The 57,343-nt window shown below is 49.6% G+C and overlaps 1 protein-coding gene across 1 annotated transcript; it reads right to left on the reverse strand.

Moving 5' to 3' along the window:
- Window positions 1-12,235: 12,235 nt before the first annotated feature.
- LOC119114663 (MICOS complex subunit Mic10) lies at window positions 12,236-40,473 on the reverse strand. The gene is made up of 4 exons (XM_037238691.1): window positions 40,325-40,473; window positions 34,058-34,105; window positions 23,623-23,732; window positions 12,236-12,452 (listed from the first exon to the last, which is right to left on the reverse strand). The coding sequence occupies exons 1-4, from the start codon at window positions 40,395-40,397 to the stop codon at window positions 12,405-12,407; spliced, it is 279 nt and encodes a 92-aa protein (XP_037094586.1). The 5' UTR covers window positions 40,398-40,473; the 3' UTR covers window positions 12,236-12,404.
- Window positions 40,474-57,343: the final 16,870 nt, after the last annotated feature.

The following is a 57,343-nucleotide window of genomic DNA, read 5'->3' on the forward strand; positions in this document are numbered from 1 at the left end:
ACCCAGCGGCGTTTTCACTCACTGAACAAGACAGGTTCGAGTGCGATGTGAAACACTGTCCTCCGTGGGGACCGAACCAAATACCCTCAGGCAGTTAATGGAAGCCCAGAGGATTTTCCTCGCTACCCGGGGGTTGGACATGAAGCAGGAATAAGGCATGCTAATTTGTGGAGCCCTAGGCATAGACGATTGTCACACAAGCACCTAATACGAAGCTAATTATTGCGTTGCTAGCATTGACCAAACATGACATTTAGCGCGCCTTCCCACCGAAAACCATCCAGACCAAAGCCTTCACAGGTGGGGTTGACCAATGGGTACCCGGATTGAACGAGTAAGGGTCCCTCGCGGGTACACACTTTCGGATATTTCCCGGTATGGGTACCTCCATGGATAGCGTGATCAAGTACCCCGGGTCATAACGGTTTCACTGAAGAATCACAAAAACGGACGGGGTCAAGCTAAGCAATGGCCCTTACTGCTAGAAATCATAGTAAGCCAACGCGCTCCCCCCCCCCCCCCCCCCAGCTTAAACTATAACAAACAAATTGTTGCCAAATTATGAGTTATGAACATTACGCATCATTCAGACCGCTCCCGCCGATAAAGCATTCCCAAAAATCGGACCGTCTTGCCTTAATGTGTTTCTTGCTTAGTTGTCGCCAAAATGCCGCCACGCTGATTTGGCTCTCTTGTCCAGAAGCTTTCTTTACCCGGATTGCTATAAACAGGCCTGAGATATTAAGATCCATGTACAGCAGACGTATTTCATATTCTCCTAAAAACGCAATATTCTCCAAAAACGCAGGTAGCAGTGCAAACATCCGGTAGTGCCGACAGCGGAAGTGCATGTAGCAGATTGCCAATCTTTTTCCCTCCGTAGCTGAGCCTCGCCGATATGGCGGATGATGTACAAACAAACTCGAAATGCAAATATGTTATTATAAGCTAGGGCGCATACCTAGCTTATCAGGCCCGATCCAGGACTTCACGAGAGCGGGAGCAGCCGTGAAAACTGTTGGAAACGGGCCAACTGTCCCAGTATTAGAACATGAGTTCCGTGAATTGCACGCACCAGAGACGCGTCCCGACCTCTGGATTCACGACGGCCTTGTGGAACGACTCGCCAATGGCCATACAGCTTGTTTTAGTCGCAACTACCTTCTCACATGCGTGTAGCTACTTGCCCCATGTGCATATAGGTGCTCACCCAAGATGGATTGGGAAGCACTTGAAATGAACTAAACCAATAGCATGTCTACACTGATCACCAAGCCTGTTAGGACAACCCAAAGAGGGACCTCAGAGTCAAATCCGATCGTTTAGTGCCGTTTAGATTTCCTGTTTTCTTTGCGCCCGAAACTGGATCTGCAAATTTCGTTTATTTTGCTCCGGACGACCATTTTGGAACTTTTTCCTATTTCCTTCCTTCTCGAGAAAACTCCGGGGAGTCATTCTGGTCCCAAGACGTCTGTGTTGGAGAGTAGACCTTTAAGTTGTGCTCAGGTTGGATACTCTTTTAGGTTTGACGGATACATTATTAGGTCCTGCGTGTCTTTCAGCCTGAAGGATGTGTTTTAGGTCTAGTGACTCCTTTCCAGCGCTGGGCTCGCATTCTCAGCCTGAGGCTTCCCTTCTGGCCTTGGAAGCACCTTACCATGCTAGAGAGGAGCATTTTGAGGCCTTGTTTGCATCTTTTCGAACCTTGAGGGCGCCCTGTCATTCCTGAAGTGTACATTTTCATGCCTGAGTGCCCTTTCAGAACTGCAGTGTTGCATTTATTTTCACGTTGATGGTGCTCTTTTGGGATGAGTGGCACATTATTAGATGTTGGGCATCATTTTAAAGGACTGCTCACCCAGGCGTTTTTGAGCGAACCGAGCATCCATCAAGAAGACGGTGATATCGTGAGGAAAAGTGAGACGTTTAATGCATACCCGATGGTGCTAAAACCTGTATCCAAGAGACCTTGATCTTCACAATGTAAGCGACACCTCGTGTCAAATTGCCCGTTTAAATCATTTTCAATATTCGGGCATACACGGAACTTATAGTCGAAAAACCACCGTTACGCCCACAAAAAAAAAACAAAAAACAAATAAACAAAATATCCTGTGTGCTTGGCATCAACCATGCAACCAAATTTGCAGCCAAATTAAAGCTAATTGATTCAGCTGCTCTTCCCCATAAGACGCCAAACGTGCCAGACGACAGATAAAGGCATATCCCTCGTGGCGACGGTTGCTGTCAAAAGGCATGTTGCAATCAGAATAAGTTCACACGAACAGAGATTCGCGGGCTGTGTCAGGGGGCTATGCACGCGCGCCCGACGCGCGTAAAAAAGTCAGTGTGAGCATGCCATAAGGCTGGGTGCTGTCCTTACAGACCGTAGAGGCGTCTTTCGAGCCTTGGGTCTGCCCTTTTATACCCGCGGGGATATCATCAGATTTGGAGGTGGTATCCTAGTCCCCGGGCGTTTTTTACAGGTCTGGGACATTCTTGTACACCTGACAGGCAGATTTTGAGCTGTGGAGAGTATTGACAAGTCTGGGGGGGGCCCGTTCCGGCCCCTGAGCCGCTTATGCATCTGCAACGCCCTTCCAGAGCTTGTGGGCGCTTTGAGCCTGAAGGGTTGCGTTTTCAAGTTTGGCCATGCCCGTTCGGCCTCTTATGTGCATTTTATAGCCCAAGGGCGCTCTTTAGGCTTAAGAGGACGCATTTGCAGACCTCTGGGACGTCCCTGAAGCTCTAGAGGAGCCGTTAAACGATGCTGTGGACGATGTTTTTTTTGCGCCGATGGCGCATGAAGTGCCATCGGCGCAGAAAAAAACTGGTAGGTTAATGGTAGCCAATAGGGCGTATTCCGGTGTCTTATTGACCACTAGTTGCCATTTCTGACAATGATTGCCTTGGCATCCTTGCGCCAGAGTACAGCCCGATGCCCCACCCCCCCCCCCCCCCACCCCACCCCACCCTTAATATTCCGTGATCACCTGTGTTTTTTGACATAGCAACTTGAAAATGTAATAGTCTAAAACCAAAACCCCGGTCGTGTGGCTTGTTCGGCGGCACTCGTCATGAAACTAGCACGTGGCTTGACTGGAACTCAAATGGCCTCCAGAGGGTAACAGTATCGAAACAACATGTCAAGGAATGAAACTGCGCGCGTCTTCTTTGTCCTGCAACAAACGGTATGAGCGCAGTGCACATGAAAGAGATGTGTGCTGCTGAGAGGAGAGGAGCACCCCGTGGTGTTGACGCATGGCTGCACGCGGGATGGAATGCATGGGCAGCGCGCTGCCGGCGTTGGCCCACGGCTATGGCTTGCATTTATATCCCACTGGTTGACAACGTGGCGCACCGATGACACTACGTTTGCCCCTATTTAAAAATGCCGGACGAAATAGCTATAAAGGGAGTGTACTATTTCAGCGCATATTTCAAAACTTACCCTGCTGAACCTCAAGACTATTCAGTCAAATCATAGCATTGGGTGGTGCCACCGCAGCGCCATCAAGATATAATGAGGATATCGATTGTAATTATTTTCAAGCTTAAACAATTATGTTAAGGCTTGCAACAGCACTACACTTCTTTCTTTTTGGTACCCATTCAGTGTATCCCGAGTCCAAAACAATGGCAGTTGTGGCCGCCGTCGTCATAACAATAACTGTCGTTATGACGACAGCAGATTTTAGTGGTGGCCATTGTCAAGCTGTCACGGGCTAGAGGTACCGCTGGGGGGGGGGGGCTGAAGCCCCCCCCCCCTCGAACTTGAACTTCAGCCCCAACCCCATCTTGGGCAATCAATGGGCAAAATCTAGAGAGAACTTGTTGGCATATTTTTGGGGTAAGTTGGGTCTTTTTTCTTTGTTCAGCCCTCCCCCCCCCCCCCCAACGCATGCTGTCAAGCTACGCTTTCCGGTTGGAGAAGCCACTTTTGAGTCGTTTTAACCGGCACATTGCGTGCCTGCGGACTTAAAGATGGCGCGTCTTCTGGTATGAATGACGTCAGTACAAATAATTGTGATTGGCACAGCGGACGGCAAAGGCCAGTTACCGAGAAGCGCATTGGTCGAAGCTTGCGTGCAACTATAGGGGCCACGTTTTCTACTTTCTACAACGATAGGCCATGTCTCCGTTTTCTAAAGCCAAAGAGCGTTTCAAAGAGCCACCGTGCTAAACGCCATAAGGGAGAAATCAAAGCCACGGCATAAAGTTTCGTTGAATTTGAGGAATAATATATTCATGTTTGCATATATTTGTTCTAGAAAGTTCCCAGCTTTTGCAGCATTCATTATAGAAGAATTTTGACAAATTGGTGTGACGCAAACATAACGGAAAACACATGCTTGAAAAAGAAAGCAGCTTAGTTGGTTCACTTTCAAAGTGCTAAACACAGAATCCAATGAGATTTCTGAGCAGGAGCGGGTACCTCGAGCCAAAATTCTAAGCTATTTAGATCGATTTCGAGAAAATTGATATTGCCGATTACATCGAATGCATCTGATTCAAAGATAAGTGACAGGTACAAAAAGGTGGCATGCTCCACTGAATAGCCGGTTCGCTCGCAAAAACGTCGACCATCATCATAACAATGTTTATTGTGTTCCGCATAAAGCTTATTGAAGCGTATTTAATGTTTTCCGTTGTCTTTAAACACAATCATGTCCAAGCGTCAATATATGACGCCTGGAATGATCAAATTGCACAAGCAGTGGATGGGTCACCCCCCACCCTTGTTCGTTTGCCTTTTGAACATCCTTCATCATTACACGACAGCCTCTGATAAGACGCGATTATTATCTTACATGTGGGAGAGCGCAGCCGATGATGCATTAAACTTGCATTGCTGACTGCGCCCCAGTTAATCAAATCCATCTGACGAGGCGCGCTGTGCACATAAAGGTGAGCAGGTCATCCGTTGCGCTCCGTTGTGCGGGCCCGATAAGATACCGCCCCAGTGATTTGTGGGTCCCTCATTGATTTTTCTCGCGGCGCGCCCGAGTGTCGTGCACAGACACAAACAATGAGGGTTCAAAGATTCACGGATAGCAGGGCGGGTGATGGCATTATGACTAAGCCCAGGTCTCTCCAGGGCGCAAGAACTGACGCCTGCGGGCTCGGAGCGACTCCTTCGCCGCTGAGCAACACCCGTGATCGCTGGCTACAGTCGGTTTGCGTCAGCGAACTGACTCAGCCAGTCGGCTGGCACACATCTTGGCGGTCAGACAGCACGTGTGGCACACATCCTGGCGGCCAGACAGCACGTGTATCGCACATCACGGCGGTCAGACGGCACGTGTGGCACACATCCCGTCGGTCAGACAGCACGTGTGGCACACATCCCGTCGGCCAGACAGCGCGTGTGGAGCACATCCCGGCGGTGACAGCACGTGCGGAGCACGTCCTGGAGGCCAGACAGCACGTGTGTCCCACATCCTGGCGGCCAGATAGCGGGGCGGTGATCCCGGGCGCCAGCGGGGCCGGCACGCCTGCTGCGGCAGCTGCGGCCGAAGCGTGCCCTCCGCGGCCGCGCCGGACGGGCGTCACCACCGTCGCTTCCCGCCGACCGCGGTCACGTGACCTCCGCTGGTGACGTCGAAACCGCCACGCTTCGGACCCCGGCGTTCGGAGCCGCTGGCCGCGCGCTGGACGACACGCGCAGCCAGCCGCCGGCGGACGAGACGCAACTCAAGCGAACGCGACCGACGCCCGACTACGCCGGCCGAGCCTGCCCAGTGCTCGTTCATCGCGTCCGTGCTGTTGTCAGGGGCGGGAAATGTTCGCTGTCAAGGCACCGACGTCTAGCTGTGACGTGCGGCAGCAATATCAGCCATGTTTATTAGCTGCACGCCTTGTTGGGATGCAGGACGTCCGTACCTCATATCCACTGGCCTGCCCTCCATGTATGTGGCCGATTTCGCTGCAACCGAGTTATTGAGACAACGATTCAGTATCCGCAGCTCATGTATTTGAGTACAGTATTTAGTTCTCAAGATGTATAAGGCAGTGCTGACTAAGACACCAGTTCAAGTGAATTTCGTCGAACTTTTGGGCTGATCTCAATTGAGCCTAACCCGGTGAAGGCGACGCAAAATACCACCCGTCATGCTCTCACTCCTTTGCCTGCATACGAGCCTCGATCTTTGTGTCCCTACTTATCTTGCATGCATCTTTCTCAAATATTTAGTCCGAATAGGTTGATTCGATGAATTTTTGGGATCACCTCCCGCTCTAAGCAGCGCTTGTTCCGTGGGGCCTGAGCCCATCACCGGGTGGCAAAATTTATCAAGTGGCACTGATGGCATAAGCAGCATGGAATTCCTGGTCCTTCCTGCGTCGACCGCTCAACCTGCACCCGGTCAGGGGGGGTTGACTTCCCCCTAGTTTTTTCGAGCACAGCTGAAAAAAACACTCGCAGGAATACAAAGTTTCAGTACCTGTTCATCTATTAATTTAGCATCCTTTGTGGAACTTGACGTTTTGATTTGCCAATATCATCGACCTCCGTCTGATCGAAAAGCTCAAATTACAAAACGTATTTCACCTCACGCAACTTGTTTTGTGCGTTCCTCCCCATTGCCCAAACTTGTTATAGTCCTAGAAAATGATAATACTTACGTTTGGCCTATATCAAGCTTTTTCAGACCAGGCGTGATCAGCGACCTGCGTTGGTGTAAATGCTTGCTATTTTTCGTAAATAATGCAAATTTCACGCATTTTGGTGTAGTTTTGGGGTTTGTTTAAAAGGAAAAGGGTATTAATTCGCATGTGCAGCCATCATATGACCACAGAGCATATCACATTGAAGCAGGTCATGACCTTTCTCCGTGGATGACTTCTTCAAAACACATGCTTGGTTCAAAAGGCAGTTTCAATAGGTACTTTTGGGCGCAAAATTTGAATATTCCAACGAAAACATGTAATATGACCTCTGCTGTCAGAAGCAGAGAGCCTAGACGAACCAGTGAGCCTCGTGTAACCACCTCCGCATTGTGTTTGTGAAGATGATGACGCACAACTTCACGTACCAACCTACCCCTTTTTCGGACTGTTACAACTACATTGCTAAGCATGGAAGGAACCAATATGAATACCAAAGCTATGCGGTCTTGAGTACCTGCAGATGTACGACATAACATTTCTGACAACAGAATGGCATCGCACTAGTCACTTACACCGGAATAGGAGTTCATCTTTTAATTTGGGTGGTTCATGAATTCGACCTAAGTTGACCTCAGCTAAGTTTTAAATCAACTGAAAAAGATATTTGTGTCTCTGATACTGTTGTCCTATAGCTGCATCTAATAAAATAAACTTATAAGTACATCGTGAAAGAAAACAAAGAACTGTCGTTCTTGTAGGCTGCTGGTAGACCAGCTTTGAGCGGAAATGTGGCCTGACCTGGCCCTCGTAAGGGAACAAAAATGATTTGAATGGACTCCCGACAGTATGACAGACGCTTCACGCTTGACTCTGTGCCACCCTTATCTGTGTTCACGTATTGGCATATTTTAACTGCATCTATCAGAGCCACCGTTTTTTGTGACCTTCTAATGACCTCACATTTGGCCTTAGGTCAAACATTTAGTGTGCACTCTCCACGATTTTATGAGACCCTCACGACGTTATTCTGTTGTTCTCGTACGATGTCGGGAAGTTGGAACTCCCAGGGAGGAGGTCCGTCCCCCCCCCCCTTCGGCCAGGCGCGGTTGTCTCACCTCCGGCCGGGCGCATGTCAACGCGTCACAATGCTCGGGACCGCCCGTCCTGGCCTCTGACGTTACTAAGCCATTAGCGCGGCCGCAGGTAACCCCTGTCAGACGCTGGTAGCGAGTGTCCAAAACGACTCGAACCCAACCCGCCACGGGTGACGGAATCGGAAGGAAGGTGGGATAACCAGCTGAGCCATCGGGACGGGCATATGAGTTAGTTCTTTCCAAGTGAAACCGCAGGCTGAACAAGTCCTACTCGAAACGAAGTTTTTGACGTGGACGGCCCGAGGCGCCATGGTTGCCAAGTCACGTCTTCTACATAGAAGTTAAGACCTCTCTAGAACACTGACCTCAGTTTCGTACAGTTTTCAGGAATGGGGAGCACAATTGAAAAAGCAAAGGGAAAATCATGACTGATGCAGCTGAAATACCGCTGGGCAGCTTTTTTGGTCCCATGGCGTCTACCCATGGTGTGTGGGACGCTCGTGCCAAGTTGCACTCCTATACCATGTATGCTCTGCATTGGCAGCCTTTATTTTACATTATATTCCATTGCAGCAGTTAAGCTGCATTCTCCAAAACTTACGAGCATTTGCTGCAATACAAAGGCTGCCCGCGGTGGTAAGTGGCAAGATGTGATCCACGTACGCGTGCAGCATTTTGAGTTTGCGTTCCTCCGAGTCTAGGGAGCCAACACCCCAAGACTCGCAAATTTGGTAGACCGAAATATTTTCATACAAGCCATCCAAACGTGCTCCACTTAAATCCACGGTCGTCAAAGGTGTTTGTGCGATACGCGTTGCCAAGCTGTTAGTTGCCATTAATATATTGCGAGTAGTACGATCATGTGCCTCGAATCTGACCACAGCAAATGCCGTTCGCAATGCGTTGCCATTGCATCAAAATCGAGCGAGCTGAAAGGGAGAAGCACGATAACATACATCGCGGTCGCTCGGAAATATTCAGGATCGGTATTAGTCCATCCGTCTGTCCCTGTACCTCAGCAGACAGATCGCGACAACAGCGACACCATTCGGTGCGCCGACTCGGCGTAAAGACTGATGCCGGCTTCGAAACAATCGGTGGCGCGTGGCACGTGCCGCGTGACGTCAGACGGAACTCAACACGATTCACATAACCAGGGGTACGACTCAAGAGTGCCACTGGTCCAAGGCCGGTGGGTGGCAGCCTGGTCTCCATTACCAGGTACGTGCTTTTGCGGATGACGAGCGGGTGCGATCAGCTACGTGACCTGGACGCAGGTGCAAAGACTTGGAGGTTCCCGAGGCCCGGAAACATTACGCATACAATCGTGCATGCCAAACGTTGCAAACTAACAGGGAGCATGGTTCAGATGCTCAGTCGTCCATTCACGGCTTCTTCGATACCATAACTTTATTTAATACGACGTGATCTGCAATGACTTCCTGGCCATTTAAAGGTTCAAAACAAATCCAGAAAATACTGTTGATCTTATAAAGCAGCCCCATGCTGGACCTCAAACACCGCTTGTGGCATTGATTGGCATCACCACGCCTTTCTGTGCAGCTGGTGAGTGCACTTCCGATCAAGGCGCAGTATGACTCCGCTCCCTCATCTGCAGACAAAGACCGAGTAACACTGCTTGCGCGCACTGGCTGTCAATGAAGCCCATTGTAATGTAATTACGCAAGACTACGCCGCCATCTATGCGTGAGAGCATATTGTCCTGCTCCGACACTGAAACATGCACACGCACGAGTACGCCTCCACTAAAAAAGGGCGTGCTTTTCTTCGACGAAATCGTCGATCAATGCTAGCGTACTGTTTGGAAATCCATGCACAATCGGGAAATTTTGCGCCAAAAAAACTCAGGAGGGGTGATGTGTTTCCAAAGACAACGGGTGCGGCTGATGCTGCAGGGATGTTGGCCGTGGCTCAGGACATCCAGCGGAGCTGGGGCCTAATGACACAGCTGTGTGCACCGGCCGCGTCAGCAGTGTGAGCGGACAAGTCTAACCACACAAGCGGTTCACCCGCTTCAGAAGGCTGAGCGCAGCATCTACGTCGACGAGCTGACATTCGGGCATGTATTCAAGGGTGCTGATGGCTGGACGACTGGTCCGGCGTCCTTCCAAGAACCAAGCGGTGAGGCGATGTTGAGGGATTCGACCGCTGCTTTTAGTGAGGCTTGAACCTTACAGGGATAAGAGCCTGTAATTCCGAACGACTTTCAAAAGAAGATGATCAAACATCAGCATCTGTGTGACATGTGCCGAGAAGTCTAAGCCGGACCAGATGCCACCGAGCGATCGCGAGCCACAGGCCCTGACGCTATTCATTGAGCTAGCTGGATAACGCTGGTAAACAGATTGCTATGCCCGTACATGTCGATGGAGGCGCTGGCACCAGCGCTGGAGCGTCTAGTGATCTGCATACTGAGCCAGTGCGGCCCTGTCGGGGTCAGATGAAAAGTTCGTCCATGCGTCAGCGATGGACGAAATGCCGGTTCTTCTTTATTATTTTGTCAACAAAGTTCGCGAGAGATAGACGCGATTTCACGCAGAATGTCCTGTAGTGCAACGGATCCTGAGCCCACAGGGAACGTATTCTGATCGCGGTGCTGACCGACGATCGGCAAAAGAGGATGCTGGTGGCGGAGATCAGAGGACGCCGGACCAGCAGGTGCTGGCACCAAGACCCAGATGGCATATCGCGGTTGGTCCCCCGAACATAAATATCGAAGCACCAGGAAAATGGTCGGAAAGACGCGAGTAACTTAACCCCGATATGGAAACATCCGATGGAGACATCGCCGCTGATGTGGACCCCTCCCGCAGTCTCCAGTCATTGCCCCTGTTACTCGCAAGGAACCGAAAGATGCGTGAAGAAGAGGCACCAGGGAAAAGAATGGGCCACGTAAGATGCTCTGCGCAGACACTGCGAGAGCCCAACACAGGACCGATCTGCCGATGACGGACACAGTGAAGGACTTGACAAGCTTAGACTGAACGTTGGATGGCTTAGACTGAACGTTGGATGCTGAGATCGAGCTGTTGGTGATGTCTCCATTTGTTGCGTGCTGCCATGCAATTAGTGCGGATACGGTGTTGCAGTCCAAAGGCATGAGCAGCATGGGTAATGTTCGGCTGGTAATGATTAAGCTGATGACAAGATGATGATTCTGGCGATGGTAATGGATGTGAGAACGATGTGCTTCGTCGGCTGCCGACGCAGTGCACACATCGGTCCGTTGACGCGTAGGACTATCCAGGCGCGAGGGACGAAACAACCTGGGATTCGCGTCGACCACGTGTTGGTACAACAAACCTGAACGATTGATGGCCGGATTTTTTGGTTGAAAGCACTACAAACATCATATCTAAAATATTTTCGATAACAATATGGTCCTGAATTTCCGCTTATAAACACAAATGTACACGCATTTCGACCCAAGAGTCGACTTTATATTTTCCCTCCACCCTTATTTGCATATAAAAACATCAGTGTGATTTGCACTGTTTAGTGATAGGAATCTACTTTTATTTGGGCACACCACCATCATCATCATTACACATCATCGTCGCCTTAAAATGTGCTATCATCTGCATATTACAATGATCGTGCAAACACTCTTAAAGGTGTCATTTCGAAGTCTTCCAGCGAAAATAAGGCACTTGTAACAGAAACTTCTAGCGGCCAACGTCTTCGCGGTCAGCGGCTTGCCGTCTACAAAAGTGTAAAGTTCGTAGATGCGAGACACGTGGATGCTCGTAAACGCAAGATTTCCAGATCATAGATGCAGGACAGCACCACAAGAGTGGTGCTGTCCGTCTGAGCGTATCCATTATTCATCTATATTGAATACTTTTCTGAACTTTCATGGTGCACCTTTATATGTAATTCGGTAACGCTTTTTGCTATTATATTTTAGTGCGGGTTTGATTTTATATTCTGAATTCGCTTGTTGAGCGTGGACCGTAGGCGTGTATCATAAAATGAACAGTGCACAGTGCCACATTTACAATTCTGAAGATGTCAGGGATATTATTCGACTTTCAGATGTGCTATTTCTAACGCACATAATGAAAGCGAAACACAACCAAACACAAATACTGAGCGGAAGCCGCGAACAAACTCAACGAAACCCAGCCATGAATGCACCGGCGGTTTGGTCCGTCGCTACGGCAGCTGTGAACTGACCTGCGGGTGTCGGCTGGGCGTCCGGCGGCGTGCTGGGGTCAGCGGCGCCGCTCACACCTCGCCGTCGGCCGCGACACCGTGCGCGGGACACGCGCGCCCGCCGCCGGCCGCCGACGTGTCGGCACTGCGCCGACCGGCGGCCGCGGCCCTGCCGCCGCCGCCTCCATATGCCGGCCGGCGTACGGTCAAGGCCGCCCGCTCGGCGTTCATGTCCCTGAGTGAGATGTGGCGGCCGATAGCCGCAGCCGCCCGCCACGTGCAGCCGCGGTCAGCGATGGGACGCGACCCGGCCCCGCCCGGACGCGGGCCGACGCGGCGGCGTGCAAACACCAGAGTGGTAGCCGTTTTGTTTATTGTTATAAGTGCGTAATTTTCTTCACGATCTGGGCACCACACGCGACGTCGGGCGACGACCACCAGCACATGGGCGGGGCGGCAGCCCGTCCGAGGACAGGGTCAACAGGTATACACATGGGCAGACACACTAGTCGCGACGACGGGGCGTTAGCCGAGCGATTCAGGGCCGGCTGTCTCCTGCTGCGCCGTCCGCACCTGCAACAGGAGCACGTGCGCGTCACTGACGGCCGCGGCGTCAGCCACCAGGCATCCGAGCGGCATCCGGTGAGCGATAGTCGACACGGGACACAGCCGGGGAGGCCGCTCACTGACGCAGGACCACGCCCGCAGCGTTCGGCTGGCGGGGAGACCTCGGTGAAGACCTACGAGTGGGCAAGAGGCGGGGCCGCCATGACTTCCGACGGGGATACCAAGATCCGCGATCTGCGAGGAGCGGAGGGGGACAGGGTTTTCAAGGACCGAGTCCCAGCCCGATGTATCGTACAAGCACACTGCTAACAGACTAGACGCCACAAGCGTCACCGTACCTTACGCACCAAAGTGCATCAATGCTGGTCTACCCTGGCGTGGAAAACAATTGCTCAGGTGCATACCACACACGTTCATCCGGCCATCCGCTGAACTAGCCACCAAATTAATGGTGTTGGGCGCGGCATGTCACTGTCCATGGTGGCCAATAGCGTCAGGCCAAAGCTGCTTTCCTGGTCACTTTACTGCGGGATAATATTCAAAAGTGTGGTGAAAAACTGCACCTGGCGTTGAGGAGTGGGCGGATGGGTTAACAACTCATGAGCTCTCTCCTCCATCTCGCTTGGCCGCGCCGTTGACCAGAGTACTGCATGAAAGCTACGTCGCAGGGAAGGAAGGGCCAGATGCATGGACCGAATAACCTGTCGAACGCGGGTTAACGATATCGCGCAAATGGTTAAGTCGCACAGCGCTGCATGCTGCTGGCTAGGCCTGAACTGTAATTCAGGGTGTTTTTGTGCTACATTAGAACCGATTGCATCCAAAGATCTAAGCCGTTTGACGAGTGGGTAAAAGATAAAGGAGCATATAACTAAAGCCATGATGCACCAAAAATATGTTCTATCTATAAATATATGGTATATAAAAATACACGGTGCTAAGCAGAGCAATACGACGACGTGAGAAGAAATATGGAAATTCGTCCCCTTGCTGGTTTGTTCGAACGCCAAACGTAGAAAAGGTGGCATGTTAAAAATACCGTATGGCTGACGTGAGTGCAGTGCAAAGAGCTCCAGGGGAAATTACGGTAAAATACTGCACTCAATCCAGGTGCGATCCAACTTCGAATCTTAGAGGGGCCAAACTCTGAAGGCTGCGTCTTTAGCTTGATATCAAGGTGATTGTCAAGTTGGGAAATACAGCTTAGTTTTTTTTTCGCCGCGCAGGGGGCATGACCCGGCTGGCCAGCTCTGAATAGGCATATAACTACATCGCGATGCTTCAACGAGCGTGCGAAACAGTATAACCTTGTACAAAACACCGAGGGTAGGTTGGTAATCCTACGGGTAATTTCCCTTCTCTACATCCGTCAAAATAATTTCAGCATCCCCAATGCAGTCAACGGGCAACACGAAGTGGGCAGCCAAACGAATATGTTCATTTGCGTCACTGGACCACCAGCAGAAACTCGTTCCCTTCCGGGGTGTCACGGCACGGCTCAGCGTTGGCCCGCTGACCTGTCCCGCTTCACGCGTGCTCATCACACGACGCCCAGTCTGCCCTGCGCTGCTCCCAGGCGTCCCACTTACCACCGAAGTGCAACGCACACGCGACCCCCACCCCGTAAGTGCCCCGCCAGTCGCCCAGGCCATCACCTCCCAGCTTCCCAGCAATCGCCATTTCCAAGCCCCCCCACGCCAGCACACCGTCCAGCCGCTTGGCAGCGAGCCCCTTCAACGGAGTGTGAGTCGTTGCACGACGTCCCCAGCGCCAGAAGCCGAGCACCGCCCCAGCGCCGCACGTCGTCAGCAGAGGTGCGCGGCGCGCGTCAGACGCACGTGACGCGGCGGTGCGTGCCGCGGCGGGCGCCGGTGGACGGCTTCCGGCGGCCGGCGGAGGCCGAGGCTGAGGCGGGGCCGGTGCAGACCGCGTCCGGCGGCGGCGGGGGTCGGCCGGCCAGACCGTCCTGCCGCCGGCCGCACCGGGACCCCATCGACGACCGGCCCGAAATAGCGCCAGACAATCGCCGTCCTAAGCTGGGCTCACGGCGAATGGCCGGCGGCGCACGGGGCGGCCGGGCGGCACCGGCCGCCGGCATGGAGCGACATCAGTCACTGGCCGCCCCGCGCCCCGCAAGGTCAACCGACGCCAGTCGCCGACCTGGCAACGTGCCGAGCCGCCCGTACGTCACGGCCGTAGTCAACAGCCGTCTATTTGGGCTTTCTGGCACCACGAGTACATGGTCACATAGCGACCAAAACTGAAGTAGCACTCACTGCAGTGTAAACTGTCAGGCGCCAGTACAGGCGAACATGGAACACAGGTTGTGGAAAGAAGCGAAGCATCACATTGTGACCGGCAGTGAGTCGGGCAAATTATCCGATGTAAAGTTGTTGTTAGCGAGTAACGTGACGCATTCAACACGTCGTAACTGCACACAATCGTGATCTATACTCCCGCGCCACCGCCTGGGGGGGCGGTAGCCCGCTCCTGGTTCTAGAACAAGCCAAAACCGCTTCAGGTACGCCCATCATGTTTTCAGTGCAACCAACGCGGTCAATGCTGCCTTTTTGTAGGAAAAATGCATGGCGCGTCATGATGCGGGTTGTGGCGTCACCAGCGAATGGCACGATCCGTTTTGTCGCTGCGGGCAGCACTTTCGCGCTTCGCACTTCCATTCTCGCTCAGGATGTGTGTTGTTCGCTGGGATTTTTGGATGCGCTGACTGCAGATGTCATATCACGCCCTTCTCCTTCCGGATTATTTTGGTGCAATCGGTCGGCTGATTTGATCGCGTGATAGTTAAGATCAGTCATGATGCACGTGGTCACACCGGGTCACCCACAGGGTGCCGGTAGTATAGTGGTTGACACGTCTACGTTAACTATCGCGCGTCTGGGAAACCGGAGATACGGGGTTCGATTCCCCGCGGTGCCCGCCCTTCCTGCCAGGGTGAGAGGCAGACAACGCCATATAGCCTCAACAGCTAAGTGCGCTGTAAAGCCCCAATGACATACGGGTCACCTACAGGTCATGCGAGGTCGAGGAATCAGTGTCGAATAGCATGCATCTGTGCCGCCCATTTATGAGAAATAAGTCGGCATCACTAACGCAGCTTCCAGACCAATAAATACCGTAGGTCATGAGCGCCAGAACGGAAGAACGTACCTTCCGTCCGTGGCACAGCGCCATCGGCACAACGGATTATTTCCTCTTGATACAGCAGGAATGTCAGCGCCAATATCAATCAACTGATTCTGACAGAACTGCAGGGATATGGAGTCTGTACGGTCCAACCACAGCGATGACCAGTGCGACGCCTGATGCCAACGATGTGGGAGTGACGCGACATTCATGCGCCAAAACGCAAACCATATGTTTGAAAAAGCTGGCTACGAGCTCCATCAGGGTTGATACAGAAACTCGACGGAATCCATGGATTTGCCGTCCCTCGTAGTCCTGCCAAGTGAGTGAGTTTGGTGACCGAAGTACGACGAACAACGCGAGTCTGAGGCGGGCATTGTTTGCAATAATCTGGGCTATAAGTCCGCGCTATATTCATGGCCTAGCTAAAGCCACAGCGTCTTGCATTCGAGGCCAGTTTCGGAAAGGTGACATTGGCCGTATCCCGGTCGACTACCGACGAGCACACGCGTCAGGGAATTTTGTGGTACGTTACAGGAGTCATAGACGACGCATTCACCGAGGTCGTGCAGACTTTACTCCCTCCTCTGCGCCGGTTGCCTGAGATCGGAAACAAATCCTCACAACGTCCTCAAAACGAGTGGATCCATTTTTTTCACACGAGAACGTGTGACCGTTTGCTTTGATCCAATCACACTTTCTGTCTATACGAGGCTCCATTCTCTCCTGCGTCACGTTCTGTTGGTTCCGCGTCGCTGCGTTCCCGGATCGTCGGAAACTGGACCCGGTTTGAATCCATGTTTTCAGTGCTTTTGCAATTTACAATTTGACCTTTTTACGTTAATCCAATGCAAAGTGGAATCGTGGTGACACTAAAGTGTGGCAGGAAAAACTCCTCTCTTCAGACGAGGCTACACGTCCGTGCAAATGCCTAACCATCGACACGCTACTTCTCAAGAACTCGGATTATTGTTGCTGATAACTGCACGAAACTGAGACCAGTGGTTACAACACTATTAACTTCTGTAAAGCATGACGGCCGGGTAGGGTCGCTCGAGTCAAAAATTGGCTCATAAGTCAACTACGACTTCACCGGCCCGTGGCCTCTCCTATAAAAACCTGCCGTGAGTTAACAACACCGTTATAATGAAGGCAATCGCGAAGGTCTTCGAAAGCAGCTGAAAACAAACTGTGACGTTTACAAGGATCCATCCTCAAATGCAGGGCATGCCGTTGTACATCTAGCAAAGCTTTGGAAAACTTTCTCCGGGATTCAGTAGCGTATCCCACCCTGCTCCTAGGCCTGTTCATGTTCCTGATTCACGGTCTCAGTGGCTGTGAGGATAAATACAGTAAAAGCCGTGGCTACTCATCCGTCACGGAAACAGCATTCGCGACACGAAACGTGGTAGCTTGTTGGGTACAGGCATGACTTTAACCACTGGGGGAGCAAGGGGCATGTTCTCCCAATTTTCCCCGAAGTGGATTTTGCCCCCTCCCCGGTTCGGACAGTACAATGCACGCTTTTGACGTGTCTGCATTCGAAATACCACTTGCCGACCACACTGCCTCCTTCCCTCCCCCCCCCCCCCCCCCGTTCTGGTCTGACCTTCCAATCCTAATATGCTACCCATTCTCACAGACGTGGCTACGCGCATGGCTGTAGGGACCCAAAAACATCACGTCCTGAACAAAATGTGACCGTATCAGATCCCGTAACTGATAGTGAATGCAATTTGATTTTTTTAGGTAGGCAATACGCTGAACTCAAATTATGTACTCAAAGCTGGTGGAGCAACAGCACAGGAGAATCGGAAGCAAACAAAATCACAACAATTTATCTAAAAACACAACGCACTCACTGTTCCCCCATCTTCACGACTGATGAACTTCACAGCTAGCGGCCTCATAGCCGGGTGGTGATGTCATTCGCATCGCTCAGTCGTCACTGTCAGCAGCGCCTAGCCAGCCGCAATTTCAAGTGTTGTTCTCGCTCGATCCCTGCCGTGTGGGGGAAACCCTCCTCAAAATGTACACGTCGCCTCGGCCCGCAAGGCGAACCGGTTCAGAGACCACAAAGGATTGAACAAAAGCTAGCTTGTGCGGCCGGACGCCTTTCAGCCGAGCGTCGAGGCCCGACGAGTCGACACGTCGCTTGTCGACGCTAAACGGCCGCGATTAGCGGCGGGCGTGACGTCACATGTCGCACGCAGGCTTACTGCCCGTCGGGTGTCGTGACTGGCGCCCGTTAAGTGCCATCCAGTGCGACAGCGCGCCGCGCGTCCGCAAATGGGTTTCCGCAGGCCGTTCAATGATTCCAGCGGGCGGCGGCCGGGGACGTCCGTCGCCACGCGACCGTCCGGCGCCGGAGGCCCTGTCTCTTCGATGACATCTGCTGCGCTAATGTTCACCTGCGAGGCGTTCAGGACACCACAGGACCCACGGACCGTAGCAGGTGCGTGTCTAGGATTTGACGTCCGGGTCGACGATGACCTGGGGGTGCACATGCCGATCACTTATGGGGATAAACTGTCTAATAACGAAATGGCCGCTGACGCTCAAGAGGGGGGGGGGGGGAGGGAGAGAAGACTGTAGGCTTCATGGAGGCTAGGATCCATACGGTCTCACCCTGTCGACGCCTGTAAGCCGTAGATACCGAGCTTTAGGTCGCCGCAACACAGTATCGCAACCTCCTTATTCATGTCACCGGTTTGCTTCGTTTTTAACACAATAGCAAACCGGATGATCATAGATCACTCCTCGTAAACGAGATGCAATGAACGTAACACTTTTTGGGCGCATTTCCGATGCGCGTTCCGATGCATACCGATGCTTGGATGCGCATTTTTACATCAAACCGACTATAAATAGACACGATTTGTCAGCACTATTGCGGTCGGGCCCGGTTGTTATGTGAACGAAAGGGAACTTTTCAGCACCAGAACTGTCCGTCACAACCACGCGTCACTTCACATCGTAACTTAGTCTTTTCATTTCCTTGACTTTGTGGCCCGTCGTGAGGTCCGTACATTTCCGATCTCGGGTGGGACCAGGGAAACGGTCAAGAAGCCGGAGGCACCCGGCGAGAGACACAACGAAGGACAATGTGAGACTAACAGGTGACACACGCTCCCAGACGCACGTGCCTGCGCTGCTGACTGCATGATCCGGCCTGCTCGCCGCTGCCGCTTGCCGGAACAGGATGCGCCGGCCCACGCGAACCGAAATTAGACAACCTGCCAGGCTGACTGAAAGACCGTATTTGTCGCTGCACTTTATTGCTAGAACGCAATAAGATACAAGTAATGCTATAAGCCGGTCTTATACAGCCATGCTGCACGAAGTTCACATGGGATGAAAGTAATAAGTTTGGGTTGGCAACGGTCGTGCCTTACCGCTAGTTGGTGGCAACAGCTAAGGCAACGGTGGCTGAGACGCGAAACCAAGTCTTAACATTTGATTAAATTTCGCCCGAACATTATCAACAAGATTTTGTCAGGCACCAAATGTGTGCGCATGTAATCACGACCAGCCCTTTCCGGCATTGAAATTGGTTGACATTATTTGCGTTGTTGTGTTTGCGCTACTTGACCCGATTTTGGGGTGCAATAGACAACTAATTCAAAAACGCAGTTCAAAACTTCGACCCATTTCAGTCATAAATGAGACTTTGCGGACAACTGAAACCTCCGCCTTCGTGTGGCCGTAATGAATTCCGCTCCGAAACAAACAAACAAGTTAGTTGGCAGACAAGCGTTAAAACACCCACTACGCAAAACAACGAAGCAAGGTGCATCCCTAGAATGTCAAAAACTTCCGTATTCTGCGTTTCATTCAGCAATGGTGTCAACCAAGCGATCAGCACCCGTGCCGCACGTCACATGCATACTTGTTTTCTCACGCCGCCGAAGGAGTGACAATTAGCCTCATCAGCCACCAGCTACATCTTTTTTATTGGTACGTGTCATGAAGCCTTGCGAGTGTTCTGACGTGTATCTACTAATCTTCCACCATATCCTCACTTAAACATGACGGACGTCTGCGGTGTGCCACCCCCGCGCAGCGTACCTAAATACCGAGCAGAGCCCAGCGCTGCTCGGGAGGGTGCAGCTGAGGCCCGCGGCAGGGCGCAGCTGAGGCCCGCGGCAGGGCGCAGCTGAGGCCCGCGGCAGGGCGCAGCTGAGGCCCGCGGCAGGGCGCAGCTGAGGCCCGCGGCAGGGCGCAGCTGAGGCCAGTGGCAAGGCGAAGCGGAGCCCCGCGGCAGGGCGAAGCGGAGCCACGCGGCAGGGCGAAGCGGAGGCCCGAGGCAGGGCAGTGGTCTTCCGAAACGAAAAGGGGAAATGAATTTTCAGGTCCTTTCGTACGGATTTACACAAATTTTTGGGCTAAGTGCGGCCAGATCACGATCTCTTTCTGACATTATGGCTGTCGATAAACCTCTTGAGTCGTCACAAGACTACTTCCAGTCATTTTCGTCGCTATTGCCTACATTCATTGCCCATCGCAACTCCAGTATTACGGTAATGCAAGTTGGCAAGAACTCCGCGGTTCCCATCACTGCTCGAGACTCCCCACCATTGGCCGGAAGGCAGCTCACCGCAGTCCTCAAGACAGCTACCAGCGACATGCTCTTGACGGTGTCCTCCGTCCGCCCGGGCCGCAATCCTGTTCCGGCCACATCCGGCAGTCGGGGAGTGCACTGGCGCCGCCAGTCTCGGGCCGGCGGCGGACAGAAGAGCGGACGGCTACGTACACAGCACGCCACCGAGTACCGCCTTCATTTGCCTGATGAAGCCACGTGGTGCGGAAGCTGCCCAGACCCTGACCGGCGGCTGCTCAGCAGCTGACGTCCGTGTCACGCGGTTGGTGACAAGATCGGAGGACCACTACTTCCCCAATATAGCTCGCGCGTCAGACCACGGCCGCAGACTGAGCACATTTACGCCCAGCCCGGTCGCCGGCTTCGGTGATGTCGCACCTCCAGAGTAGTGCGATCGTCCTCCATAAGGCCGACGCCTCTTGGGGCTTACGACATTCGTCGTAAACATGCACAGTCCTTCCTTGAAAGTCATAGTACCACACTGGGAAAATACCTCGCTGAGCAGGCAGTGCGGACCAAAGGAAATGTTGTCGATATACACTGAGCGGTTACCAGCCAGAAGAACTTAAACATGTTAACTGAGCAAACGGTACACGGCATCAGCTGCTTCGTGTAACTCCGTTACTGATCACCGCATGTGTTGGGTGTGTATATGTTTGATAGCTGTTGTGCAGCAAACTTAAGGTGTTAAAAAAGCTTGATCCACATAATTTTTTAGATGACTGAACAGCAGGCGTGAACCCTTTCAGATAAGTTTGTCACCCAACTATGTGCAATGACATGGAATGCTGTTGATCGTACGTGTCGTGCGCTTAAGTTACCTGTTAGCACGAATAATTCACGTGTTGGTGGAGTGATTTGTCGTGAAAAGGCTTTAGATGTGATCTACACGCTTAATTAGTGCTAATTCAGATTGTTTTGGTCGTGAAAGTATACTGACCAATGCCCTGCTTGTCGGCGCAACTGTTTTCTGTTAAAAACAAGACAAAACAAAGAAAAGCTGTGAAAAGCTCTGAAAAATGCGGAGAACATAAAAACATCTCATCCAAAGGCAGCTCTTTGTCATTGCGGCTCTACGACGCACTCAGCTGCTGAGGCTACGTGGCGTCGCCTGCCTCTAACCCTGACATACAGGGCTCGCACCGCGGGAAATAATTGCATCCCGTATCTCTGGTTTCCCAAACGCGCAACTTAACCACAACACTGCCAATATCACAGGTTGTTATCTACCGAGCACGAAACGCTGGAAGATCAGCAAACATCACACACATTACTAAGCATAACAATCCACTGCATTATGCGGCAGGTTTAACCTAAAGCCTTCCAGTGCGCTGGACCTACCATTAACTTGAATGTGGAATCTGCTGAATAGAAGCCATTTCCATAATGCAGCTGGCGAGACGACGCAGTCTAATACTCAAAGCTTTTGATACAAAACAGACACTAACATAGCTATTCCGAGACGTGCCGGACACGGCACTGACTATTCACATTATAAAGCCAAAATCCGCAAGCAAATAAAAAGAGACTGAACAACCTCATATCTTTGCCATTCTGTGACTCAAATACAAGACGCACCTTTTGTTGCATGAAATAAAATGTCTGGCGAGATTTCACAAGACCAACTTTACTGTTCCCCGCAAGAACGAATATTCACATTTGTATATATATATATATATATATATATATATATATATATATATATATATATATGCCGTGCATCATGGCAATCATGACACAGAAAACCTGCTTCCCGCTTGTGCTAAAATCACCGTTATCAGTTATGTATGACACAATGACAATACCCAAACTGGCAGCCTATTACTTCAAAAATAATGACGACATGTACACACAATCGCCCCAGACAAAACACCATGCAGACCGACACCACTTTCCAATCAAACCAAGGCAACGATAAGATCAGCGGTGTGAAGCAGTGCGGTAGGAGGGCAGCTTTCATAAATGAACACGACGCAAATACATTGTCGTCTTTCGAGCACTTTATATTCAACCACTAGTAGTGAAACTAGCATACAAGCGCAGGCATCTGTGGGAGGAGGGGGGGGGGGGGGGGGGGGCATTTCAACCCGCCAATGCACGACGAACTAAAGCGAAAACGAAGAGAAATCAGGAATAGGATGACAGGAGTGCTAGAACACGACGATCTTACATTGGCAAATCGTTCAAAACATTCAATACTGCCCGTTCCCAGTGTTCGACATCTCCCAACCACCGATAACACCGCGAGGAAAACGTGGCGAAAAGGTGGGGTGATTGGTGGTAGAAGCTAGGGTTGACGGGAAGCGAGAGGATTGCTCGGTAAATATGCTCGCTCGTCGTTTTACGGCCATGATAAGATCTGCACCGCGCTGACAGCCCGACAATGGCAGATTACACGATGATATAATGCGCTTCACGGCGTGTCATAACTCTGGACATCGCGGAGAGGGGCTCCGGAGGAGTTTTAGTCTATCACATTTGGTGACACAACAAAAGAAAACTTAAATCGCGGAAAGTTAACGTTATATGGAGATCGGGCCGAGTAGGAACAATCCATGAAGACTGTGTTATATCTGACACCTACACGTGGCACTAGATGGAGACCGCTGGGTTAGTGAGATGTCCTTTATTGTGAGATATGGTGGAATGGGGTATTGGAATACAAAGCAATTCAGCTAAGGAACTAATGCAAATCTGCAAAAGTGGAATTGTTCAGCCATTTTATACCCGCGAACTTCTAATGAAACAAAAGTAAAGCGCGGGGCAATTGGCGATGGGGGGTATGAATCGGGGGGGGGGGGGGAGCATGTCAGAAGACAAGGTGGTCAAGTTGGGTGGGCTTAACGCGCGCCTACATTTTCTTTTTCGTCATATTAATTCATTTCTATTATTTCTGTCTATTCATATCATAATCCTATGGAAAATATTTCATTTTGGGTAATTCATGTCGTACCACGTTCCACGAAAGAAAAGATACGACTGCATTCAGTTGCATGCATTAATGTGCTGGAACAGGGGCATAATTCGGAGGAGCTGTTTTTTGACTGCAAAAAAGAACCGCACATCTGAAATGCTGACACTTTTGAGTCTTTTATACGGCAGCATGATATGCACTAAAACCCTGGCATAATGGAAGTACCGGCATATGAAACTCACTTCGCAAAGGGATAGTTAATTTCAGCATTGTTAGTGGCAAACAAACTGCAACAAGGACAGCAAATGGTCAATAGTGACTGGCGCCGGCACAGACGTGTCAGGACCGGCTGAAAGCCGCACCCGAGCCGCTGCCGCCCTGAACGAATTACAGCACCGTAGCACAAGCAGCATCAGTTTTTCCGGGAGAACCTCGCCTCGTCACCTTCCTCTCCGCTGCCCCAACAGCTTCGCCCACCGCAGCAGGAGGCACTCGATGGGCGATAGACGGGTACCCACCTTGACCCGGTCGGCTCGCACCAGGTACGGCTCGTCGAAACTGTGCTGGCAGTTGGAGTAGCCCATGCCGAGGCCTGAGCCCAGGCCGAAGGTCATGGGCCACGCCCGTCCTGCGGAATGGCACGGCCCGTCAGGTCACTGGGGACAACGAGGTTCCAGGCCGAGAAACGCCATCAAATCACTGGAGCCAGCTCCCCGCACCACGAAATCTCCTTCTCCTGTTGCGAACGAGGCCACGGGCAGAGTAAGCCTTACCTAAGCTTTGATAACATTTTCAACTTAGGCGATTCGGTCGCGTCGTCACGCCTTCACGAAGGCAATATCTTCGCAGCGACTGATCGACTATTTACGCCATTTTCAACAAGAAATACATTGCTCTAAAATAGTAGTGCAGAAATTGCTGTGAATACGCGTACAAACTGCTTGGCCAGACGGTATTTTCCTGCAATACCGCAATATCACGTCCCAAATTTGATTACCATGGAAAATGAAAACCTTCAGATTGGGAGAAATTGTATGACTAGGTAGAAACTAGGTGAAGATCTCGATCGCCCGACGTTGCAGCGGCACAAGACAAGCTATTACTGACGCAAGAGAGAAGGGGTAAATGTACTGGCCAGCGCGGATCAAAGTGTGCGAATCAGCACGCAGCCTCTGTGCGCAAATCATGAACCGATTAGCTTATGAGGCCTTTTTAGGACAGAAAATGCCAGTGTCCTATGCCTGCCCACTTTGGATGTAAAGCAACACCCTTTGAGGAGGAATCTTTCACTCCTCTTCCCCACATATTATGTTAATTTTTCACTCCAACCTGATATTGCCTAACCACACATACTTAACGCACATTTCCCTTCCAATGGTATTAAAATGATATCCGAGTCGGACCCACTTAAAACTATCAAGTGTAAACAGGGCTCCACAGAACCTGGACACCTATGGCTACATCGTGCCCCACCTACATCTGAATCCTATAACGCTTATGTATGCACAGAGTAAGGGTACTAGGTACAATCAAGTGCGAGAGCCCCAGTGTCCCCAGCCGCTTGCATTTATCAATCTTGGTTTGTTTACAAAATGCATAACAATCTTCAGCTTTGTGCGAAATACCAGGTTTTCTTGGATCCCCAAACTACGTAAATATCATGTGAGCAAAGCAAAGTCTAGTACAAACACCAGCAAAGCATGTTAGATAATTTGGATCGACGTAGGTATTTTTTCCGAAGAAAGTTGACTACCCACTGCACAACTCTCTAAATGCAGGGGTGAAAAAATCAAGGCATGCATTCTGAATGAAATTTAAAAGCTAAATGTTGCCATTTCAGCCCTCATTTGTACACATTTATAGTCAACTGTGTTGATTAAAAACTTTTACCGTGCAGATTAAGTTTTTATGCTTATTTTATCATTTTTGTTTACCTTGGTTTCATACAGAATTGATACATTCATTTTCGATAATCTGTAAAGACAGCTAATGCCTAAAATGTTTACCAATTTCTCTGCCAAATTTTCTAACGGCAAACTTGACCATGATTCATAAATATATCGAATTAATTCGCCAGCTGTCCAAGCATGTTTGATATGCACCCAAGAGTGAACAATTCATAGGGAATGAAGGACACAATTTGAAGCAAGAAAATCATCTTAAAGCCACTTTTGCCTTGCTAGACCCCTAATTAGCCTTTAAGTTGTTTATGGCGTGGCTCGGTAGTGATAATCTAAGCTATTCCAGCCATTTGGATAAGCGACAAAGATTACACTAGGCAGTATGTTCCTAAAAACAAAATGTTGACCATGGGTCATTTTAAGTTAGTGACCTATTCTGACCTATAAGGAGTCCATAGAAGGTGTATAATGCAGTTCCTGCCATCAATATGTTCGAAATGAGCACCAGAAACCAGCCCCTACAGCAAGTCCGAGTAATGAAAACAGGTCGGTTTTGACCTCGATCTGACCTTTACGCCTGGCCCTAGGTAAATGCAATTTGTTTATTAAATTGTTGTGTTACCTAAGAAAGTATCTCAGGGATGTCTGGTCTCGTCTAACATTCCGTTGTTTGATCGGATTGAACCAACCCCCAGAACGTGCCTTCGCTGAAACCGAGGCCTAACTTTGACCTGCCATAGGTCAGGGACCTTACAAGGTACTCGTAAATTTTTGATGTCAGACGATCCGCTATTCAATTGTTTACAGTTATGCCATATTTGGCGCCGCTACACCGCGCCGTTCGGAAACCGATCCGGAAAAACCTTCGTGGGGTCAATGTGACCCCCACCCGAGCGCGTGCTAAGCAAGTGAATACAACAGTAGTAATACCCTTATTCCTTGGAGAAAAACCATGGATAATGTAAAAATACATACGTTGATAATTCTCCAATTCGTTTCGATAATGACACGTGCCCGATAAATCAACGCATCTATATCTCCATACTTCTGGGTTTTCTCCGAGGAATAAGATTATTACAACTGTGTTACCTATGCCACGCATACCTTTGGGACGAACCTGGCACAGCTAACGCAAAAGTGTTTGGTAGCAAAATTATGCAGTGCAAAATTGTTTTATTATATCCTTAGTGCAGAGCTCCTCTTACCCACTTCGCATTTTAATCTTGTAGGTTGGTGGACATGATTGATATTTACGCTTTCAATCCTTAAAGTACAACCCCTTAAGCTGCATTACCATGAACTCCCGTTGGGACTTTGTTTGGGAGGGAGCTCACGGTGAAATGCGGTGTTATGACCGGAAATCCCGCGCGGAAATTGTGAGAAAACCTGCAATTTGATAGTCCCGCGAGCTGTGCGAGTGTGGAATCACACTTATTTTAAAAGAGTGTGATTCTGGTTTGAAATGAGTGCGATCACTAGTGGTGCGTGCCAGTGCCGTGTACTGACCTTGATGTGATGGGAAGTGTGCGTGCGAGGTTCGTACTTCTCAGAGAGCATTGTTTTAGTATTCTCTGAGTCCAATGACTCCCAATAAAATTTGATATATCGATTTCTGCTTCTATATTTATGTTTGTGTTTGAACAGGACAAGGTAGTGATACTCGTAAACTGAAAGAAACGCTAGTGCCTATGTTGAAAGGGTGCCGGTAGTGTAGTGGTTGACGCGTCTGCGTTAACCACTGCGCGTCTGGGAAACCAGAGGCACGGGGTTCGATTCCCCGCGGTGCCCGCCCTTCCTGCCAGGGCGAGAGGCAGGCGACGCCATATAGCCTCAGAAGCTGAGTGCGTCGTAAAGCCCAAATGACGACGACGACCTATGTTGCAAGGGTATACGAAAGCGATTTGCTACTTCATTACGATTTTGTGAACATTTTGAACCTATCGAAGCATACAGCATGTAATTAATTCATTGCATGCCATTACATTAGCAATTCATTTCGGCGGTAGGGTCCGGTCTGCGCAGCTCATTAACGCACATGTTTGGTATAGGTTCACATGATACAGCTTTGCAAAATTGTCTTCCTCTTAAGAATTCCAAATTTTGTAACCATTGCTTGTGAGTCATCAATGTCATAGTCACTGCAACTTGTGAGATGCTCGGTGCTGAGAAAGGTGGAAAAGGATTGCATGTTGGTTTCTTGGATAGCCCTTAATAATACTTTTATCATGAGCCTTGTGTGCACTGGCAGCTTCATCACTTCCTTGCATTCCACCCATCTAGCCATTACTACATGCACTTGTCATTGTCTCCAGCTTTGTGGAAGGTTAACCGGTTTGCAATGTCATATCACTGCATGCAGTATTTTCTTGTTATTTTTTAGTGAAAGAGCCTGATGGCTGCAGAATGTTGCATGGCCGTGGAAGTGGAAGACATCTTTGCCATCTGTGTTCGTTCGCATCTTTGCCACCTACGTTTTGTGGATTTCCAAAGCAGGCTTACCAAGTGATGCCACTTATTGGTTGTGTGCTTTGCTGAAAGTGATTTGCATATTCCATCATGTGTTTTTGGTCAGTAACATGTCCTATGCTGAAATGATGCAGGAATGCACCATTGGCCCATCTTTTTATGATGAAATTCATTATGAAAGCAGCAGGGATCGCGGTACAGAAACCACATCGTTGTTCACGCCATGCCACAATACAGCACTGGGGTAGTGTCACAATGACGCTGTTGACTTGTGCCATTGCACAATGTACCACATTGGTTGACTACTCCATGTCAAACCTATGAGATAACAGTTTATAGTTCATGGATAACTGGCAACAACTGATTTAACAACGCCAAAGAACTATCACCGTCGAGAATGGTGTCACATTACAATGGTCATATCAGGGGAAACTGGTGATTGCATAAATCGTCCTAAGAAAGAACAACATTCTTGGTAGCCCAACCTTACCATCTTTACCAAAGCCATAACAATGTTTTGGCAATCAATTCGTAAATATTACATTTTTCTTAATCTTTGCATGCAAAACGGTCTCTGCATTTCCAGTTACAAACAAAGAAAGTGACTCCTGTGCACATCACATGATATCAATGTCGGGACTACAGCACTGATTAATAATCTGCCATAAAGCCCGGCGATCGCTGCGTTGCGTATGTCAAATATTCCACTAAAGCTTTTCTCACGACCAGTACCAAGACAAAAATCCACAAACAAACTATCCACTAATTCGTCACCCCACACAGCGCCCGCGACAAGAATGGCAGACCGGCGTCAGCTTTTGTGCGTTTCGAGATATTCTATACGTCTGGCTGCCATTCATTACGCCATCAAACGATGACGTAATGGGGCGCATTTTTAAAAGACTTCGAAATTTTGCTATTTAGGCTCGTTTTTGAATCCTGAAAGCTTACCTGTACCTACAAGCAGGCTTTTTCCATCGTGCCTGATGCTTATCTCAATATCTTCCAATGTGGAACATTCCCTTGAAGTTGGTTACTTGCATGGTAAGTAGCGGAAGCAATTTACACAGATTCAGTGACTCAAAAATGCTGCTGAGATGCAAATAGGTAAGGCAGGATGACATGAGGTGAGGCTTCTTTTGGTTAGGGTTCGTTCGGTTATTCTCGAGCAGGTAAACACGGGTATCTTGCCAGAAACAGTGACACAATATTTGTTTTTCCTGACACCATTTTAACAGAAACAAAAGTATGCTAGTTGTTTGTTTCACTTGGTAATGTGTTGATGTGCAGGAGTCCAAGACGTCTTTTGTTTGAATGCTTTATGCTCGCTGAATTTCGTTACACGGTCCTCAACACCAAAGCAAAGTTCCACGCAATGCATCAAATATAATGCATTTACGCATTTACAGAAATTAGGAAGGCATTTAGCATTTACCATAAGGATGTTCACCATGCAGCTGCGGATTCCGGGGGGGGGGGGGGGCGGGATGTGCAAAACATGACGGAACCAGAGTGCATTCTTTGGGGGAAAATGTCTTGATCACCGCTCACGGTGGTTTCCACCTGTTCCGTGCCCTCCACAGCACGGTCCCGTGCCCGTATATCGCTGGTTGTGGCGGCAAGTGCTGCCATCTACAGAGATTCATCGCTGCTTATTCGTTACTTTTTGCCGCTAGGTAGCAGATCTGAAATGCACATCGCGGTTTTTTACCAATGTCAAACGTCTTTACTCGGATGGCACACAGTCCTATTCGCATACGCCACATAGGCGCACAGCATAATTGCGGTACAGGCCACTTACAGCTGCCTTAGGCGGACTTACGTAGCACGGGGCTAACATGACAGGAGCGCTCGCCCCATTCGTCCTATATGACGCGGAATCATCACACCGGTGACCTGTCTATGACGCGGAATCATCACACCGGTGACCTGTCTATGACGCGGAATCATCACACCGGTGACCTGTCTATGACGCGGAATCATTACGCCGGTGACCTGTCTATGCTCAACACCAATATTAACTCGACAACCAGCGAGATATGGTCGTAAGATACTGAGCTCGTGGCTCAGAACAGTGATCGGGAACAGGTCACTAACTTTGTTCTACTCACACCCGAAATGTCAGGATCTTCCATGACAATGGATGGATTGACGAGCCTGTCTTCCGCCGGCAAATGAACAGGCTGAGTGGAGGGGTTCGAGGTAAATCTTTGACGCTGAAAAGGAAAGGAACATACTGGCCGCACTCATGGCCCAGCAAACTCACTAAGATACCACCGGCCTAGTCTCAAACGAAATGAAATCAATTTGGCTTGACGGACACGACGGTTCAAAATAAGAGCACATTTTAGTTTGACCGACTGGTGGCATCAAGGCAAAGCAAGAGAAAAACGTCCACCTGCAATCCAAGGCTTATAATTGCAAGTGTTAAAAAACTTCGTGACTTGGAGTTACTTTGCTCCTCCACACCACCCAATTGATGGGGTTTTAGAACACGCCCTCATCAGTGACTACGTAACAATAAAGAAGATAACAAAGAGTCGCGTATCTAACGGGTGCGACATAGAAGTGCACAGTTTCCACATGAAACAGCACGTCGTGCCGGCGATTAACCGATATGGGCCTGTACAAAACGGTACAAACCGAAGCAATACAACAGAACGAGCCTGCACGCATGGACACTTCCCTACGGCACTGATCAGGTGCAGCTCGCGTGGCCTCCGATGCACTGAATATGGGCCATTATTTCCTGGTAGCTTTAAAGTTCCCGCATCGATTGGAGCCCGAGCATTCGTCCAGCATTGCCGGTAATAACAGAGCACTGGCCTCTAGTACCGTGATGTCAAAATCATGCCTTGTGCCTAATTTGAACACCGAAATGAGCCGAGATGGCGCTGTCAGTTCCAAGAGCCTGGCCAAACGCAAACATATGTCTGATACTTATTGCCAGGTATGGCATTTATCTCGGCTGAAACTAGTTTCTGTCACTTTTTCTTTAGCCGATTGGAACAGGCATCAACTGACAGAGACTTATAATGTTAAAATCTCGCTCTTTTTATCCATCACTTTACCCAAAAGTAGTTGCAATGTTTCCTATTCAGTTCAAACAATAGAAACAGCGAATGTTAACAACGGCACAATCCTTTGAGAAATTGTTTGAAGCTGTGAGGAATGGGATTCGATAGTGCAAAACTGCTTTGCACGTTTTGCTGGTTTTGCTGCAGGCAGCACGACTTCATGTCTTATTGCTATCACGTGTTCTCACAATATAGATCAAAACGGGTGGCTTCGTGCTTGCTTCGCTACGCAACGAAGCTTCCTCTTCGAAAGTGCATGAAATGAAAAGACCCTTGGTAGTCCATGGCAGATTTGTTTTTAGCATTACTTCTGGAAGCATTCAACGCCGTTTCAAGGATTTCTTGCCCGACCCGACCTCCGGCTGACGGGATATCTGACGGCAGCCGGTTGTGATGTGCTGACTACCGGAGACGTGTGTGTGTGTGTCATCCGAAATTAACTTTATCTGTGCGCTAGTTGTGAAGTAGGTCTGCTAGCTAGCAGGTCTAATTTTACCCGATTCTTCTCACTAAGCATTCCCCGAAGGCACTTGCTGAGAGGCAAAAATACACGTCTTCATTTTCCCTGACCTTACGGCCACACAGCTCTACACTTAATGACACTCTTTAGGGCCCCGACCTGGTTTGCCCGGATGCATGCTGGACCAGCCCACACGGCGACTTTGGTCCGACCAAAGGCCAGATTGGACAACAAAACGTTATTTCATTACAGTTCCTTCTTCTTATGTTGGGTACACCGCTCAACTTTATGCGATGGGTATCGATGCGCTGTGAAGACTAAAGAGCGCACGTCGCCATCCACACGAATGTTCAAGGAACACAGGCACGTACTGTCGAATAACACGCATTCCTCCTCCATACACCGTTCCAGAATTCCTGGACAATGTCTAGGCGATTGGTTTTAAGATTAGAATGAATGGTTTCCAGTTTCCGGTGGCGGTACCGGACTGAGAGAGGCGATTACGCCCGGTCACCCGACGCCGGCCGGCCGCTTAATGGCGTGCCTGATCCGCTTATGTTCATATCCGATTTACGACAGATCTAGAAGAGATCACATCGATTTCTTGTTTAGCTTCAGCGGCAACAAGTTGGTCTTTGATTTGCTATTGGTTTATGGAAAATTAAAGGTACCGCGTTTTTTAAGAACAGCACGTCTGAGGCCGTGGCCGCCTCCGTGGTCTAGGGGAAGGATGCTGGACTCGTAATCCAGCGGCACTGGGTACGAGTCCCAGAGCGGGCGCACTGTTTGGTCCGAGTGAAATGGAAAGGTCAGCTAGCAAATGGCCAACGAGGGTCGACCCTGGCTCGGGGCGGCCGTGTCGCAGCATTGGCGGCACGTAGACCCCTCCGCATTTCTGTCTGGTGCAAGGTCACTCGTAAAAGTCACCGGTCACCGAGCCGAAAGTCACCCGTACAAAACCACTCGGAATAAATTTATTAAAAAGGTTATACTTGGCCACCATGCATTATTGACCTTCAATGTCATACTGACCCATATTTCCGAGCAAGACAGGTAGTTAGCTTTCATTGACTTTTCCTTAACGTTGTACTCCGATACGCCACAAATACTCACACATTTTCCACGTTATGCTCATTAAACTGTTTTCGATACGGTGACTTGAAACAGAGTTTGTGCCGTACCATGTGCTTTCATTCGTTCCCAGTCCCTTACTGGTCGCTGTACGACTCTAAGATTTAACTAAAACAGAATAATGTGTTTGCCGTATAATACACCCATAAACGTTAGCGGTGCTATCTTCCCGTCAATTTGCTGTTGGATGACCCAAATAAGATCTCCCTTATCTCACCGTTGAACCTCTTCATCGCTGCCACAACGTTTATGTGCTGTCACACTCTGCAGCGATATAAAAAACCACACCCCGCGAAGCACTAGGCTGTTTGGCCGTGGCAGCGGCTCCGCTTCAGAATGGCTGCATGTTATGAGTAGCGTCATTGCATTCTTTGCAAATTATTCTTCGCTCATTACGTTTGGTTTCTCTAACTTTTTGGCAACCAAGAAATTCATGTAATACTACCGATCGTCACTATGGCTCACCCTTTTCGCCGCAACGAATGGATGAAAGAATGAAGACTGCCGGCCGTTGACAGGTATGGTGCATGTGCGTTTCGTCGTTTTGTTTGAAATGCCGACGGCGACTGCCACAACCGGTGGACATTCTGACGACGCAAAGGTGTGGAATCGCAACCATGTTGGTAAAGTCGATGTTCGTACGTGACGGTGCACGAGATTACGAATGAATGGGTGGCCAATACAGGCAATGAACTGGTGTATGCAGTGATGTAAATTTTGCGACCACCCTGGTTACAGTTTTGACGACAGCATGGTGTTCGGCAGCGTTTTTTTTTAAATGCCGACATTCCCGACCTGCCGGACGCTTACTGATGGAACCCAGCGTTGCACAAAATCGTATTGGCCACATAAATTGCGGACGGTACGCTGATCAAAATTTTGAAATCAGATTCGCGTCTACATCTGCTGTGGGTGCCGAGTTGTATTGTGGCAAAAAAGATGGAGAACGTCAAAATCGGGCAATCCGTCTTGGTCACACCTGTACACACGACACGTGGTATGTAGCACTGCGTATTTGGCACCACGCGGTTCCCCATTCAATTGTGTAGCGAAACGTGTCGATTTGTTGCCGCTCCGACCTCTGGTTACCAAGATGTGGCCATGATTTCGAGCGGCTGTTCGTCCTTTTTGCCACGAGCCACATTTTCAAGACTGCCGTGCAAAACCAATGGACCAAATAAACTGCCTGTGTGTGTATATGCATACATAACAATATACACATATATACATATGTATATATATATATATATATCTACATTTAAATATCTACATCTATATATCTATAATATATAAAATATAGAACTAATCCATTTTTACCACCAGTAGTCTCAGTCATGTCATGTCATTGGGGCTTTACGACGCACCCAGCTGCGAGGCTGTATGGCGTCGCCTGCCCCTCACCCTGGCAAGAAGGGCGGGCACCGCAGGGAACCGAACCCCGTACCTCTGGTTTCCCAGACGCGCAGTGGCTAACGCAGACGCCTTAATCACTACACTACCGGCACCCACCAGCAGTCTCTGCCAGCCGGTTTTAACCGGTAAAACCGGCTGGCGGAAACTGTTTGAGCTGGCTCCAGCCAACCCTGCTTATTGCATTGCTTTCCGTACACATCCATATCCATACCCAATGACAGCCACGTCTACAAAAAAATATAGCATTCGTATTACGCACGCAAAAACGTGCGACAAAAATGCACCTTCATAACTGCAATCACTGCTACATATCTATCAAGGTGGAAGTTTCCTGAATTATTCGTACGGGGACATAACATAGCCACATAATATCAAGGAAGTAATTTCAATCAATGTTCTGATCCAGGGAGGAATCCAGCAGCGGTGGTAGCCCTACAGCAAGCAATCCAATACGTCGGCGACGGAGCGACCGCGGGCGGGTCCGAGCCATCCCATGCATACTTACGTTTGAAGAACATGAGGGAAAACACTGCACCAACTGCCAGTCCGCCACCTGAAAGGAAGTGCCACCTGAGTCATTTAATCCAATGCAGTCTATGTCATTGAATCTTAAATATAAGCGTGCAGACGTAGAAAAGAGCATGCAGTGTTGGAAATTCCAAAAAAAATCCTGGTAGCGGAGTACAAATCTTCTATAGTGGAGTACAAAATTATCCAAGTGCTGCGGGATGGGCGCAAAATGGCCCTACAAGTCGACGCGCCCTAAAACCCCAATCGTCAATCAAGTGCTGCGGGTCATTACAGCTTTACTTAGGTTGTCTTTGAGATACAACAGTACAATGGGTGGTACTCAACAAAAGCGTCACTTTTCATATGCAGCAATTCATGTAAAAAAACACTTTAAATGTAAGGAAACATTAGTATTAAACATGGAACACTGAAACAACACGGTCTCATACTCTCTATTATGAAACACATGTGCGCATACATTGGTTTGCAATTTACGAAAGGTTTGTATGCACAATTTGTGTACACCTTCAAAAATGGAGGGTAATTACGCATCGCGCTTTTGCTCTCCAAAATGGAGGGCGGCTACACACTGGGCTTACACACCCTCCAAAATGGAGGGTGGGTACGATACGCACAGCCAGACAAAAATGGTACCCCAAAAAAGCAAATGAACATGCCACAGACGGCCACTTATGCACCACCACGATCACGCTACTCACGCTCCACCACGGTCACGCTACTCACGCTCCAACTAACTGGCTGTAACGACAGCCAAACGTTCATGCCCTCCACCTTTCCACTCCCAGTCAACACACGAGGCCCTGCACGTCCCACCCGAACAACAGAGGCAGGCAGCAATCTTAACCGATTTACCGAGCCAGCGCAAGTACAATGCCTGCCAGGCCCGTGCAGGCCGGCCAAAAGGGATCGGAGTTAGTCACTCCGCTGACTCCGGCGGATAATCCAATGTATGAATGAATTTCGATGTGCTTTAACCGATATCATTGCAAAAGATGATAATCTAGGTTGCAATTTATTGATGTTTTTGTCCCAATAAACCCTTTTCCCTAATTTGCCCGGCCAGTTATGGGTTCATGTTGCTCTGGTGTCCTGGTGTTTTTGCCGGAGTGAGATGGCTGTCTCCGAACAGTTTGTTGGCTATTTATAGCAGCGTTTTTCTACTTAAAAGGGCATTTTTGTCAAGCCTGAATTATTACCTTTAATTTCACACCCTTGAGTGACAAATTTGCCTTGGTTGAAATCTACAGCTGCCGTAATGTTTGCACTCCGGATACCAGGAAGTGGCCAAAAATCCAACCACAAGGCGGTTCTGGATGAGTACAAATAAGTCCTTCATAATCGTGTTGCCCATCCCATACAGCTTCCCTCAAAACGGCTATAAATCTGTTCGAGGCATGAGCGCGAGCAAAATATTTATGTTCTTGACCAATCAGACACGAGGAGGCGAATCATTAAAACAAAACAGAGTTTTGTTATGTTCGACCTCCAGCCCGACCTGGGAGGAGGGCGCAAGCCGCTGAATAGTTGAGACGTTTCCGACGCCAAATTGCGAGTGATTCTCTTATTTGCATTGTCATAACACAGTGGTGGCGCGTGGGTAGGCGGCCGTATGTGGTAGGTGATTGGGCGTGCGGTCTTCTATGACTGTTCGTTGCATCCTTGGCAATTAATGCGGTTCGTCGTCAATGGTAGGTTAAATCATGTTCAAGTTTGAGTTGGTCTGCGTAGGGCATAGGAAGTGAGAGCTTTGCTAATCTACATACCGGTGCGAGTCTGGTACTCGTTTTTCATTTCCCGGTATTCAAAGGTGACTCCATTCAACATTCACACACTTTATTTGCCACATTTCCATACATGGTTTATCATATACCCGGGTGGCAACACAGGCTGCTTGCTACTGGGTACCTTAGTCTGGTGTGTGCAATATTCGTGCTTTTGCAGATATCAATACATGGCTCCTGATGGAAGCAGCAAGTCTCAAGCTGTTGCACCTTCTGGTTTTATTTTGTCCTGACACAAAGAAGTAAAGTGAGTTTTTCCAAAAGCTGTTCTTGATGCATCATGATGGAGTACAACATATTCCATTTTGCGTAGTCACAATCCTGGAGTACAAAATGTTCTGGTATACATTATACCAGGAAACGTCAAGTTTTCCAACACTGAGAGCATGGGCACAGTAGGCATGCTTCACCTGAAGTTTCTACATAAAGGTGTGCTGAATATCTACATCAGGGGACTGGATGGATTCTGGTGCTAACAAATCATGTGGTGTGAAATTTACCATGGCAATCATGCACCTCTCACAACACAACTCTGATACACATGCAGCAGAACACGGGCACATCTTTCACCACATGAGAGTCCCATATGACTTAACCACAACTTCCTTGCTGATTGGCTTAAGCACATTTGATTCCCTCTGGCCTATCACTCGGCCATGCAAGTGGCAAATGACAAATGACAAAAATAATGACATAACTCTGCATTACCTGCCCAAAGCACGATTATGGGCTATGCGCAAGTCCTTCACGCCTCGGAGCCCTTTTAGCATGCTTTAATTCATGACGGATGGTCATGCGTACTGCTGTAGCGCAATTCACACAATAAACGCATATTTACGAAACCGAGTATCTCGATGACATGGATTTTTGAGGTCAGCGCTCACATTAAGTAGCGTTTCATGTGATCGTGAAATTCTGGATGAATGGCACACTTTGGTAGGGAAATCAACGAGCCAAATGTTCGGCACGCTTCATTCTGCCCTCCAACGTCACCAGAATTTTACCGCCACCGTTGCCACCGGCCGCGGGCCAATCAAGCAAGAGCAAATAGCGCGCACTTTAAGCGCCACGACCCTGTTCCGCCACGCTTAAGCAACTCGAACCTATTCCGTTACGCGCAAGCGACTGGAGCCCATTCCATCATGCGTAAGCGACACGGGCTCATTCCGAACTGAGCGCACGAATGCAAAAGCAGGCACTAACCGACCGACCCACCGAAAACCACACTAGGTAACATAACGCATGAACGTTATAATATAACAAATGCTAATCATATTCATCTGAACACACTTGACATCCGATTGGCTTCATCACTGTCAACACGAGCAAAAACAGCTAGACAAAATGCGGGACATCATGCGATTATCACCACAAGGCATGGAACACATCAATGGAGCACAACTTACATGGCCAACATCTAGCGAAATCGGACATAGCCAGCACAGAGAGCCACCTGACCGGCCAACACTAGTCTCGGACATCAAACTGATCTATCCAGATGTAGCCAATGGAAGGGGCATCACCAGGATTCGACACTTGGGATCCTAGTGGTGATCTTAAGGAAAGGGGGGGGGGGATGGCGGTGCTCTAAGCATGGCATAAGCCCTTGGGAGTGACGGATTTGCCATAGCCATTGAGGGCTTCAGAGTTACATGCACCAAGCCCTGCGACGAGGTCCCTGAGAAAGGACACCCCGTGCCCCATCCACTTCAGTGTCCGTCGCCAAAACCCGGTCATATGCTGCGATTTACCAGATTTATACCGTAAAATGTCCGACATAAGACGACTCAAAATGAAGGAGAATATTAATATTAGTCATGCCATACTGCGATGACACGATCTAACAGCTTTTTTCCTTCCAAAACTCAAGACGGTCGCACAGCACGGCACACACCAAGCGACGCCCGACGCGTGCTGACGCCGCTTCCATTCCTGGACCAGCGGTCACTCAATCTCGGTGTGGAATGGCGGGATAAGAACTAGCTCCAATACCAAAAGGCATCGTGACCAAGTAGCATTTTTCGAACTGTGCACGTCTGGTGATTCGTATTAACAACAGGAAATGCAGGTTAGAGAGGGGGCATTTTATAACGAAAATTTTCTTCAGCTCACTTTCTTATTCACATGCCTCCGAAGTAGCAATGTCTACGACCAGCCCTCGGTGTCTGCGGTTCTCATGCCGGGGGACAGAGGCGTTAAAATTAGTGTGTTTGAACCTTTAGCATTAGCCGACTGATAACGAGACCTCTGAAACACATAGATTACGAGGGATATGGCGAGGAGGGGAGGGTTGCAGGCTAGGCTAGGCTAGGCTAGGCTAGGGGCACCAGTCCGACGCGGCGTACGTGCAGACGCGGGCAAGAGTTTAGGTTCGGTTAGACTAAAAATTTCTGTCAGCTTATGTTAAGTATGTGGAGCGATCAAAAAGTTCCGAGACTCCTTCTACAACAAGGTCAGAGCGGACCAAATTCCAATTTAACCGCCGTCCTCCTTCGAAGAACGTATTCCTACGCGGCGATACATCAGTCTCGGCGTTTATACCACGCTTGGACCGCTCCCTGGAAGTCTCGCTCTTTAAGCGGATCAGGCACCATGTGCGAATCGCGCGGAGTATCCCGCACTGCGTCAAAGCGGCGTCCATCCATCCTGAACTCGGGGGAGCGGACTAAGTCACAAGGAGCCGAAACCGACGGGTAAGGTAAGGCTGATGGGGGGGGGGGGGGGGGGGGGAAGGGAAGGGGGGTACCGACAATAGAGGCGGCGCGGCCCGAAGCCCGCGCATTTCAACGCAAAGTGAGCTGGCACATTGCCATGATGGAAAACCTGATGTCCAATATTCTCCCCAGGACAAGCAGATTAGGGACATCACCATGAAAAGGTTCATCATTTTTTACACACACAATGTTGTGAACCAATAATTCGTCCTCTATGGTCACGCTCAATGGCATGGTGCGCTGTGCAGTCCTGAGGTATCTGGGGAAAGACATTTGTCTCAAGTGGCCTGGAATATAGACCTATCACAATTGGGTGCTCCAGCATTGCAGCAAGGCTCTCACACAGCATTGCAAACATGTCTGCAGGCTCAACCCAGGGGCATAGTTTTGCAACTCCCAAATGCCCCTAAAAGGCATCAACAAACAAGTTTCTGCCCAGATTTTGCTTATTTCTTTTTCAATGCAGGGGGGCTGGAGTCCAAATAGGGTCGGTGAAAGACTCTCCTTCTCCAATCTGAATAGGAAACTTCTCCCTGCCTCAACTTATGCTAATGTCATTCCTGACCAGCCTTACACTGCAAGTTTAGCATCCAGCAACATCTTCTGCTTCCCAAAGATAAGTTTATCCTGTTAATTTTCTTGCTCATGGTATTATCCACATTGTGCTAATGGCACAAAATTGATTTATTTCCACATGCTGGTTGTTCATGGTCACAGCCATGTGCACCCTTTTTTCAGTGGCAATACATGCATAGGAAGCTCATATAGCAGTGAAAAATATATTTAAACTCATTCTACTCAACTGTTACCTTGATATCTTAGCAGTTTGACCTCTTTTAACATTTGTATCATTCAAACTTGTATTGTATCTGTCAGTCCAATACCTATTCTGCAACAATTGGTGTCTCGGGAAGAGTGGTCAGATGTGTGCGCGGAGCAATGTGGCAGGTATGTTACACATTTTCCCCATTGTTGTCTGTTGTGCTCTGCAGTAATAAGCATGCAAAGGACAATCAAGGACCAAGGTACCACTCTTGGCCTTTATGCAACAGGTAGTTGTAAGAACATGGGTAATTGTAGAAGTCCCGGTCCTTATAAGTGGTTGTGGAGGAAGTGTTAAATCAGCAGTACATTATTACTACAGCCATACATTCTTGGGAATACTAACTAACTGCTTACATTCTCACAGACTGGCAATGAAAAAGAAAGTCAAGAGAAGTGCCCTTGACTATTGTGAGCCTCAAAGCTGCCCTGGACATGTGACAATGATGCTGAATAGTAGTGAGCAAAACAATAAGTGCTGAAGATAATGACATCTGTATTGTGAATATAACTGGTTAGAAAACATCACCAGACTAGCAAATATTTGCAGGAAAAGCACATTTTTTGCTGCCCATGGCTTGCATGTGAGAAGCTTGGAAAAGGCATTTTATTACTCATTACGCACAAAACTAGTTCCGCAGGTAACTTGTGGAGGTAATGGCTTTGCAAGATGCTTAGAAGTATATGACAGGCACATGGCAGACACGGCAGACACCTGACAAAACGATCCTATTGAGCCAACGCAAAATCAAAATGCAAAAATTATACACTTCATAACCCTAGTAGCAAAATTTATAGACTGAAAGCACTTCTGATACCGAGCACCAGTCTTATGCTCATGAGACATTCATGACGCACACAATAAATACGCAAAACAGCAGCTTAGGGGCCACTTTACACTCATTACGACCAGTAATGACTCACCCATTTTCAGCAATGTGTCAGCGACACATTTGTCCCATTTTATACCCAACTGATCTTCGGATCTCGTAGCCATCTTCGTCTTTAACGCAGGGTCGTGGTAAATGGTTGGCCTCTACAGGTCGACAGCTTCGCGAACCATGTAACGAAAAACACCACATACGTCATAGTTCCCGTACTCATCTTGCGCATTGCTTCTATAGACTCGTATCTTGCCATAGATGCATGCGCATTTTCAAAGCTGTTGTATTGCGACGTAGCCAGATTTTCTCTCATAAAGGAGCCAGACCAGGCCCAACCAAGGAAACCCCCTTGGTCGCTTAGGGGCCTTACAAAGCGCGGTAAGGCGCTCAGAGCCCCCCCCCCCGCGTCCAAAAGAGCTCTTGTATTCGAAAACCATTTCACGTAGTTAAATGACAAAAAAACTCGAACCTCCCACTCGGGGAATGTCTCTTCATTGACTGCTAAACGGCAACTGTAAAATCGTAACATGTGTATGACCCGACGTGCCAAAAGAGCAGAATCGGCTAAATTTTGAACTTCAAAATAGCGACACGAAAGAAAGTCACCATGTCGATTAGCAAACTGCTATTCAGCAAACTTTTCAATAGTGCCGCGCCGAAACGTTGGCGTGCAACGCTGGGGACGGCTAAGAACCGAACTCCTAAAAGTTTTGATCAAGTGAAATTTGCGGACTGCAGGGGTCATTAGCGCTCATCCGTCATGTAAATCTACTGGGATTCGAACACGGCGCCCAACGTGGAAGCCCAAGATGCTATCCAGCAACCACTTGATTACCACTTGTAACCACTTGATTCCGGCCTCCCCTCCCACTCCCTTCTCTTATCTAGCCTCTATCACATGATTTCAGCAGTGACTGCTAATATTGGGTAGCCGATATTGAAAGCAGCTCTGCCATGCAATTCTCACATTTTCAGTCCGTTACTTCCACCTCTTAACACGCGCTGGGGTGGGAATCAAACTGACCCCCCGAAGGTTTTTTCAGAACGGTTTCCGAACGGCGCGGCGTAGCTGCACCAAATTTTGCCTAGCTGTAAACAATTGAATAGCGGATCGTTTCGTGTAAACAAAATATGGATGTACCATGTTAGATCGCTGACGTATGGCAGGACAAAGTCAGGTCATGATTTCAGCGAAGGCAATTTCAAGGGAATCGTTCAGTCTGATGCAACAATGAAGCGTCAGACGAAGCCATACATTTCTGAGATGCTTTCTTAGGCAACACAAAGATTGAATGAGCAAATTACACTGACCTAAGGTCAGGTATGAAGGTCAGACCGAGGTCAAAATAGACCTGTTTGTTACTAAGGGTTTGCTGTATGGGATAGCTTCTGGTGCTCATTTCGAATTTATTGATAGCTGAAACCGCATTATACATCTTCCATGGAGTTGTTTGAGGTCAGAATAGGCCATCGACCTAAAATGACCCAGTTCAACACTATGTTTTTGGGAATATACTGCCTAGCGTGATCTTTGTCGGTTATTCAAATGCAACACTCAGAGCAGTCTCGTATGATTTTGGTCACCATGACCTTCAAAACGTCAAACAAGGTCACTGACCTTAAATGAGAATGTGGCCCTCTGCTTAGGAACAGTTAGCTAGGTTCTGGGGGCACTTTGGAGACCAACCTGGAATTTGACCTTACTTGACCTTATCTGACCCGAAGGTCATGACCTAGGAACCCAAAATTTGACCTAAGTGAGTTAATGTACAGGTCAACATACCCTGTAAATTTCGTGTCTCTAGCTTTCTTAGTTCCCGAGATCTCAGTAGGAGGGGGCCAAATTGACCCGCACCCCACCGAAGGGTATCCAGTTGGCCACGGGTGCGTGTTAACGGGGCGTGTCGTGACTTGGATATGACTCAAGCGTGAGGCCATGGCACACTACGTGTGATTTTATGGAATTTGCAAAACTGCGTCCGACTGTAATATAGAACCCTATGGTGAGCAGGTAAAAGAGAAGCAAGGTGCTTGATTCGTTCCATCTGTCCCAAACGATAATCTTGTATTGTTACCGCTGCTGCGCCAGGACGCAAGTTCACCTTTACTCAATGTCCAACTTTGCACGCGCACATTGCCATTCTGGCCAGCCGTTCACGACCATTTGGTCATTAAAGAGAGCGTTCCACATTTGCACTGGGCTTTGATCGGATTTAGCCGTCGTGAGTTAACCCGGTGCAGTTTACAGCTCTGCCCTTTTGAAGACCTAAAACCTTGTTTTCTCCGCGAAGATGTGCACCATATTTCGTGCAAACTATTTCAAGGTCGCTCACGCGTGCGCGACGCCACTGGAACATCATTGAAATACTCAAAGGTCTAAAAAGGCGTCCCCTCGTCCACGAGCGTGGGAGACTCAAATGAACGTCTACTATTCATGAAAGGGACAGAACGCCCTCTTGCTGCAAGTTTTTTATTTGACATGCATATCATAAAACGCTAATTCTAACGCGATGACATGCATTTTCTTCATGACTGAACAGGAAGATATGTTTCAGTGGTCCAGACCTTCAATTTTGCCGTTTTGGGAGACTTGTGGGAGCTTTGTGGGTGCACTTGGCTGTCTCCTGCTTTTTCGAGTGGTAATTTTATTTCGGTTTGAAATTTGCTCCTCGCCCTTAGACTGTCGTCTACTCAACACGAACAAAAGACCGTCCATGCTTGGTTTAATTCACCATGCAAGGACTGTATGACGTAATACAATCGTAGATATTACTTTTCAAATAAAAAAACTTATCCAACTATTTTGAAACAAAACAGGCTATCATCATGCACAATAACTTGTTGTTGTATTGTGGAACAAAATTTGGCGAAGAAAAAACATCCACAACTCACAACCGTTATTATCACCTTCGTGTACGACTTTGCCTTTGGGAGATTGGGGCAGTATTGCCTTGAAATACGCTTTTGCGGCGTTGGGCATCGCTGGTTTACTACGGAACCGGGTGCGTTACAGCGGAATGCTCACGGGGGGATGAGGACGGAGGATTTGATGAACGTTTACATTCCGTGGACTTACTGGAAATACTTACTGCAATGCTTATAATACTTATTGTAAAGACTTACTGCAATGACCACAGCAAGTGGCCACCATGTGGTCGCAATGGTCGCAGTGACTTGCTGTCGTTGCAATGATCACGCCAAATTATCTGTTTCTTCTCGTCAGGAGGTGCTATGTGGCTTCGTGGGGTGCAGCTTCAGTGGCGAATATAGCAATTTAAAAAGGCATATGAAGGTTAAACATGTCGGTCTGCCTGTTCGACCAAAAAACTGTAGTTATGGCGCTGGATGAAAGTTGGAGTCTTGGCTGGCAAGTAAGTACATTGGCTGGAGGTATGCAGATAAGACATCCCTGATTCTACAAGGGTGCCTGCTGAGCAATCCATGGAGTGGGACGGGACGTGATGTTGAACATCTCTAGCTGATGTACATTTGTTCGGTTGCGATGGAACAAAATATCTACGGGCCAAAATTTACAAGGATGATGACCTACGATGGTTATAAAATCTTTACACTTCAGTTTCAGTATACCTTGTTTTCCCAGACCAATGCATAACAATCACGGCAGAATGGTATTCGCACACAACATGTATCCACTAACTTAGGAGGGGGCGCTCTCCCCTAAGGTTTTTAAGTATACCTCTCCGCCATGTTGTGCAATGGCGTCCAAATTTGTGGTGCCTCATGGGACATCCATTGCGCGAGTTTTGACAGAGAAGACGCGTTTCTACCTCATCTGGTTTGGGAGGAGCTCGTCCATCTACGGCCGGCGCGGGCGGCGGACGGTAACCGACGATGCCGCAGAGCGTGCGTTGGGCTGACGTTGTTACACTAACGAAACAATGTAATATACATGTATGCTCAACACTCGTACATATACACGCCTGTATCTTGAAATTGAACAAGATACACACATGACTTAATCTCGTGCCGCCACAACGCACGCTTTCGTGCGTATAATATTGCAAAGCTGAAAAATGTGATTTTCTGGAAAATTTGGGCTTTGACCTGACACCATGTAGTCCATTATTGAGCTTAAAATATGACAACTAAGACCGATCGCGAACCCTTATTAGGACCAATTAACTGGTGTTGTTTTTCGCTAACATTTATCTTCAGTAGTTTGGAAATATCAGGGAATCGCATGGACAATCCACGTTATGAATAACGGGGATAGGGGCGAGGGTTTACCAAACCTAACATAACCTAGCATTTTTCTTAGCAACGCAACGGGGAGGGGGGCCTCACCCCCATACCAGGGCGACTCGTGAGCCGTTCAGCTGACTCGTCTACCAATGATCAATCGGGTTGGGAGAGGTTAAATCGTCTCCAACTTAATGCTTATTGACCCTCCCATGGTTTGCAGTTGGCATCTCACCCGCAGTTGATTTTCCCAACATAACGTAAGGATGCTTCGTTTCAGGTCTGGACCAGGTAAACCCACCCCAATGTGTTGTCATGGAGGCTGGACTAGAAGCTGATGAATGTGATGTAGACGCTGATGCTCGGCCATCCTGCTTGGAAGCGGGCGCGGGATCATCAGGATCATCAGCTGGCGATGAGCCACCCGCTCTAGAAGCTGGTACTTGGCCGTCCTTTTTTGAAACTGGTACTGATCGTCTTCTAAACTTTGTGCTGGACCATCTTCGGCAGCAACTGCACAACCCTGTTAATCTGTCGTGGAAACACGCATCATGACGCGGATGCTCGAAGTCGCACGCAAGGTGGAAGATGTTCGGCAGGTTGCGGGCCGTACTCTGCAAGTGGTGGAGAAGCCGAATAAACATCTGCATGGGAAGAACAGAGAGCCGATATCGCTCTGCTCTTCCCTTCAGAAAGGACCACTGCATCTTTGCAAAATGCTGATGACGAACACCTGGTTGCGTGTGCAACGAAGAACGTCCCCTTCTATAAGGCTCGTGTCACAGATACCAACTGCAGCATGTCCCTCAAATCTGTGCCTGTTGTATTCCGGTATGATTTCAGCATGGGATCAGATTTCTCTCCAAGGGAAAATCTGCCTGCCCAGTTCCGATGGGTCAAGGCGGCGGTGAGAACACATTGTCAGTCGACACACCGTCAGGACATGTTGAGAGAAATCCAGGAAAAAGCCACGGGTCAAACCACTCGTGGGGTCAAAGGGACCGTTGCGGTTCGTGTGCTGAGGCTTGGCTATCATGTCCCACGGTGCGTTTAAAGGGCTTGTGGTACTCCTTCACAGCAATGATGTGAACGTAGGCGGCCTGAGCCACTCGGCGAGGGTGATGAAGGGAACGCGGGATGCCTTTAGTGAGGTCGTCCTCCTGAAGGTGATGGCTCATGTCCTAAACTAGCCATGCGCCGCTGTTTTAGCCGACAAGATAACGATACGTCGGCGAACAATGAACATCATAGCCATCAACGCAGTCGTGCCTGATGCCCCAGCTGAACATCTCATTCAAAGCCTGATTGCGGGAGCCCCAGCTGTGACGGATCACGACGGCGCGAACCAAGGCCGTGAGACGCTGCAAGTGGTTGGCGGGTTGGGGGGGGGGGGGGGGGGGCGGGGGGGGGGGCTGCAGTCCGGAAGCCCAGAAGCTCATTACAAGTTTGAGAGCCAACCAGGACGTTGGAAAGAGAGGGGTTGGGTGCATCCTGGCAGCGTGGGAGGGCGCTCGTTTGATGAGCTTGGCAGAAGAAGATGCTCGAAAAGAACCGGCTTGTTCATGGGCTGGTAAAACAGTCAAGCTGGGGTAGCAGTCACCCAACGTTTCACACACGGAAAGGGCCTGGAAGACCTCTTGAATGCTCACACCAAAGATGGTGGTCCGATCCGAAACATCCGTGAGAGATTCCGATCCGAAACATCCGTGAGAGATCCGATCCGAAAGATCCGAAAGAAATGTGGTCCGAAAGATCTGGTCAAAACCCTGGTCCTAGACACGCTTCGCAGCCCATGATCCTAAGGTCATGAACGTGTTCCGGAATATCATCAGACCAATAACGGACGTGCTGCGCAAGCCGGTTCAAACAGAGACCAGTTCTTTGACCGCCAGCAAGTTACGCCAAGACCTGGGTCATCTGAAAGGTGTGCAATGCTTGACTTATCCATATATGTTTTGGGGGTCTTTTTGTCCTGTGTGTATCGCACGGGACATACAGAGCTTGTTCAAGACAGCGATGTTTAGATATGCATGCCGTCAACGATATTGCGTTGTGTTGCCCTCATAGGGATGTGAACTGTTATTATATATTCCAGATTGTTTAATCCTACTGAAATATTCCCTCACACTGTCAGACGTGGCTGTCATGAACTTTATTTTGTAGAAGCCTTGCTTCACTCCTTAACATGGGCATTACAGTTGTAATACGTTTAGCCTGTCTGACCGTCACGTTCGCGGCATCGCAATGTGACGGGCAACAAACGGCACTTATCTTGTTCTCGCATTTCTCAGATGATCAGTTCCTGGTTAAAGTAACAGCGCTGCACGACATACATGGTGTTCTCGGAAAGGAAGGCACCAGCATGCAGAACATCCAGCTGCCTTGGGAGGCGCAGTCAGACTACAGCGCCAAGATCGCCGCTGTTCACAGCATGGTGTCCTCGTTGCCATCGGTCGACCGCAAGGCCACTGATTTTACTGAGGTCATAGAGGCAGCAAATTTCGAAGGAAGCTGGCTGAACATGGGACAGCATCCCAGCATCCCTTCTCAGGTGAGTGTTGTATGTACCACACATACCCTTGCCCTGATTTTTAGCTTTTATAACGCAGCCTGATGGGACGGGGGTCAATGCGAGCCCTCGAGTTTACAAAAAAAGAAGATAGAATATAACGGAAAGCGCCAGTGGATTGATCTCGGTGAGATCTGGCGATAGTACTAGTTTGTATGTCGTTAGATCAAAAATTGGACCCATTATGTCACATCAAGGGGTTTTTGTCATAAAATCATCCTTTTTGCTTTACATCATACATACAGGACCATGCCTCATGGCGTCGAGAAGCTTAAGAAACGTACTTCTTGTCCAGTTCCGAGTACAGCGATGAGTAGTTTGGTATGTTTTGAACAGCTCTTTATGATATATGGTTCCAGTTATGTAACAGTGTCGACCACTCGCGTGCTTTCCACGGCATCGTCGGTTGCCGCCCCCTGTTCGGGGGGGGGGGGGGGGGGGTACAGGCGCCGGGGCTGCTGCCGTTAGTGTTATGCGTCGCCGGCTGCTGCTGTCACTCCTCTTCACAAGAGCGAATTGTACTGAAGAGCCCATTGGTCAATAGCATACGAGGCAGATGATGGTACGGGCACGACCCGGCACATCGTGGCTCCGGTACATCCGACATCAATTCACATGAGTGAGCCGCAGGGTTAGGATGAGGCCGAGTTTAGGCCGGGGTACTGGCGGGATGACAGGTCCGGTCAGGCACTATGAACGGCTGTCTCCCCGTGCACAGTTGCCCCTCCCACTGCCATGGGAACCCACCTCCAGCGTTTGGCTGGTGATAGTATTCAAACGGGGCAAAACGGAACGTTGTAAGGCCAAAACATTATCGTCATTTCGCCATGAAATATTGTCACCGACTGCCGCGTGACACGTACAAGGCCACAGCCCGGAACGTTGTTTTGTGCTGTCTGGCGGATCGGGCATGTTGTGGCGTCCTGCGCGGCGCTCACCCGAAACCTAAGGCGGAGGAGGGAGGGGACCGACGCCGATAGAGAGCGCAACGGAACCGCAAACGGGAGCATTCTGACGGTCATGGCAGACGTTCGCTGTGCTGCTGATCTAGATGCCATCCGCTCATCTTGGTCATATGGTCGGGCACGACTGATGGCGGGTGCCGCAAAACGACTGGTGAATAGGAAACTGATTCCTGCTTCAGTTGGGCTGTCATATGACATGCTGCATGGCGAAAGGCATGCTCGCGGCGGTAATCAGGCGCTACTGAAGGCGATGCGGAGTAGCTGCAAACGCATCCCATAAGTAAAGCTGTTTGTAGACTTGATGATTCGGCTTCGGCTTATCAGACCGGCAGAGAGCGCAGAGGATCGATGGAAAGCGCGCGCAAAGAGGTGTTCGGCGTACACAGGCAGCTCAACCACGGCAATGCTGCAAAGGAATTAGTCATCCGATGGAATTGATCAGATGCCAGCAGGCAGACGCTCTGAAAGGGGCCGTACAGCTGAAATATAATCTCAGCTTTGTGAGCCGCGCTATGAATGCGAAACAGTGAAAACCGGTATAGCGATTTCACGCCACAAAGTGAGACACTCCCAACGGGTATGTCTGTACGAATAGGCGTAAACATACCGGGCAACCCCCCCCCCCCCCCCTGCCGGACCCTTTGCGTCCAGGCTAATTAACAGTAGCACGATGTAGTCCGGAATGCGTCAGCTGCCTTCTGCGCATCAGAACCACGCGTCCCAGAAACACGCTCACCAGCTCCAGAAAGCGTGCTGGAACGTGGAACCTGATCACTCCCTCCCCCTCCCCCTCCCCCTATCCAACCAGCGGAACAGTGAGCTATTTCGGTCGGCCCGAAACTGCCGCTGCTGGTCAAATGGGTGCACATTAATTACTCAGTAGTGACGCTTCTTTTAAGGCACTTTTGGATCATCTAACCAAATTTTAGAACCCACTGCAGCATCTGTTCAAAAGAAACAAATTATTTCAGATGGCGATCAAACGTCGCTTCTTATGGCACGTTTTAAACGGATGCAATAACCTACACTCATCTACACCTACAATCAGCCATGCAACCGTCGGAATTTGCGCTGAGCTCTTGATGATAGCATGCATATCCATCACATTCGGTAGCATTTTACTTTGCTTTAGCCCATTAGAAGCATGACCCGGCAGTGCGCCGAAAACGTGGGCGCTATGGCATGCTTGACCCAGCTTTAGTCAATTTGGGGGGGGGGGGGCCTGTCGAACAAGCAGCAGTTTTACATCGATTTATGCATCGATACACAGAACTCTCACGATCTGACTAACAATTGCTAGGCTAATAACGTCACGCTTTTCAAAGCCTGAAAAGGTAAGGTGGGCATTCGCAGCCGCCCTAAATATTTTGTTACAGTTCAAGGCCAATCAAAGGGGAAGGTTTTGATGGCGTTCAAACAGTACTCGCAGAGCAGTGCCCAAAGTTTTAAAAACGTTGAGTCTGAGATCTCGCGATGTTTTGTATGTCCAACTTAGCTTTTCGTAGTTCGGAATGCATCGGCCAAGTTTTATTAGCCTGCCAATTTTTAGCCAAATTGTGGCAGTCCGGAATATCGATCAACGGTTTGATACAGATATACTGCGAGCTTGACCGGTGTAGTTAGGCGGTAAAAGTTTAGGCTGGGGCCAATATTCCACCAACGTCTTGTCCAGCCGTTGACATTTTGAGTTAAGTTAGTTGACATCATCATCCGCACTTGACATAAGCCCTTGTCAATATCTTTTGGCGCCTACACGAGTAAGCGGGGTGTGCCATTCATACATCTGAACGTCAGTTGAGAGCTCAACTCTCGCCCTGCCCGCTGTTTGTCGTAACACAAACTGATGGGGGTGGATGGGGAGTCGATGCGACCCACCCCGCCATGAAAGCTACACAAATGTATTCGTTGTTCTATTCTGAACGTATGACATCTAGTTCTGTGTGTTTTGAGCATATATGTATGATGTAAGGCTCCATTACTGCCAGTTGACGTCCCTGCTGCCGCGGACGGCGGCTTTGTCGGTTGCCGCCTGCCGCCCGCGCCGGACGAAAATTGGCACGCAGTGTTCCTAAAAAGTTTAACGTTCAGACGCCGGATGCTATGGAAACATTTTTGTGTCCAAACACGCGCAATCAATGCCTCGAAATGACACTTAAAACTTGGGCATGAATGCAAAACATACCGGAGAGATGTCCTCAAAACCTTAGGGCGGGGTTATTGCCTCGGGAATACCCCGGCGGTATTCTCCGCCTCATCGACCTTCTATCAGGGGAGACTTTAAAAGTTTAAGAGCACATGGAAGGAAAAGCATGCATGATCCACAGCCATGCAACTGACTGGATGGCCAGCTCCCGCTTCAATGTCTAAGCAGGCCCAGGGGGCTGGCGCTACCACTGGAAGTGCGTTCTTTTGCGTTGTTCACGTCGGGCTTGTGCGCAGGGATCGAATCTGGGTCCTTCGCACAAATTATCTCGTGGTAGTTTCTGGTTTATGTTCCAGTCATGAAAGGCAAAAATGAAAAATGACAAGAACACGCCCTCATTAGTGGGCCGTATCCGTCGATTTGTTTCATTTCTGGGCTGAGCGGAAGGCAGCGTGCGAGGCCTAAGCCGGCGACACCCAAAAAAATGCGTGGTCTTATTCTAATTTGTGTGACGTTATCCTCCTATGCCTGTTGGTGACGTTATCCTCCTAATCCACCAACAACCATGGTTGTTGGTGGATAAGTGACCACGGGGACGCCGTTTCGTAAAAGGCATAGGATTGGGAGAAGGGCTTAGGAATCCAAAATATAATAAAAACAACTTCTTCACAGGTTTGACCGAGATTATGTTGAGAATTGGGAGCAGGCGAGCAGCTTCGCAAATGGCGCAATCTGCCCCTGCAACGCACAAACAACGGGTTTCTCCCGGACTTGGTCAACTTTCTCAAAATTGCTGCCTGACGTCGAAGTGGGTGGGGTAGGGCGGTTGCAACCCTCGGGCAAGTAAACAGGAAACTACACCGTTGTAGCGCTTATGAAAATGAGGCTTTAAAAAAGTAATCAGATTCATTATTCTGGTACCGTTAATGACCGTCTGGTGTGTTTTCATCAAACACGGGTCTAGCCACTAAGTTCAGCACTGAGTAAAAATCACGAACTTCGCAGATATCACTTGCCTGCCATGTGACGGGTGTATATAAACCGACTTCCGTAGCTACTGCATGGACTGAATCTGCTTGCAGCTGAATTTCTGGCCGAAAGTGCTCCACTTGGTATTGCCCTTGGGTATATCAATATTGCCCTGGGGTATGGAGGTATACACAGAGCAACCCCTCAGGGACGTGTATATCCTCCCCACCGTTATAAAATGTGCATGACTTCTGTTCATGAATAAATGCTATAAATTCCAGTCATAAATTTCAGGTAAACATGCAAAGTCGAGGTCATGCGATGCTGCTTTACATGGAGATAAATTACGGATCGCGACGCACTGAGCTTGGTTTTCGTTTTTCGGGTTTTTGTTCTTTTGCTGTCCCTTCCCTAGTACGTAGTATTCCCCCCCCCCCCCCCCTGGTGAAATACTACGTACTCCACCAGTACGACCTGTAAAAAAGACCAACACATTTTGCTATTGGCGTGTCGGTTATCTGGTTCGGAATAATTCTGGGCTTCGATTTTGACCAGAGGCCAATCAGCACATTGGGTTACACCTAGTTAACACGCAGAACATTTAAGTTCCTAAGCCCAGATGCAATCATTGTTGACTTTATCCCTGTTCGGGGATTCGACACAGGGGAGTGGAGCGCTTCGGTCACCGACCGATGGATCGAGTAAGCGGTGTAGCTTTGCCGTGATACCATTTTTGGTCGGAATATTCGAACAGTGCGCGCGATTAGTTGAATGAATGGTGAGCATCGGCAGGAACAACGTCATGACGGAGGAGGAATGTAGCATTTCACCTCATTGCATACATATGCAAACAACGCGTGTATTGAACGACACATCGTTGCACCTAGTCACATCGGAACCAATCACTTCGCCGCTCGTCACACTGGAACCAACCACTCCACGAGGCAACCACTGCCGACCCGGGCGGCCCAGAGCACGTGTCATGACGGCCGCGACCGAAGGGCCGCCGGCCGCCGCCGTCTTGTCCGAAACGCGCTGGCACATCTCCGTGCTTAGCGTGAGGCAACGCAGCCACCGCCCGGTCACCGGAGGGTGCTCATGTCCGACGCGACTGGCGTGGAATAAGTGCCAGGGCGGCGTGGCAGGACGGCGGCGCGCCCGACACGCGCGCGCCGCCGTGCAGGCAGTGTCTACCGTCCGAAGCCTCGAGCTCGAGCGCTCGCGGCGCACCGCGTGCGGGACCTCGCGCACGCTGGCGGCCGGTCTCTCTTTCACACGCCCTCCGTCGCACGGCACGGCGCATCTTTTCACTGTGCCGGACGTTCAGCAAAATCCAGCGCCAGGCGGTATTGATTTGTGCGCAGCTCCTCCTGAAACGCCAGTGGCCGAACGCTCAGCCCGCGCCGCCTGCCGTCGCGCCACCGCACGCAGACGGGGAGCGGGCCGTCTGCGACAGTCGCAGCACACTCCGCAGACTGCGACCGCAGCGCGAGGTGTCGCAGCTCCCGAGGAAGGAGCTCACTTCTTTTTGAAGAAGCTCATGATGTTGGGCTGCTTGGTCTTGTGCGGTGACGTCGCCTTGGGCTTCTGCGTCTCAGCCGGAGCGGAGGTGGAGGGCAGGCGCCGGCTCTTGGCAGGGGCGGTGGCTGCTGACCGACACAGCTCCGAGTCACTCTCGCTACAGGTTTTCGTACTCCTTCTTCGTGACTGCAATACAGACAGCGCCTTAAACAGATGTGTACCGAACGGTTGACGAACCCGCACCGAATTACGTGATTCCAGCAGCAATTCGAATCACGTTTTCCCGGCATATTGTAAGCGAGAGTCGCAACGTTTATATATATATATAATATATAAATATATATATTATATATATATATATATATATCGCAACTGTGCCAAGGTGCGTCCACGTGACCCGTTTTCCATCCACCAGCTTTTATGCCCCTCATATCAGCCGACTCAAGCACGTACATGACCTGGAAGTTCTGGCCCTCTTGTCGCAGCGGCCCGATTGATGGCATTTTTTTTGATAGACATCCATGTGCCACGGCTCGGTTTCCCAATGCTTCAATTATTCTAAATGTACGCTTCACCGATCGTCAAACTTATCAACAATTCGTACCCACACAGACCGCAAATACCAGCACGAACAAACACAGACATCACGCATCACAGCGCGAACAAGCAGCCTGTAGGGGCGCATTCTTGAGTATACAGTGTCGCACTCAATCTGTCTCGTTATCATCACTCTTAATTGCAGCTTACTTGTTCTTCCAGTTAAGAGATATACACATGTCACACGGATATTGTGCTGAGTTGCACCGGTTGCACCGTACATCCCAGAACATCTCAGGCGCTGTGGGGCTCGCCGCCACCCGACACGCCAGTGCAGCGGCTGTTTTCTGCCTCTCGCCGCCAGACGGCGTCAGACGCGAGAACTGACCACTCTCGCTAATCGATTCCCACTTTGTTTACCAGGCCTGAGTATAAGGCGGCGAATTCACCCAACTTACCACTATTTGTGGCGATGCGTCGCTCAGTTCAAAGGCAACTTTTATGCCCCGGGGGTATTTGTGACCTGTTTGGCTCGGCACGCGCCCGGCTGGCGACCGGGACGAGGCGCGAGCGCATCCACAACTCGCAACGCGGACCCGCAACCCTCGCACATCACAACGGGGCTATCACGACAGGGGTAATGTCTTAACTCTGTCACTGTCGTGTGACTCGTCATGAAATCATGTCAGCAATGCTGACTCCCCTCCCCGATCACTAAGGTTCTGAGCGTTGCTGTTTCCTCGAGTAGGCTTTTGTTTTTCCATGATAGCCCTGACAGAACTTCACAGACGGCCGTGTTTTACTTCGTTACAAGCTTTGTCCGATGTCACAGGAGTGTCATCCCAAAACTGGTCGCCAAAAGCATGCAATGTCAGCCAGTACGACGCAGTGCGGTGGATTACTGGAACATCCTCAGTGAGACACCCGTAGCCTCTTATCATCTTTCATTTCGTATTACTCTCATGGTCTAGTGACTTCCTAATCCAGGTGACATTTAAGGGGGGGGGGGGTCCTTACAGTGTCGAAATTTCATGGCTATACGTGCTACCTGGTTTCTTCATATTTGTTCCCAGGATCTCTGAACATGGCTGTTATTTCCTTGCGCTGTTCGCAAGTCGACTTTTGTGGACCCATAATCATGAGAAGTAGTTCAGGTAGGGCATCAGATTTCAACGCGAAAGCGCTGCTGTAAGTGGTTAAATCACGGGGAAGACAGGGGTTTAACTTTTGCTTAACCTTCTCCTGTCTGGGAAACTGAGGAAAGCTGGAGCGATAACGGTGCTTTAACCTGATCCCTAAATACTTAACTGGCAGTTTAGTCCTCCGAATCCCGAAATGACGACACATTACGACTTGACGTAAGCATGAAAGACCTTGAGCTCTTGATCTATTGAGATATGGTTTAACGATGTGGTCAAGCATACATCGGTTCTGTTGTCAAAACCAGACGCTTGAAGTTGCGCCCGACGCCGCGAGTGACAAATGTCGACAAGTTACGCCGTTTGTCACAGGTGACACCAATCCAAACATCACGCGTTTTGTTTGGTGAATACGAAACCAATGTGCCTCCTGAAAGGCCTGGCTCAAAGTACTTTGTTGAGTGCGCCTGTAATAAGGTGTAACTATTTTGTGGGTGCCTCTAATAAGGAGCCAATATTTTGCTGTGTGCCTGCGATAAAGTCCGAACATTTTGCTGAATGTGCCTGCGGTAAGATCCGAGTATGTTGCTGATTGTGCTGAGCTGTCCTATAGCGTGTTCTAAGTGTTTGAAGAATGGCGTGGTAAATCTGTCGGCCCTGGGCTGGTCGACCCCTCCATGTTAGTCAGGGAAATGCGCCAGCTCCGCCTCGGTGATCCCTTGCCATGGCCTCGCCTTGTGTCTATCTGGCGTTTGTATACCAGATAACGCCTTGTTCGCAGCTAAGTCACGCTGTTCTCGCATTTAGAGTTAGTCAAACTAAAAAGCTCCTCCTCCAGCATCGCGCCTGTATTGTCAGCTGTCGCGGTGGGCTGGTGAAACACATTTCTACAGAATTGGGCATATGATGCACGTCAAGTTTTCCGTCCCGTTGACGTGTTTAGATCCGTCTCACCGTCCTGCCTTCAGTTCGTGGGATAGAGCTGCGTGCTATCTATCGTGATTTCGGCAGCTTGTTGATGTCTCAGCCCTCAGCCTCAGAATTATTGAGATGTTAATTCCGAATCATCAGCAATCAAACGTTCGCAAATCAAACTCCAATTTGGTTTTCTAGCTCACAACGCGCGACGCTGATGTTTTCGTCTGTTGCTGGATTACATACCCAGGGTGAGGGTGGGGAGGTGGGAAGGGAGGGAAGCTTACATGGTTTCAAAACGGCAAACTGATGTAAGAGTCTGGTTGCGTATGTGCACAGTCCACATTTGTTCTGCGAAAGCCCATTACACGCTGCGTATCATTTACAAATGTCCTGAAGTGTTACCTTACATATTACTACCCTTAACTAAATCTTGGTTGACTTCTTAACTTAATCCTTTGCATCAGTGTTTTCCCATTGGAGGCCTATAGCGCACCAGCCTACACAGTCTTATCTTTGCGTTGGCTTACAATCAAAGCGCGCCCGGTTCCAGTGCCCAGGGTCAGAGGTGGGATGGCCGGCTAGCCGCCGATCTGTCGGCTAGCCGCAGAACGCGGCCGGCTAGCCGCCGATCTGCCGGCTAGCCGCAGAACGCGGCCGGGTAGCCGCCGATCTGCCGGCTAGCCGCAGGACGCGGCCGGCTAGCCGCCGATCTGTCGGCTAGCCGCAGAACGCGGCCGGCTAGCCGCCGATCAGTCGGCTAGCCGCAGAACGCGGCCGGGTAGCCGCCGATCTGTCGGCTAGCCGCAGAACGCGGCCGGCTAGCCGCCAATCGGTCGGTTAGTCGCAGAACGCGGCCGGGTAGCCGCCGATCTGCCGGCTAGCCGCAGAACGCGGCCGGCTAGCCGCCACTCGGTCGGTTAGTCGCAGAATGCGGCCGGGTAGCCGCCGATCTGTCGGCTAGCCGCAGAACGCGGGCCGGCTAGCCGCCGATCAGTCGGCTAGCACGCCAGAACGCGGCCGGGTAGCCGCCGATCTGTCGGTTAGCCGCAGAACGCGGCCGGCTAGCCGCCAATCGGTCGGTTAGCCGCAGAAACCGGTCGGGTAGCCGCCGATCTGTTGGCTAGCCCGCAGGACGCAGCCGGGTAGCCGCCGATCTGTCGGCTAGCTGCAGGACGCAGCCGGGTAGCCGCCGATCTGTTGGCTACCCGCAGGACGCGGCTGCCGACGTGGCTGGCCGACCGTGGGAGGGGCGAAGGAACTATTGAAAAATACACGCCCACGTATTCGAACTGTAGATTCGGGGCACATAAATCCACTCCGCTCACACTCGATCATGATTACTGATTTCTGCATGCAAATCGTAGATCCATTACAGTTTTTCCTTTTAGTTTAAGTTTTTCCTTTTAAACACACGTACACATTTCACAATCGCATCTGATACCTCAGACCACGGTTCCACCTCCTTAGTGGTTGTATTCGTGCATTCTGACGGGCATTCGCCAGACTTGAACGGTGGAGCAATCTCGCAGAACATGTAACCAGTATGTTCACCGTATCTTCATCATCTTAATCGTAATTGACACCGTAATCAATGCACCATGCTTCAAACTTAAAGCCCCCTGGCAACAGCGTTGTGTTTTGGCAAGGCCTTCAGAAATATCTTACGGTCTGGCAAACCTTCTGGAATTACCAACATCTTAGGGAATCGGGTTTGTCTTGTTATCTTGAGTAATATTTGAATTCATGATTCGCCCAGCCCGACTAGCCGCAGACCCTAAAACTACCTAACCTTGCACGAACGTTGCATTGCCCATCACACGCCTGAGTGGTCGCAATCCAAACAACTTGCAGCTGAAAGGATCTTATCTTACGGTGGAATCAGGGTGTAAAACTGCGTTCAACTTTCTGCATCACGACCACTTCTTTGAACTAGGGGGCGTTCGCGACCTGAAATCTATGGCGCAGCAGGTGAACCCCACGCACGGTCAGAGACACGGCGGTCCGCGGTCTTCTTCCTAATGTGGTGTGCTGCGGCAGTCTAAAGCCCCGACTACATCAAATTTGATATTACCAGATTAGTTGTGGTGTCGGCAAGAAA

This window comes from Pollicipes pollicipes, unplaced genomic scaffold (assembly GCF_011947565.3).
Source record: "Pollicipes pollicipes isolate AB1234 unplaced genomic scaffold, Ppol_2.1 Scaffold_2869;HRSCAF=3365_pilon_pilon_pilon, whole genome shotgun sequence".
Classification (NCBI taxonomy): Eukaryota; Metazoa; Arthropoda; class Thecostraca; order Pollicipedomorpha; family Pollicipedidae; genus Pollicipes; species Pollicipes pollicipes.

Coding starts and splice junctions, on each gene's coding strand:
- LOC119114663 (XM_037238691.1), bottom strand. CDS start 40,397: ATGGCTACGAGATCCGAAGATCAGTTGGGTATAAAATGGGACAAATGT. Junction 23,733..34,057: donor TTCCCTCATGTTCTTCAAAC/GTAAGTATGCAT, acceptor GCCATTCCGCAG/GACGGGCGTGGCCCATGACC. Junction 12,453..23,622: donor TGCGAGCCGACCGGGTCAAG/GTGGGTACCCGT, acceptor CTCCTGTTGCAG/GTGCGGACGGCGCAGCAGGA.